The sequence below is a fragment of the Cupressus sempervirens genome, chromosome 3, assembly GCF_028749045.1.
Source record: "Cupressus sempervirens isolate cs-2001-9-10 chromosome 3, ASM2874904v1, whole genome shotgun sequence".
Taxonomy (NCBI): domain Eukaryota; kingdom Viridiplantae; phylum Streptophyta; class Pinopsida; order Cupressales; family Cupressaceae; genus Cupressus; species Cupressus sempervirens.
In genome coordinates, this window is record NC_143120.1 from 1,026,452,453 (window position 1) to 1,026,524,541 (window position 72,089).

Consider the following 72,089-nt stretch of genomic DNA (forward strand, 5'->3'; position numbering starts at 1 on the left):
CACTCCTCTTAGAAAGACTAGTTTTTGGGAATCTTCAGACAATGTGTGCTGAGGATTCTTTTGTAGTGTATATAAAAATTGAGAAACATAGTCTTCTAATGTCTCTTCCTCCTTTTGTGATATCCTAAAGATATCATCTCCTCTTGTGCCAGATGCTTTGCAATATTCTTTATATTTTTCCAAAAACAAGGCTTGCATTTCATCCCAATTCACAGCTGCATTGGCTCCTAAGCCCTTGAACCATCGTAAAGTTGATTCTTTCAATGTGGCTGGAAATGATTTAAGCTTATGGGCATTAGTGTTGTAGTCAAAACTATGAAAAAGGATGTCGAACTCAAAAAAGAAGGTATCAGGGTCTTCAGTTGCAAGGCCATATAATTTTAAAAGAGCAGTGGGAGGTATATTCTTGAGATTGGCATTGGTTATGAGACTTGGAAGTGGAAATGGAAAAGTGGGTTGTTCCATGACTGGTGGGACTAGATTATGAGGTTGCTTCTGAAAAGGAATGTTAGGCACTGGATGATTAACAACTAGTGGATTCGAGGTAGTGTTATCAAGAAGACTGGTCAATATTTTAGTGAAAGGTTGGAGACTAGATATATCTAGGGATTTAGCTCTTGATGATGATACTATGGGGAAAACAAGACTTGTGTCTTCAAAGGGAAACTCAACTTGTTCTTCAACTTCTTCATTCAAATTAATAGATCCTTGTGGAAGAAATCTGCCATATTTATCTCGTCATCTTCCTCTTCGATGCATGCAACTAAAATTTTCACACTGGTAAAAAGAACTTAATGTAAAAACTATGACTCAAAAATGCTCCTAGCTTGACACCATCCTCGGCAATAGTGCCAAAAACGAACCGCCTCATAATAGGTGTTCCATATTCATGCGCTAGGCTTGGCTTAGGAATAATCTATTCAAGCTAAGGACTACTTTTCCCCTACCATGAGGTGCATTTAGATTGTCAACCCAAGGACGTATACTTGAAATGGTCGGCACAGTATGTGCACTAGGTACCTTGATGAGTCATTATGCTTGTGTTGCAGGAAAGTAAAGATGTAAAGGAAGGAAACTACCAAATCTATGAATGTTGAAAACACAATGACAAGATAATAGATATTCCATTTTGACTCATCCACTAGACTATTCTCGCAGATGCTGCAGGAATGTTCATGAAGTGTGATGCTACAGGAAGGAATTAATTAGCTACGTCTTACTTAAAATATTGCTAATGCTAGTAAAATGAATCTATTCTATCCTAATCTAATCCACCTTCCAAGTGGGCCCCCTTGGTTGGCTTCTCTAATATACCAATACAGGATAGAAGCTAAAGAGAACTAATTCATTTTATTAATCAGTCATTACATGATTCAGAATTGTAAAACACAACTACAACAAACTGTGAATCAATGTTCTCTCTTACTCGATAAAACTTATCAAAAACCAAAAACTTAAAACTTAAAACATAGGAGTCAATCCCAACATATATAGGGAATCTACTCTTTATTACATAACAAAAAAGTAACTATCCTAAGTTAAGTCTGCAGGAGAGAATATAGGAGAACAACTGAAAGTGGAAAGGAAGGATAACAGAATTGAGGAGGGAGCAATGAAGTCTCAGCATCCACTTGTTACAACGTAAATGCAAAGAAGGTAATGGCTTGTAAAAGCTCCTCCTTATTCGCTGCCATGTTTCCTGGAGTGGTTATAACTTTCTTTTCGTGGTTGTTCCTTGATGCTCGTTTCTCCTTGAATGCTATCGGCAACCAACTTCTGGATTCTTTCACTCATCCCTTAATCCTTATCATCAGGTTAGTTATGATATAAGACATATTTGCAAATAAACATCCATCAAACTAAATTCAAGCATAAGAACACACATTTGGATATTTATATGAAATACTGCATATTAGATATAATTTAGGCAAAAGATGAAAAAGTTTTTCTACCCCATAAATCATCAAAAGTTTATCAAACATAGGCTTATAAGTGTTAAAACAAGGATAAATGGAGTATCACAAAGTATCATAAACATAACAAAATAAAAGCATTTTTTTAGACTCATCACTTGATTTTCATCCACTTTCCCCACCCACATAAAATCAAATCAAATTCAAATCATCTTTATATTTTATGTTTGAAGAGCTAAAACATAATGCCCTCACTTAGCTTATGGATTCATAGGTTATGATTTGTAGCTATCTCATTCCTACGATATTGCATTAGTATCAGAAGATAAAAGGGTTTCATCTGTTGTTGATAGGTTCAGATTATATGTTTAAGTGCATTGGAACCATATATTAGAACCTTAAGGTTAACCTGCCTAGGTTTCGCAGAGCATGAAGTGAAGAAGGAGTTATTCCTTATAGTTGGCCCAATATTGTAGTCAAGTGCATCCATCATAGAAATTTGCTAGCCTTAGATGTATTGGTTTGGTTTCTTGGTTAATTTTAAAACTATCAAATTAGGAACCAACAAGAGCTACATCATATGGAGAAGAAAGTAGGACATGAGAGATACAACTAAAAGAGGGAGATTTACTTTGTGTTGCTTTCTTTGTTTTAGTTGGATTTCATGGTAGAGTAGAGGGTATCATCCTATTCTTATTGAGTTTTTTGATTTGCTCATATTATGTTAGATATTAACTCATTTTCCTGTCTTATAGGTACATCTAAACTTAAGGATAACTTTTTCAACTCACCCCACCATCCTTCCCCTCTTAGTTGTTCTAAATTATAATAACAAATATATCTCTAAATACTAGTGATTAAATACCATAGGAAATAATATATCTACTTTTACAAAAATGAACTCAAAACTTATGAATAACTATAGGAATCAAATATACAGATATAATACATCATGAGAATATATAATTAGACATATTTTTAATATATTAATAATGCATTCAATGAGTTCAATCCATACCTCAAGTCCTACGAAGATTCAATTGAAGTAGTAGAAAGGAGGTTATGTGCAAGATCATGGTCAACAAAACTATTCTCTTAAGTGGCAATAAAATTTAGCAAATTAGGGCTATATCAACTTGACATGCAATTTTATACTTCTTATAAACTTTATATAAAAATTTTGGAGAAAAATAATCTCTAGGAAATTGAATTGAATTTTTAAACTACACGGCCTTATTTGAAAAAAAATAAAAATTGAGTAGTCAAAAATTTGAATTTTAATACAAAAGTACAAAATTTTTAGGACAAAAATAATAAGTAGACATATGTCTGACCACCTTAATCAAAATCAAATGATAATATTTTTAAATAATATTATAAATATAATAAGTAGACTCATGCCTAGATGTGACACATAGGTTTGTGTATTTTTATTCTAAACAAATAATTAATTATAAATTTTATACTATAGTATTTTTGAAATAAAAAATCTCTCATGTTTGATCACCTTAATTAATTCAAAAATATGCAAAATTTCTTTTTTTCCCTTATATTAGAAGAAGCATAGAATGTGATGCATGTTTTGTATTTTAAAAATGTTGTACCTTTTCAAAGTTATAGTTATTTTTCAAGAAGTGTGTCAATCAACACTTTATACATAACTACATTAGAAAATAAACTTAATAATTAGTTATTGAACTTGTAACTTCACAAACCTTACATTTATGGAAAGGTAAGAACATTCTTAAGGAAATCATTTAATTTAATCAAATTTTGGTGAAAAAAAGTCATCAGCTACATGTTTGAAGTGAAAAACATAGAAGAACAAGCCAAGAATACATTTTGAGGACATTTTTAAAGTTTCCCATATAGGGTTGGTATCGAAAGATATAGTAGGCCTTATAAAATTTTTTTTTTCATCTAGTATCAGGATGGGTGGGAAAAAAGTTAGAATATATTTTGAAATGCTTTGAGGTATTTCAGAGCTATGTATTTTTTCAGATTGCCACTTTTTGGCACACCATGATCTTGCACATACCCAGGATATAAATAAAGTAAAATAAATCCATTTGAGATGCATCATTCAAACTCACTCCAGTTTCACAAACCTACATGGTTGAAGAAGAATAAATTCCAAAAAATTAACTCTCTCTCTCTCTCTCTCTCTCTCTCTCTCTCTCTCTCTCTCTCTCTCTCTCTCTCTGCTTTAAACTCCCTAACATAACTCTCACAAAAATAAAATAAAGTTATAATTCTTTAAATAATTTTACTCATAAACTCTCCCTTAGATATTATTAACTTTTCTCCATAAAAATATTCATAATATGTAAAACAAACCCCTCTTCAACCTTTCAACCTTCCTCCCTTGACATTTACAATTTATACCACATGTATATTCTCTTAAATAGATTTCATACCCTATTAGGGGAAAGATACCACCCTTTTAAATGAAAATAATTTCAAAATCCAAAAATATTGTAGTTTATGTAATTAACTACCATTTTACAAGTTATTTAGGCATATTAGAGGTAAATTGGACTATTTTAGGGGTATATAATAAATAAATGGTCAAAAGATTATGCAAATACTCTCTTTGGTACTTTATAAACCATTTTTTTTATGCTTATCATTGTATTTATATTTTGATCTCCTATTCTTCTACATGGACAACACATATTACATTTTCCCCCTTAGAATACATGTTATAACTTCTCTCCTAAGAACTAATGGTTTTAATTTTATCCCTTTTAATTTCTTAACTTTTTCTTCTATCTAAGTGTATAAATAAATCACTCACAAACAATTCATAACATACACAAATACATAAACACATTAATAATGTAACGATAACTCTCTCTCTCTGTGTGTGTGTGTGTGTGTGTGTGTGTGTGTGTGTGTGTGTGTGTGTGTGTGTGTGTGTATGTGTGTGTGTGTGTGTGTGTGTGTGTGTGTGTGTGTGTGTGTGCATCCATATATGCTTATATAAATACACCAAACAAATATTATAAACAATCTATATAAAATATAAATATCCATATCAAGAACAAATAATTCTAAACAATAGAATCCACCAATCAAAGCATTAAACAAAATGATAAAAAAATATAATCCTTAGACTAGGTTACTAACTTCTTATTAGATTTATAAGGATACAAGGATGCCTATCTAGACCATTGTTCCATGTCCTTTCAACAATAACTAGTTCAAGGATTTTAAGGCACACTCAAACTTCTGTAGCAAGGTGGAATTCATGGTTGGTACCTGCACACACATCCATCTCTAACCACACACACACACACACACACACACACACACACAATGATAGGCAAGGAAGGAGGAGTGTAAAATTTTGTAATCTCCGAAAGAAGTGACTATGACTACCTCCCTTCATCCTAAAGACATGCCAGGAAGAGTAAAAAAATACATATAGAAGGTATCATGGGTTAGATGGGTTAGCTTAACAACATATAATACTTGAAATATTATAAATAAGTTATTGAAAATATAATTATAGATTCAGAATAGTGTATTAAGTGTTATAATAATCAACCATATACCTAATCTCCTAAAGACTTTATATCTAGAACATGATCACGTGTCTAATACAAAGCAATACCTAACATAATAAGCAAGAAGGATGTGTATGATAAGTAGAGAAATATGTCTACATGTATTATACCATAAGTACCTAGTTTATTATTGGTTGCTTAGTAGATAGGTACCATTGTTATGGTTTTACCTATGCGTGGATTTATCAAGCTATGAAATCAAGGAGCTCCAAAAGTAACCTTAGCCACCAACATAGTCCAAGTGCACTTATACTATCATCAAAGTCTACTTATAACTTTTAGGGTTAGACGAGTATATCTTGATGGCTAGGAAGATCGAGAGTTGTAGATGGGCATATGTATGAGGCAAAATTGTTTAAACTCTTCATGTGATGTAATTTATGAAATTGTCTTATGTATGTTGTAATTGATGTAATAATGCACATGGAATTAATGTATCCAATTATATATTGTACAATCAAATGTATAGATTATATTATTATGTGATGGATGTATGACATGTAGGTCAACATGATTGAATTGACAATGTTTTTCTTAATTAATAATAATAAAAAAATCACCTTTGACTTGGTTAATGACATGGATAGGTATTTGTTAATATGTGATTATGGTTATATGAAATGGATGATTGAATAGTGAACTAGGCTTCCATGAGTGTATTTACATATTTTTCATGGTTTTGATGATGTGGCATTACTTAGTAGGACACAAATATTACACAAACCTATCAGAACAATGAACACAACAAAGAAAGCTAAAGTTAACATATCAACAACTAGTGTAGAACTTGTGGCAATGTCATCAAAAGATGACGGAGGCTCTTTCAAATAATCAACTAGGGGATGTGAAAGAGATAAAAGAAGTGGTGGTGAAGGAGATAAAACCGATGAAGTGGGTAAAGCACATGGAGGAGGTGTCATTATGTGCAATAAATATATATGAGAGACAAAGTTGAGTGAACCAAACATATGGAGTTTATTTGCATTTATTCATTGTCTTCTTCTCTTTAGCGACATTGTTTGACTAAAATAGTGGTTTTCATACAACTCTCATAATTTCTTAAAGATTTCATAAGCATTTTAGAAAAATGAAGTCTATTGTGAGGCCTTGATCTTTAATTTTGTTGTCAAATCTTTAAAATGTAGGTTTGGTTGTAAACTTTCTTCATTGTCACTTTCTCTTTCGCATCAAGAATCAAACAAAAATTTAAAAAATAAATCAAAATTTTCAAATATAGATTAAGAATGTAAAGTATTGTGAAGTATTTAATTCATATAATTGCATTTGATATTACTTGAGATAATTTAAGTAATACAAAGGTGTAGCTTCAAAAACTTGTAATTTAACATTAAAAAAAATTAGTTGAATTTTTTGAATAATATTTTATTGTATTTTTTAATTTAAATTTTTTTATTAATTATTTCATTTGTAAATTACAATTTATAAGATTAGTCTTGAACAATAGATACATTTACTTTTTAAAAATATTTTATATACTATAATTAATTATTTTCTTTTCAAATAATTTTACAAAGCTATTTTAAAAATTTATCTAGACACTTTTGTTAAAAATAACAATTTTTAAAAGCTAATCAATATTTAATACATACTTTTAAATACGAAGTGATATTAAATTTATTAAAACTTATTTTATTTTATAAATAGAACTTTTATTAATTACAAAATTATATTATTGATATAAGTGAGCATAAAATTTACTTCATTGTATACTTCATATTAGATACATGAATCAAAAGAATCATCATCATCATCATGATGTATAATAGACAATTGATTGAAATGAATGATGACCATTTGGAAAGTGTGTAGTGCAGATGTAGCAGAGAGTGTTGAGTGCGTTGTGAACAACAACACTTTGACAAGAAAATTGCAGAAAGATGGTTGGTCGATGGGCAAGAATTTCACTTCATCTTCTCCTTTCCATCGACTACGGGACTCTAATGTTGTAAAAAGAGCAGCACGGAGAATCTTATAATTTTCATGCCTCTTTCTCCCATCTTAATAATTGTGCGGTGCAACGAATATTAGAGTTTTCCCAGCTTTGCCAGAAGAAGATTCATCCACTATCACTGTCATGAAACCCTTGAAACCTATTTATATGAACGTCTAAGATTTTAATATCTAAAATGCCTATAAACTATCTCAAGTTTTGATTGGTAATAAAGTTCAAAAAAGACACACGAAGAATTGGACACGTGTGACAAGTGATAAATGTATTGGGAGGCGTTGGCTGTCATTCACCCGTTATTCAAACATCACGTAGTGAATATCTACTGTCGTCATCCTATTCAAAGCTTTGTGTAAAGGGATTGCAATCCATGTTTTACTTGGGAAAATCTATTATAAAACTTATTTAACATCATTATAATATAAATTATTTAAAATCACTATATAAGTTATGATGGTTTATTATAGAGTGAATATAATTCTTTATTATATAAGATTTTTTTTCAAATTTTTATTATTCCTTTCAATTAGTTGTTTATCTTATAAATCTTTCAAGTATGATATAGTAACTATTTGAAATATTTTTTTACTTTCATTGAATATTAGAATTTTCTATAGAATTTTCAATTCTCTGTCTCCCACTACAGAATTTATTTATGTTTTAGCAGTTTCTACTTTTGTGCAGTTTCACATTAGATTTTAAACCTCTTCTAGTCAACTTTTTAAACTAAACTTCCTAGTAACATTTATAATAAAGATCTTTTCTAATATTTGAAGGGTCAAACATATTTTGAGATAATATGACAAAACTAAGTAAAATTATCTCAAATAGTAGCTCAAAATGTATACACATAGATAGAATAATCTACCATCTTAAAAAAATTGAGATTGAAATGTATAATTTCTATACAATTCGTTTTCAAAATGAAAAAGTGATGCTTCTTTCCTTTTTCTTAAGAAAACAAAATATAATTTCTTATATTTCTAAAAAACAATTGCAACTTTCTCATGCACACTTCTAAATTCAATGTATTTCTAATTATCTAACTCAATAATATATCTATTATGTAGTTAGAACTCAATGAGCATATATTTGATTAATCATTTTCCTTCAACAAAAATAAAGGCTTAACTCAACAAACGGTTTAATTAGATTACTAATATTATTATTATTTTTTAACTAAAAGAGGGGTAAAAATTTTATTGAATACCAAAGAAAACATAACAACAGAAGAAACAAAGAGCACTAAAGAGTTTCATCATGGTCCACAAGTTGAGCCAGCTTCTGAGATAAATCAGGGGGAAGCATCCTATGATCAATAATGTTCCAATCTAGCACATGTTTGGAGGCCTATTTAGCCAAGCAATCAACCACACCATTCCACTCACAAGGGATATGCATAAAAGACACAAAATCAAGAGAATTGCATAACTAAGTGATCTATTGAATAACCAAGGCCAAATGCCAATCCACATCCACAAAGTTTCGTCTATTCAATATATTCACAACCACCTGTGAGTCGGTCTCACAAGCAATTCTTCTCCAACCATTTTAACAACACTTTTCCACTACAACCAAGATAGCAAGTACTTCCATGAGGTTATTTGTACATGGTAACCCTTGTAGATATGAACAAGAAACTAAACATCACCAGAACTATCACACCCAACTCCCCCAATACAAGCCAGTCTAGGATTTCCCTAAGAAGAGCCATCAGTGTTGATTTTAAGAACTCCAACCAAGGAAGGAGTCCAATGCTCCTCACGATTTACATGCTGAGAGCATTGCCTAGCTCTATTCCCAAAGTGTCTATGGGGGAGAGAGGGAGTGCCACCCTAAAGAGGAAAGGAAAGGCATGAGTAAACACCATCATCTCTAGGGTCCAAACCTTCACCAAAGTCACATTTAGCTAGGAGTGTTTTGTGAAGAGAATTAGCAATTTTTTCCAGTAGGTGCATGATCCCCAACTGCACATCATGAAAGACAGTCCTATTTCTCTTAAGCCAAACATGCCATAAAATAAGGAAAGGGCCTATAGTCCAAGCAACATGAAGAAAAGAAGTCTTGGAAGGGGGATGGCCCAAATGGTCCCAAAAATTATACGAGGAGGAAACATGCCAGTACGTGCATCCCCACACACTCCACCAGAAGTGTCAAATCTGTTTGACAAAGGGGCACTTGAAAAAAAGAGAGGTGAGAAATAATTTTTAAAGTATTGTGGCATAAGATATAGATGGAAGGCCCCTAGAAGCCTCTCTTGTAGAGATTCTCCCAAGTAAGACAATGATTAAAAACCAAAATCTAGAGGAAAAAGTTACACTTAGGCCAAGAAAATCTATTTTAAGCTTTCTTCCACCAAGAGAACTCCACCTCACCATACAGTTGCTTAGTCATCGCAAGGTGCCCTGAAGAAACAAAGTGTTTGCTAGAAGAAGCACCACCCCAAGCCAAAACATCAGGCTCCTACAAAGAGCTACACTCCATAGAAACCAAGATCTGAGAAAGCTCTAGTTGATCCCCCAGAGAGCTACGCAACAACCAATCAGAAGAATTCTTCCATTTGTAACCAATAGTAAGGCCCAAGTTATGAGCCACCTTATTCCAGCCAGTAGAAAGGAAAAAATCATAAAAAGGCTGTAATTGTGGATGAGAGGACAAGAGTGGAGGATGCCCATTCTAGGAATCACTCCAAAATAAAGCCTTAGTGCCTTTGTTACAGATCCAAAATATACTTCTCTTCACTAGGTGAGAACTAATATTGAGGGTATTCTACACCATAAAACATCTTGCCTCAAGAGGAAACCTTGAAACATCTAGAGGTTCAACATGAGGTAAATACTTGTGTGATAGGATATGGGCCCAAAGCTAAGACTGACTAGAACACCAATGCCAATAGAGCTTGGTAGCAAGAGCTTGACTACACAAGATAGTAGAACAAAGGTTCACGACTCCTTTTTTTGGCCTACAAACAATATCTAAATTTATGAGGCTCCATTTAGTATTTTTCAAATTGCCACTCCAAAGAAATTGGTGAGAAAGAGCATCAAATTCCTTCAAAAAATACATCAGGGCAGCCTGAACCATGCTTCTATATATGGGAAGGGTTTGTATCATAGATTGCAAGAGAGCCACCCTACCCATAGTAGAGAGCCACCTATGAGTCCAATGATTTACTTTTTATCAGAGCTTTTTGAGAAAGCTCTACTAGAAAAGCTTGGGCTATCTTCCCACCACAATAAGAATGCTCAAGTAAGTCAGGGGGAGAGAGTCAATCTAAAATCTCATGATATTGGCAATCCTCAACTTGATATGCTCAGGAGTGTTGAAGAGAAAAATAGAGGACTTGTGGTAATTTATTTTTTGACCACCCAATAAGTATCCAAGGTGAGCCAAAAGGCTTTATCTTCTTGAATCTGAGATCTCCTAGCAAGGGTCGTATCATCAACAAACTAGAGGTGGGAAAGAGTGGGCAGACCATTTCCCCATTGCCAGTGGTGAATTAGATTTTGGGAAACATGAGACTTGATAAGTCTACCAAATCCATCAGCCATAATGATAAACAAAGAAGGAGAAAGGGGATCTCCTTGGTGAAGACCCCTAGAAGCCCCAAAAAGCTCTGATGGTTCACCATTAAGAAGGACTAAGAAGGAAGGACTAGTAACACAACTTAAAACTCATCTAACCCATTCCTAACGAAAGCCAAAAGCTAGAGGAAATTTTTGCAGGAAACCCCAATTGACTTTATCATAAGCCTTAGCCATATTAAGCTTGATGAACATGGCACATTCTCTAGAAGTACACGTAGAGTGAATGGCTTCAAAAAGAAATAACCACCCCATCCAAAAAAAAATTTCTAGCCACAAAAACCCCTTATTCCTCAGAGATAACCATGGGAAGCCAAATTTTAAGCCTCTCTACTAGGAGCTTAGTAATGATTTTATAGACCACATTATAAAGGGTAATGGGCCTAAAGAAGTCTAGCTAATTAGCCTCTTCCTTCTTTAGAATAAGGATTAGGAAAGCAACATTTAAGGTGTGAGGCATATCTTTGTTGGAATAAGACTCCTAAACTAGATCCAAAAGGTCATGATTGTAAATATCCCAAAATTCTTAGAAGAATTCAACAAGGAAGCCATCAGGCATCAAAGCTTTTTCCTTACAGAATCTGAAGACCACCTCTCCAACTTAGACATACAAATAGGCTGCATAAGAGAGTCATTCATCTCCTTGGTCACAACAAAGGGAATACATGAAAAATTCATATTCTCCTCAATCTCCACTAAAGGTAAGTCATTTGAAAAAAAGAGCAGAGTAAAACTGACTAGCTTCCTTGGACACTTCTTGAGAGGAGGTTAGATGTGTCTCATCAGAAGTAACAAGAGAAGAAATGCAACTCTTGTTATGTCAAGCCTACACATATTTGTGGAAAAATGTAGTGTTCTTATCCCCTTCCTAAAGGCAGTTAACTCAAGCCTTCTGTTTCTAATAAATTTCTTCTCTAAGATCTCACTCTACTAAATCACTAGAAGCTTGGTATTCCACTTTGCCAAGGGCTTCAGAAAAACAAAAATCCTAAATTTTCCTAATAATAACATCAAGATGATTGTGAGCCCTCTTCTTCATAATGTGGAGATTACCAAAACAATTCTTGTTCCAATTCTTCAACTTCCTTTTGACATATTGTAAGTTTTTAGAGAAGGAGAACATAACAGTGCCATAGGCAAGGCCTCCCCATCTTCACTAGTGAGCCATTAAATCATGGAGAGAAGATTCTCAAAGCCACATTAGCTGGAACTTAAAGGGAGGATTCTTGGGGATAGCAACATAATTAGCTATGAGCTTGGTAGGCTAATGTTCAAAGCCTCTCCAATCAATAATTTAGAAGAGAGAGAAAGAGAGCCACAATTTCAAAAGCAAGAAACAAGGAATCTGTCCAAGCATTCTGAGATGGCATCACCTCCAACCCTTCTATTGTTCCAAGTAAAGAGCCCATTAAGAGGTTTGACATTAGAGAGATGTAAAAGATCTATATTTTCCTAGAGAAGGTCAAAAGAAGGACCCAAGTGAGCCAAACCACCCCACTTCTCCTCTAGAATAATGATAGAGTTGAAATCCCCAGCCACAATCCAAGGCAATAATGGCTAATAACTTCTAACATGCCTAATATGTGCCCAGAGCTTAATCTTTCTAGGGAGATCAATAGGGGCATACACATTAGTAACAAGAATCATCTCTCCACTTTCTAGAGAAGAGGCCACCATTGAGAGAGTCAAGTGGCAAAAGATCCAGTAGAGAGGTGTAAATTTCCTAAGATTCCAACAAATGGTAAGACCACTAGAGATCCCCAAAGAAGAAATGCACTAACATTACCCCAAAAACCAAATTTTAGGAGCACATCTACACTTGTAATCCACTAAAAGCTTGGTCTCTTGGATATAAAGGATATCTAGAGAATGATCAACCACCAGCTCTTGAAAATCTTTTTGTTTGGGGATTCTATTCCACCCCCTCACATTCCATGAGAGAATAACTGTTAAGTATAGTAGGGAAAATAGTCATCCAAGCTCTTTACAACCCTAGACTCTACCAGTAAATCTCCTATAAGTTTATTTTTTCTTGATCATACTTTTGCCCAACTCTTGAGGGAGTAGCAAAAGAGACTTTCTCAAAAGGTCTTTGCATCATGACCAAAGAAAGAGAAGATCCCTTTCCTCTACCAGAGGCAAACACATCTCTAACCAAATCTACCATAAGAATATCCTTTTCCTGTGGAGCAGGAGAAACCACAAGGGCACCAGACTTAGGGCCAATAAAGGTATCCAGCTTCTACCAAACTACAACATCCTAGTTTTCACTAAGAATAGAACTCCTCCACTCTAAGCTAGTAACCCTACACTGAGCCTTAATAGGAATGCCTTCATCTATGACCATGTTGTCAAGCACCTCAGATCAGTTGAATCTTGAGTCCACTTGCTGATCTAGATGAGATCAGTTCTAACCCCTCCCCTTAGCATAATTTCGAGTAGGGATAAAACCATCCTTATCAGGACTGATAGTATTGGATGGCCCTTTCCCTTGACTTGAAGTGTTCATTTGAGCTTTCCTTTTCCTAGTATTATTAGTTTGAATATTTCATTTTCTACTACTAATAGTTTGACCATTCCCCTTACCATTATTAGCCATCCTTGGGCCTAAGAACTTGCCAAGAGTACCATTGCCTTTAGAGGCTTGAGAGAATTAGCATTGTAAATGACCATATACATGACAAATGTGACATCAGAAGGGAAGGGATTCATAGCCTAGCTATTGAATCCAAGAAGAACAGCCTAGAAATTTTTTCAAAGATCTACCAAAGGATCATTTATATCAATTTCAACACAAATATGAGCATAAGAAATAACCATTTTATCCAATGATTGATGTGCTATAGCAGTCAACTTCCCAAGAACAATGGAAATCTGTCAAAGGATATCCTCTCGCTAGAACTCCAAAGGAAGCCACAATAGGTAGACCCAAAAGGGAACCCTCGAATGGAGATCCTCAGTAGAATTGAACCCCATATGCCAGAGTTTCACAAAAAGGGCCACATGGACATAAAAATATGGGCCTCCCTCAAAGACCTAGTTCCAATTTGACATGCAAGAGAAAGCCACCAAAAGTTAGCTATTACTAGCTAGCATAATATCCATATCACATTCCGCCTACCACAAACAACAAATCAAGGCTTCTAGAGCCAATAGGGAAAATTGGATACCAATAAACTTGCATATCAATGTATGTGTGTCCAAATAGTCCACATCTTCCATTATTGTCTTCAGAGGGATAACCAACATAGAATGATCTTGGCTATGCAGAAGGTAGCCATTAACTTTATTTAATTTGAAGCACTCACTAACATAAAATGTCTCCTTCTCCTGTGAACTCACCTTGGGAGAAGATCCACCACAAGTTGAGGTGCCAGTGAGAATGAGACTCTTATCAACCTTGCTCATGGCCATAAGAGCTTAGCAAATGAACTCCCTCATAGTAGGAATTTCAGCAAAAATGTATCATAAACTATTGCTTCCATGCCTTATTTTCTCTATCATCGTTAACCTCAAAAACCCTCGCTAAAGTTGGTGAAGAGTTTCATTTTGACAAGAAATTTCTCAAATATGCATCAATGCTAATGATCAAACATCAAGGAAATAACAATGATCTTTGATCTAAATATTCCTCAATCAAATATCAAATTGTCAAAGTTATATGCATCCATCTCCACTCCTCTAAATTGAAGGATTTTGGAATGCACATGGCTGATTATTATTATTTTATTATCTACAAAAGAAGCTATGAGGAAAAATCCTAGAGTGAGGTTTTCTTTATTTTCAAATCATAAAATCATAAAGAAAATGTTAGTAAAGCTAGCAGATAGTAAAGCCCAACTTTCAAAATACATTAGCTGATATTATAATGGAGGGAAGTGATAAAACATCACTTTTATGAAATCAATGAATGAAGTTTAAATATGGATTGGTAGGGTAAGATTGTTAATGATCAACCCACTAACATTAAATTCTTCCAAATGCCAAAGTGAAAAAATATTTCAGTGTACAAGTGAATAGCTGGCACTCATAGGGTTGGCTGATTGATGTTGATGATTGGGAAAATATTGGAATGTTTATTATAATATAAGATGGACTATGAATAATCAAATGCTCATAATCAAACTTGAGAATTTTCAAAATGGATTGTTTATAATATAAACATGAAAGGCCCAAAAGAACATAGACCACTTTATTGTAAAGAGAAAGCACATGGCTCTTATCATCTGCTTTTAAGTGCAAAGTTGTGAAGAGTCACAGCTGCCCAATTATTTGTGTGTCTTTATTCAACTTTATAATCAATCAAATAATTTTTTATAGGAATTTTAGATACTGACACTTGCACCTACAAGGTGCAATGTTTGCGCTGATATGAACATTTATAGAAGTGGCTTGCAAAACATAATCTAAAATAATATACATTATTGATAAAAAAATAAATAACAGATCTATATGGTTGTATTATATTGAATACTTTTTTGATCACATTTGTAGTATGCAATTCCTAAAATAGAATTTGCTAGCACTATCCTTGACTTAGACCATCAATGTTCAAAAATATGAACACTACGAATATATGCTTCCTTAGCAAGGTATTTTAAAGTGGCTAATATTCGCAAATTGGCTAATTTTATAATTGTTTATCTAGTAATTTGACTGATAATTTAAGATTTGATACAACCTAAATTGCCATAGTTTATAAAATTTAGTTCTAGAATATTTTAAATTGCTCAATAATTTATTTTATTAAAAAATTTAAACTCAAATATTTGCCAAAATATTCATTACATGTAGATTTGAATCACCTAAATATAATATATTATTGGAGAAATTAAATTGATCTAGCCAATAATTATCATAATTATTAGTTACTTTATGGATATAGCACCAATATTTAGTCTTTAGTATTGATTTAAAGTATATGTAATGATCCTCATAAAATTCCACGAAGTAAAAAAATGTTCAGTTTTGATTTGTAATATTCCATGGTGATTAATGAGCTTCCTATTATTATTGAGATTTGTCAATATTTTATACAAAAAATGCTATGATTCAAAAATAATTGCCAATATTAACCATATTTAGAATAAAAAATTGAGTGATTTGCCAATAGAAATAATTTTGTTTCTTCAAAATAATTAAAGATTTGCCAATATTTTATATCTCTTTTTGGAGGTGGACTTCTTAAAGTTTACCCTATTCCTTAGATGTGGCATTAGGTATAAAACACAATAAATATGAAGTGATTAGTTGGCCTTACCAAATATCTATGAGACGCCCACAAGTATAGCATCTAGTCGTTGAAATAATGAAATTAGGATCCTACGGATAAGAAATTAAATTTCATTGGATAATTAATTGAACATAATTGTACACATATTTTATAATGAAAGCATGATTCTATGAAATCATTGCATACCTTTATTTTTGAAAGGTTGATTTGATGCAATTGAGCTTCTTCTCTTTTCCTTATGATTGTGTATGGTTTGTTTTCCATCTTAGAGTACCTTTCAAGGGAGAAAAGTGGTTAATTGTGAAGGTATTTTAGTGACTTGACTCTAGATATCAATTTGAATGTGAACCATTACCTTTCTATTTTACCAATGGCAATTCTTGCTCTATGTAGTGTAGGCCCTTGGGATTTGTGAATACTCAAAGTCCATGCCATTGTTAGGGGAATTTTCCTTCATGTGCCCAAGGTAAAAGGAATTATTGGTACTACATTAGGATCATTTTTAACCCATGCTGGACCATTTTAAATATCAATTCTTACTTCAATGTACAATGGAAGTTGTGGGGGTTTGCAACCATTAATATAAATGATCTCAATTACGTCACCCAATGCTCCATTTACAAGACTTGCTTGAGTCGATATGTTTGTTGTGAGCATGATATGCTGCCCTTTGCACAATAGGATCTACTTTTCAAGTTGTTCATCAACACTTCCATATTTTTGTGTTGCTTGTAGTGCTTATTGTTGTACTTATTTCAATTGGACAATTCAACAGTTTCAACATTTTTTGGTTGTGTATTTTGACAAGATCATTCATAAAAAATAGGTGTATTAATTTCTCAAATTTATTCATTTTATTTGAGGCAATATTTTTGTCTATACATGTGAGTAGGAGCTCCCAATCTTCTTTTGTTGGTCTTGGATTTCATATTTTTTCTAAGAGTTGATGAAATTATGCTTTCTCTATATCATCACCTTGTTGACAAAAATTATATCTAATGTGCAAACTATCTTGAATTGCTCCCATAATGTTCTTACAATAGAATGTGATGTGTATAGAGTCTTCTCCATCACAGGGTGTAGTTGGGTGAGGTCACCAACTAGGATGATGGAAAGGCCACCAAATCAGAGTTGTTGATTTTGTGGAAATGTTTGTTGTAGACTACTATCTATTTTTAGTAGTAGCTTAGGGCCAATGAAGCTCAATCATCAATACAAATGCATTGTATATCTTTTAAGTCCTCCTAGAATGTAGTTAATGTCTATCCTTGTAGTGGTTGCATTTGTTTAATTGATATCTTGAGCACCATATGTATAGTAACTGCATGTATGTTAAATGTAGCAATGCTTATAGGAGCAAGTGCCAATAGTTATCATCTTTGTCATTGACCATTGTTTTTCAATGCATTTCTTATGCAGTCAATCATGTATGACTTTCTTGTACCAATCATTGCTTGAATGATCATGTAAAGAGGTTTACTAGGTGAAGATTTGTTATGTTCTATAATTATTGCAAGTGTTATTTGTTGAGTTGTTGACAATGGAGACCTCGGTTTATGGTAATCCAATAGGATGTTCTCACCTTGTGCAACATTTTTATTTGTATTTGAGAATTGTGCTACAATGTCATGTAGATGTTTGGGAATGATACTTTGATCCCATTTGTTGTTGTTAAATCCAAGTCATGCCTACCAAGCATCTCAATTTCATCAAGAGTAAGACTATGTGAGGTGCCCAGTTACGACATTAGCCATTCATTCATCTACATCATTTCTTTCTCTTCTTCTTCCTCTAAGTTTGGCTCACATTCTGGCATGTGATTTACATGCCAAACATGATATCCATTTGTATTCATGTTGGTCTGATTTGTAATAATTATTTCTTTTGTCAAACCATTATTATTTTGTATAACACAAAAATTTTTATAGAAGAGAAGCTCACTCCAATAGAATATTTCAAAATGATCTAAGTCAAAATGTAGAATATTGTTGAATCTTGGGTAAACATTGAGAATGGACTTCACCTTTCTTTCTTTCCATTTTTCATTTCTATGATTTATAGAATAGGTTTATGATCATACAAATTGAAAAAGTGTTAGTATCTAAAGCTCCAGAGGTTATTGGTTGTATGCCTACAAGTAGATTGTATTTTGTTTGTGTTTGATGTGTCTATTATCCACTGGAACATTTTCCATCCAACATTTAAGGATGTGAAATTAAAAGATAATTGCATACAAAAAGATGCAATCTTTGAAGCATGCGACATGTTTCTTGTGGCCCTATGTCACACTTAACTATAATTTTTGTCATAAATTTCCTATATGTTGTAAGAGTTGGACTGTCAGGTTGTTGGTATGAAGAAATTATTTTAAATATATTAGTATATGTCTTAGATGCTCTTTCTTCCTTACATGCATATTTAGCAATGTATTTGAGAACAAACTCCTACGAGATAATTGGTTGGCAATCAATATTTTCTCTCTAAATTGTCAACATTTCTTGATTGTGAATGTTAAGCCTATCATCATTTCTTATAGGATCATATTTTTTCTTCCCATCCTCATCACATGATAGAGAAAACATAGTTTTTTCTTTCCATGGAGCTTTGTAGTGATACTCTAGTTTCATACCATTTTTTTCTTAAGCATGTGCCTTGTCTACATTTTGTATGTCTTTGAACCATATTAATTAATTCTTCATAGTCATGAGCATAATCTCCAAGTAATATCTCACGTGTTTTGAGCAAGCATGGATCATCTATAAAACCATGGAAGACTGTCTTGTTGCTTTGTGAAGCCTCATGAGGGTTCCAAGCAGAAACATACTTGTCAAAAAAGAGTCATTCTCTTTCAATCTCTTCTACATTATTCCAATTGATTTTATCCATATTTGGTACAATTTTTATCCAAATAATGCTATGCATAGGTGCACTTCCTCTATTTTTCCATTCAGATCTATACGAATAGTGTTTTGTAATGATTTTTTTCAATAAATTCCTCACAAAAATTGTAAAATGATGATTTATGTATAATGCCACTATATGAGGGTTATTGATTATGTTGTCCATGCATTGTCTCTTTGATTACATTCTTGCGGAAGTGTCCTTCATGAATAATCTCTATAAATCTGGCCATTTTGTGTCTTCTACAATGAGTGTGAAAAAAAGCATAGGTGATCTTAATTGGTTGATCAAGTTTATCAACTCTGTTCGGTGTCTATTCCAATATGGTCTTTCTCCTTGCATGGAAGATCCATAGTGCACCAGTTCTTGTGTTAGCTAGTTGTCTGGTAGATTTGTGAGATGTGTTTGAAGGTTCTTTACTGTAGAAGGCATATTTTCTTCTACATTTCTTTTATAGAATACTATTGTAAGTGCCTAGCTATGATGTCTATCAATTAGATGAAACATGAAATATCGAAAGCAAGGATGCCTTCAAAATCTATTGTCATGGAACCTCATTAAGTGTCATGCAAATTCACAAATTTGAACTTTTCATATATGGGGTTATGTGTAAAGTGATGATCCATTCAAAAAGAGTGTGCGAAATGTCATATCCAAATAAGCCTTCAGTGTTATATTCATTTTCTAGACATGAATCTATTTTTGGCCAATTCACAACATTGCCTTTGTCCTTGAGTCATAATTTTTTCTTAATGATTTGTTGCTCACATGTTGTTTCTAGATGATGAGACATAAATGATGTCATGTGTGATGTGCTATTTCCACTAATATCTTCATCAATATCAATTTCATAATTTGCCACATAAATGTCTTCAACTATTTCAATAGTTATGAGCATACTTGAGACATTTGTTCTTATTTCAGGGATGTTGGCTATATGTTCAACATAAATTGTGACATCCTTATAGTATGTATCATATTTCTCCTTGTATTATAATGCATCTATATTGTGACTTCTCTTTACATAACAATCATATGATAGTCTCATCATATGCAATCTTTGAATAATGAGTATATCTAAGTCTTGTGTTCTATGTGGAAGAATCTTTGCAAGAATTTTTATATCCCACACAAAGCTTATTGTGTGACCACAATATTTATATTGATCCCAAAAAATTTGAATCACTTGTAATACAAGTTTGACTCTAGTAATCAACATCTCTTCAACCTGGTTTAATCTTTTGAGTATAATACACTGTTCTTCTGGATCCATGTTGTTTAAGGATGAGAATAAATGCATTCCTTTCTCATAGAAGAATCGATTGCACATGGGAGTTTTGTTTGACAATTGTAAGTGTATTCTTGGGTAACGTTCTATACATATGGTGCAGATTTGTAAGTTGGACAATGCATCAATTATTTTACCAAATTTTCTAACTGCTATTGTATAAACATTTATTTTCCTAGTCCTTGTTTTTTTCTTCCATTCTTCTCATAGTGGAGCTTGTTTAACTTTGAGTGGCTTCAGTTGTAATGCTGGAGTGATTTGTTCTCTACTTCTCTACTCCACACTCTGTGATTGTATTTATTGAAAGGGACTGAGAGCTTGCTCCAATCTTTTAGCACATCTCTAAGAAGCTATTTGATCTTTATGATGGGAATAGTATTCTCAATTTCTATTTCTACTCTTATCCTATTGGAGTTCATGAAGTACAACTTTCGGGAGGTGGGTACATTGTTCTTATAGTGGAGCTTGTTGACCTTGTAATGGATGGAACTCTAATAGTTGAAGGTCTTGTTGTTAGAATATGTAGTCCACTGATATAAATGAAAGGGGAATGGGGGGTGCATCAGTTATCCAACTCTAATCACAAATATTAACCTTAAACAAACTTAACCATGTGAGTAATATAAACTAAAACCACAACAAGATACTCATACACAATTAACACTAGATATGTTAACTAGAGAAACCCTTGATTAGAGGGAAAACCTTAATGGAGATGGTACCCATAAGATGATGTACTAATATAAATATTTCTTGTTAGAGGATAGACGTTGTTAGGAGTCTGTTACAACATTCAGTACATATGATTCCCTATTAGGAAACTCTGAATCCCTGTTAGGAGATTCCAACACTATTAGAAGTTGTGCCAACCCTTTTAGGAGTTGTGGACTACACCTCGACCCACTCCCCAGATAACTTCAAGGTTAAGATCAAAGTGTTGGAATTATGGTATATTTTTCAATAGTGCAAACACTTATTCAACTCTGAATGCTTATCTAGCTCATCACTTAGTCTACAGTGTCTACCGAGCATTCAGTGGTTACCTTATAAGTTCAGCAGTGTTCACCGAGAAAAGCAAGGTAAATAAAGAACTCAGTGTTCACCAAGCAAAGCAAGATAAATAAAGAACTCAGTGTTCATCGAGCAAAGCAAGGTAAATGATGAACTCAGTGTTCACTGAGCAAAGCAAGGTAAACGAAGAAGTTAGTTTCTATCGAGTGACACTATATCTACCAAGTCACTAATGGTTACCAAGTTCCAAGAAGTGCTGTGTGGCTAGTATGAACTGAGCCTCTACTTCTACTGAGTGCATGATGATGCCAAGTAATGCAGTGGATGCCAAGTATCAGTAGGTCACCAAGTTAGCTTGAGGAACTCGAGTTTTCTACTACCTGGCCAACTTGGTAATTTTTTTTCACTTATGTTTTGGCCAACCTTGTAGTTGTAAATAATGGAATGGTATATATGTAATGTATGATATCATTTTTAGGATGGTATGATGTGTGTGGAAAGGATATAAAGGAAGAGATTGATGGTTACATGCAAAGAAGGTATTGCAAATTAGCAGCAGAATAAAAGGGATTCAGCAAGGTCAACATAGGAGCAGAAGAGCTATATCTATCACATCAAGTGATCAATGCAAAACGAATCTTATCAGCAAAAATTTGTAAGCAGATCCACTGCTTCATTCTAACAAGTGAATCAGTTTATAAATCCTTTAATAGGGTAGACTTAACAGTCTTTTTGTAAATCTCCTAACAGAGTGCATACTTCATTGTATGTTTGGAAATCCTCTAGCAAGGTGGATCTAGCAGTCCTATTTGCTCCTAATAGGGTAGATCACCAGAAGTGATCATTGTAAGCCTTAACATGCCAACTTTATACTGTAGTATTGAAGTTTTGTGTGCATCATCCCCACCCCAGTTTTACTTTCTATTTGGAAGGTTTCTGGGTCACCAAATCTTTGCATACATGTGCAATGAATGTTTGTTCTTTCAGTTATCCAATAGATTAGATGAATGAATGATGAATGGTTAAAATGTTGAATTGTTTAAAAGTTTTATAAGTTACTAATTCACCCCTCCCCTCTCAGTAACCTATCTTATCCTAAATATTTCCAACAATTGGTATCAGAGCTTTGTGGTTCTCAGGATAAAGTTTGACAGCTTGAGCAAAGATCAAGGACAATGGATATATTCAGACTTGACAAATCTATTGAAAATGAAAAGCTAGATCTAGAAATGGCCATGGCTCAATTCAAAGAAGCGAATGAGCATCTTTCTCAATCTCTAAAAAGAAGGAAAGAACTTGGAAGACAAATGAATAATCATCAGTATGTTGAAGAAAATATTGAAGACCTTTTACCATCAAGCAGTTTAAATGAAGATAATGAAGCAATCAAGGAACTCCTAGCAAAGAATGGTTCTCTATAGGAAGAAGTAAGGAAGCTTAAAAGAGAACAAGAAATCCAATCAATCAGGCTATGTGAAGTTTTGGAACAGAGAAACAAGGCAAATGAAGACCTAGAGGTAAGAAATAATCAATTCCTTCAACATGAAAATCTTGTAGGTCAATTATCTAATGCAAATGAAAAAATTATAAATCTAAGATTTGAGAATGAAATTTTAAGAAATGATTTAATCACTGAAAGACAAATCAATGCAAGCTTACAAAGTGATCTTAGATCTGAAAGACAAATCAATGAAAGTTTGGATAATGACTTGATCATTGCAAGGAAAATCAATGAGAGAATGATGAAATCTCAAGCAAACATGACTCAATTAAATCAGCAAAGTGAGCAAAACTTTCATAGACAAAAAGGTAAAACCGGTCTTGGATATAAGGAAGAAGGTGAATCCTCCAAACAAGGTGCCCAAAGGAATCAAAGACCCACTTGCAATCATTGTGGCAAGATAGGTCATACATCAAAAAAATGTTGGGGTAATGGAAAAGGAAAATTCAATGGCAAATGCTTCAACTGCAATTAGCATGGTCACGAAGCTAATGAATGCAAAAAGAAACAAAAATTTGAAGGAAAATGTCACAAATACAAGAAACAAGGTCACAAGGCATCTGAATGTAAATAAAAAACATTCAATCTAGCAGAACAAATAATCAAAGCAATATTTGGTTGGGACTACAATACTTGGTGCAGGTGTCACTATTGTGGAGAATATGGACACATTAGCATAAACTGTGCAAGACATCACCTAAGAAAGAAGGATACAACCATAAGATGTTACACATGTACTGAACTTGGTCATATAGCCAAGAATTGCATGAATACTAGAAGAATTGAAGATGAAAAGAAAGCCAAAGCTAATAACATTTGGAAGTAGATGAGACAACAATGGATTCCTAAATCTACCGAGAAAGACACTTCAAATGATGGTCATGTCAGTCAAGAAATGGATGACTCCACCATTTCCAATTAGATTTAAGAAGAATGAAGAACTGCATCATCAAGCTATATCTCAAGTAGTTCTAGAGTGAAAGAGTGCAAATGATCAAATCAGTATTTTAGATACAAGGATCAAAGAAAAGTTATCATTCACCATGTTGCATCTACTGAGCAAAGTTGGTTGAAGACCTTACCGAGCTAGGTCGGGAGTAACTAAAAGTTTTGTTTGACCATCAAGTTGCAAGGTTTTATCAATTAATTCAATGATAGTCTGGAAAGCACTATGTCATCTCATCTACCTTCATACTAAGCATTAATGATAGTATTTCCATTAAAAGGGCAGAATTCAATTTCATTTTTCACTGCGACTTAAGAACACTCAGAGCTAAAAGATTTCTAGTGAATCCAGAGAAAATACCAAGCAATTTCAAGCAATTTTCAAGCAGAGAATTTGTTCAAGATTTTCTTATATTTACTGAGTAGCTGTGGCATCCGCAAGCACCAGCAACACCAAGGCAAAAAGAGGTTCAAAAATGTTGGTAAAGGGTATAGAATGGAAAGCGCCCAACTTCAAGATTGTTCCACCTATTGCAGAATCACTCAACCCAACTAGAGCACAATCAAAAATACCACCTAAGGTACTTCTTATCAATGATAGTGGTACTCATTTCAAATTTTCTATTCAAGAAATCAAAAACCTAGAGATGGACAATGCCCTAGGTGAAATGAGTGTAGATGGCTCTCTGAAACCTGAGTTCAAGCATCTTGGAACCAAATGCTTGACTCATATCTCGCATATGCCTAGAAACTTCCAAACCAAATGGATTAGGTATATCTTGAGTCGGGTGCATAATGGAAAATTATGGTTAGAATAGCCAGTGCTAATCACAAAGAAGATGATTCACAAAATCATGGGTCTCCCTATGCTTAGTAAAGCAAAAACCACCAAAAATCTAGGTAGGGAGGAGCTACAGAAACAAACCCTAGCCGAGTGAGATGGTAGAGGTTTAAAGGTCAACACTATATCAGATGTCAAACTAAGATTTGGCATTCATATAATTGCATATAAATTATACAGTTCTAGTAGATTGAATAGTGTACCTTGTGAAGCTATAGATTTGGCCCTCAAGATTGTAAAGAAAATCCTTGAACTTGATTTGTCTGAAGTATTGCTGAAACAATTGAATAAAAATATGGATAGTATAAGGACTTCCAAGAATAACCCTTGTAAATTCTGTTCTCTATTGATCTATTTATTTTTCTACATTCAAAAATTCTTTCCATCTAAAGGAATTGTCATATAGAGAAAAGACATTCCAATTTTGTATTAGATAAATGAATTTGTAGTAGAGATGGGTGAAAATTTTGATAGCATCATGGACAATTATTTTGAAGATTTCAAGGAGAGAATGAATAACAGGTCTCGAATTCCACCAAAATTAGTTGAAGATTACAGAGATGGTGTATGCTTCATGGTTGACTGTGATAAGGTATACATCGAGGCAGTTAGACCCCAAGTTGCATGGGTAAAACCTCTTCCCTATGAGGTAAATATTGATGAAGCCAGAGACATCATAGAAGCACTGGTAAATGAGCCAGTAGATCCAAGGCAACCAGTTTTTGGAACCTATGATGAAGCAAAGGCCAGAATTGAGCTTGAAATCAAGCTACCATAGGCCATAAGCAAAGGCAAGAGGAAGATAGAAAAATTGAAAACTACATTTGGCCCTCTTATGCTAATAGAAGGAAAAAGTGAGGATGAAGGAGATGATGAAGAAGAAGGAGGAGAAGAAGAAAAAGAATAACAATAAACTGAAGAAGAACCTCCGAAGAAGAAAGGTAAGGCAGTAATTACCAAACCTAAGAAGAAGCCTACTGCCTATTCATAAGAAGAACTAGAAAAGGTAAGCAGGAACCTATACTAGTTAGACCTAAAACTACATTTGAACAAAGGCTTAAAAAATTAGAAGAAGGAGCTGGCATCACAAATTTCAAGGCATTGAAATTTGAAACTAGAACAGATGCTGAGAAAATGTAGATAGAGGAACTGGTACTTAGCAAGATGGGTAAATGGAAATACTACCCAGACTAGCTTGCCTCCCAAATATCAAAAGAATTGTTGGAGAGATTGCAACTAAGATGGGAGTCAGCAACCCAAATGGTGAAAGATATCTATGAGCAATCCCTGAAGAATCTTCAACCAAGTCTCACTGGAGCAGAAGTAAAAACTGCAATGAAAAACCATGAAGGTAAAATGATGATCAGAATCTACACATGTTTAATTTTGATCAAAGACATTGAGCATGTTGTAAATGATGCTAGAAACATGTGGAAAAAAATCTATCATCTACATAAGCCCAGTGAAGACCCAGTGGAAATCAAGGATGATGACAATAGTGATAGTGATGATATTGATGGCACTCCATCCATCATAGTCTCACTAGGAGAGCTACATGCATTAATGGGAGAAGACAAGGAGGAAGAAGTTGAAGAGGAAGATAAGGAGGAAGATGATCTAGTAAAAATTGCAGCAGCAGTGATTGCATCCCTTCCTCACTCTCCACCAAAAATTGTTTCATCCACTAAGGAGATAGCTTCTACAAGTGAGATTGTGAGCACAATTTCCACATCAATTGCTCAATCTTCACCGGCCTCCTCCCAGCTCCAGGTATCTGAGACAGATGTGCCAAGCACTTCATCTACCGAGCTGACTATTACTTCTTCAGCTACCGAGCCAGCCTCCTTAGCTTCATCATCTTTAGTCAGTATAGTAGTAAGTTCCACAATTTTGTCAGTTCCAATTTGTTCTACAATTTTGTTAGCATTATCTATATCTACTTCAAATCCAGTTAGTCCAGATACTGCATTACCGAGTGTATCATCATTTTTGGGAAGTATTCCAATTTTTGATCTAGTAAATACTTCTATTGGCACTCAATCCTCAAGCCCTATTCTAGTTTTCACTAATAGTCCTTCCATCTCCACTATTGTGTCTATTCCTAAGGTTAAACTAGTCATCACAAATGTTAAACAAAAGCAACCATTAAGACTTCTAATCATTGGATAGGAAATTCCTAAAGATATTGACTTAGACACAGAGATAGTGATTCCAAAGATTGACTATGAAAATGCTACCATTGAAGAAATGAGGTATGCTAGTCAAATAATAGAGATGAAGCATATGTAGAAGCAGTTAAGGTCTAAAAGGGATAATGAGTATAGAATAATTGAGAACGCCAAAAATATAATTACAGAAGCTATAGGTGATGAAGTAGATTCTACTCAACACATTTTGATTTAGTTAAAAGAGGCTGTAAATAAATTCAATAAGGACACCTCTGGTCAAGAAAAATTGATTGAAAATATTGAAAGAAAATTTGATAATAAGGTTCCTGAACACATTTCTCAACGCATTGCAATAAAATGAGTAGAATTTTCCACAATTTTGGTCAATCTTGAATATTCTTTTAATAATGTAACTTCACTTTTTGCCAAACTTTGTGATGTTACTGAGTATACTAAGGAGATCAAAGAAAAATTAAATAAAATTGATCAGGATATGAAGGTTAGTGCCCAAATGCTACAACTTGACCGCAATTCAAGTTCATCCCATCATCTTAGAATCAGATTTTTGTCAGAAAAGTAGGCAGAATTGTTGAGAGAGGAAGCAAGGATCAGATCTACCTTGATTGACATTTAGAATATGATCCTTCCTATCATGGACACAATGTAGAAACACATTGTCTACTCCAAAGAATTGATCCATGACAACAATTTCTCAATCGCAGATCACATGATTGAACTTTCAGTTGAAGTTCAAATAGCACTCTCCACCTGCAAAATTTTGCAAGAAAATTAGGATAAGACTTTGGCTCTTATTCTCAAGGTACATTCTTAGTTTATCTCTCATTTTGGTGTTTCTGTATAAATACATATTTTTTACTTTGGCATTATTGTCAAAAAGGGGGAGATCGAGTACCAAAGAAAAGATAGAGATATATGTAAATATGGAAGCCATGTGTGAAGATAGAGATATTTGTAAATACTCTGTGCATATTGTATGGGGGAGATATATATAAATCAGCATGACAAATTTTGCACATAAGTTTTGGCTCATAAGTATTTTTTTCACTAATGCCAAAGGGGGAGATTGTTGGGATTACGGTATATTTTTCATTAGTGCAAACACTTATTCAACTTTGAATGCTTATCTAGCTCATCACTTAGTCTATAGTGTATATCGAGCATTCAGTGGTTACCTTATAAGTTTAGTAGTATTCACTGAGCAAAGCAAGGTAAATAAAGAACTCAGTGTTCACCGAGCAAAGCAAGGTAAATAAAGAACTCAGTGTTCACTGAGAAAAGAAAGGTAAATGATGAACTCAATGTTCACCAAGCAAAGCAAGGTAAATGAAGAAGTTAGTTTCTACTGAGTGACACTATATCTACCAAGTCACCAATGGTTACCGATTTCCAAGCAGTGTTGTGTGGTTAGTATGAACCGAGCCTCTACTTCTACTGAGTGCATGACGATGCCGAGTAATGCAGTGGATGCCAAGCATCAGAAGGTCATCAAGTCAGCTTGAAGAACCTAAGTTTTCTACTATCTGGCTGACTCAGTAATGTTTTGTTCACTTATGTTTTGGCTGACCTTGTAGTTGTAAATAATGGAATGGTATATATGTAATGTATTATATCATTTATAAGATGGTATGATGTGTGTGGAAAAGATATGAAGGAAGAGATTGATGTTCGCATGCAAAGAATATATTGCAAATCAGCAGCAAAATAAAAGGGATTCAGCAAGGTCAACATAGGAGCAAAAGAGTTATATCTATCACATTAGGTGATCAATGCAAACTGGATCTTATCATAAAATATTTGTAAGAAAATCCACTGCTTCATCCTAACAGGTGAATCCGTTTATAAATCCTTTAACAGGGTAGACTTAACAATCTTTTTGTAAATCTCCTAAAAGAGTGCATACTTCACTGTATGTTTGGAAATCCTCTAACAAGGTGGATCTAGTAGTCTGATGGGGACACAACCCAACAACCAGAATAGACACAATAGAAAGGGGAAATTATATTAACTGAGAAAAATAAGCTGGTACAAACAGTGCAGAGAAAATAAACTCAAAACATGCCCTGCGGGCTTACAATAGCATAAATCTGGAGAGTATTTCTCCTTTTTGCACCTCCTCTCAAGCTCCAATCCGAACTGCCTTTTACAATGCCAGAAATCTCCTTAAATAGACCCCAGAGGGTTAAGGACTAGGAGTACATTCTAGAAAGTGCTAGTAGGCATCCACCGACAAAATAGAAGGTTCCGGAAGCTGCGTTAGAAGTCGGTACAATTCTAGAAGAATCCAGAAACGGTAGTCAAACTTCCGGGAGGCATAACTTTTGAACCGTAACTCCGATTGATGAACCGTTTACATTTTCGGAAAGCTCTCGAAGCGCTCTATAGCCCTATGGACATGCTTTGCTCGTCCCCCATTTTTCGACCCTTTTCGAGGTCATTTAATGCCCCAAACCTGACTTTGAAGCATTCTTAGGGGGTCTCCAAAATCTGAAAAACTGCAATAACTTTCAAACCGTGGGGCCTTTTGACCTGATTCTTTTTCTGGAATGCTCTAAATCTTGATTACATTCATCTGGCCAAGTCACACCTTCTAGGTCACCAAAATGATGGTCAAATTGCATGCTCCTATTTTTTCAGGATTTTTAAATGCACTGATAGTTGAACTATGAGAGTTGGAACCTTTATTTGAGCCAAATGGGTATCCAAAAATGCAAAGACATAAAATAGAAACTAAGTATAAGTACATTTTTTTGGGTGACATAGGATTGCCCTTATACCTCTGGATGCTCCTGCATCAGACACCCAGGGTAGATTGAAAAGTGACCCTGTCACTTTATGGATGGTAGAGGAAATCCCAAATGGGAAACTTCAGCTGCTGAAATCCAAGTCGAGTCCTCAATTGGTTGTCCTTTCCATTTGACCAAATACTCTTCATACTGCCTGTTTCTGGTACTTCTACCCACACGATGATCTAGAATGTCTTCTATCTCCTCCTTCTTAGAAGCAGGAATTGGACATGGCTCTAAAACCAACTCCTCATCAGCACCATCATCATGATACTCTGTCAAATCTGCAATGTTGAAAATGGGAGAAATGTGAATACCATTTGGCAGCTCCACCTCATATGCATTTCTTGAGTTATGTTTCTTCAAAATTTTGCAAGGGCCAAATTTCTTCATTTTCAGCTTGTTGTAAGTACCAACGGGAAATCTTTCTTTTCGTAAGTGCACCATGACAAGATCCCCTACTTGGAATTCCTTATGTCTTCTCCTTGCATCAGCCTTAGCTTTATACTCTTGATTCATCTTGATAATGTGTGCTTGAACCTCCTCATGTAGATGCTTGATGTGTTCAGCAAATTCCTCAGCTTCAGCACTTGTTCTCTCCCCTTGTTCTATCTTCCTCAATTCTGGTGCAGTCCTTGGGCTATTTCCATATACAATTTGAAATGGTGATTTTCCAGTACTCCTATTTACAGAGTTATTATAAGCAAACTCTGCCTGTGGTAGAATCAAATCCCATCCCTTAGGCTTATCTCCAACTAAACATCTCAGCAAATTGCCCAGACTTCTATTTACCACTTCTGTTTTGCCATCAGTCTGTGGGTGATGCGTGGAACTGAATTTCAAGTCTGTTCTCAACTTCTTCCACAATGTCCTCCAGAAATATCCCACAAATTTAGTATCTCGGTCAGAAACTATACTCCTTGGAAGACCATGTAGTCTTACCACCTCTTTGAAAAACAAGTCTGCAATATGGACAGCATCATGAGTTTTGTGGCATGGAATGAAATGTGCCATTTTAGAGAACCTATCAACCACCACGAATACTGAGTCATTACCCCTTTGTGTCCTTGGCAATCCAAGAACAAAATCCATACTTATGTCCTCCCAGGGCCTTGATGGAACAGGCAATGGCTGATATAGGCCAGTATTTTGACTAAAACCCTTGGCAACTTGACAAACCTGGCAACTCTGTACAAACTTCTTCACATCCTGTGTAATTTGAGGCCAAAAATAATGTTCTCTAAGAATGGCAATGGTCTTATCCCAACCAAAATGTCCTGCCATCCCTCCACTGTGTTTCTCCTTAATCAGATTTTCCCTCATGGAACTCCTTGGAATGCACAATTGACTACCTTTGAACAACATGCCATCCTGAATCAAGTAGTCTAACCACTTGGTTCTATCTACAGCAACAGGTTCTTTACAAGCTTTCCATGCTTTAGCAAAATCAGGATCCTCAGGGTACAAATTCTTGAGTTCTTCAAACCCAACTACTTCAACCTGCATTGTTGTAACCAACAACTGTCTCCTACTTAATGCATCTGCAACCCTGTTAGATTTTCCACTTCTATGCTTCAATACAAATGTATAACTCTGCAAGAATTCTACCCACTTCATATGCCTCTGATTCAATTTACCTTGGCTATTTAGGTACTGTAATGCCTGATGATCAGTATACAAAACAAATTCCTTTGGCAATAAATAATGCCTCCATTTCTTTAAGGCCTGAACTATCGCATAGAACTCTTGATCATAAACAGAATACTTCTTCTTTGCATCATTCAATTTTTCACTAAAATATGCAATAGGCTTACCTTCTTGGCTTAATACAGCCCCAATAGCGCTACCACTAGCATCACAGTCCACCTGGAATACTTTTCTAAAATCTGGAAGTGCCAACACAAGCTGTTCAGTCACCTTCTTCTTCAGCAATTCAAAACTTCTCGTAGCTGCTGCAGTCCATTTGAACTCTTTTCTATCCCCTCTTATTGTATCAGTTAGAGGTGCACATATGCCTCTAAAATTCCTAATAAACTTCCTATAAAAACTAACCAGACCATGAAATGATCTTACCTCAGTAGCAGTCCTTGGAGTAGGCCATTCCAAGATGGCTTTTACCTTCTCTGGATCCATTTTGAGACCTTCAGGTGATATAACAAATCCCAAATAGACTAACTCCCTTTTTGCAAAGACACACTTCTTTAGATTAATTAATAGTTTCTCTTCCCTTAGCCTTTCAAGGACACTACGAATATGCAGTAAATGTTCTTCCAAAGTCTTGCTGAAAATTAAAATATCATCCAAATAGACAATAACAAATTTTCCCAAGAACTTCTTAAGTACCTCATTCATGAGCCGCATGAAGGTGCTTGGGGTGTTTGTCAATCCAAAGGGCATGACTAACCACTCATAAAGACCCTCCTTGGTCTTGAAGGCTATTTTCCACTCATCTCCTTCTCGAATCCGTATCTGATGATAGCCACTCTTCAGATCTATCTTTGTGAAGTACTGAGCTCCACTCAAGCAGTCCATAAGATCATCCATCCTTGGTAAAGGAAACCGGTACTTGATGGTTATCCTATTTATAGCTCGAGAATCTGTACACATCCTCCACTCTCCATCCTTCTTTGGTGCAAGTACTGCAGGTACTGCACATGGACTCAGGCTCTCCCGAATCAGGCCCTTCCTCAACAGCTCTTGAACCTATCTATTTAGCTCCTCTATTTCAGTAAGAGTCATCCTGTGAGCAGCCTTGTTAGGCAAACTAGCTCCTGGAATCAGATCTATCTGATGACTGATTTGCCTTACTGGTGGCAATCCATCTGGAACATTATCAGAGATAATATCTCCAAATTCTCCTAGTAAATCTGAAACTTCCAATGGTATTTCACTACTACCTTCTTTATCTTTCCTAGGAATCAAAGCATAGCACATACGCTGATGTTTCATGCCATCTAAAAACTTCCTTCCATCAACAAGAAAAATCCTAGCACTGCTACATACCTTTTCACCTTCCTTTTTCATGGGCTTCAATTTGTGGCGAACTCCATCCTTTGTCAGAGAGTATGTGTTTGCATGTCCATAATGTATTGCGTGTCTATCAAACTGCCATGGTCTACCCAACAATAGATGGCAAACATCCATCGAAATAACATCACAGAGGACTTCATCATGGTAACTACCAATTTTGAATTTTACTAAACATTGTTCACTTACCAGGACCTTATGATCATCTTTTACCCAAGAAATCTGATAGGGCCGGGGATGTTTCTCCCTCTTGAGCTTCAGCTTAGAGACCATCTCTTCGGATACCAAGTTATTAGTGCTACCACCATCAATGATCACATCACAACATTTATCCTCACACTTGCATCTGGTACGGAACAAACTCCTTCGTTGTCCTAGTTCATTTTCACCACTTAGTAAGACTCTTTCATTTACCAAGGTCTCTCCTCTTTCTGCATCCTCTGAATGTGATGATTGTGCATCCTCATCCACATGAGCAACCCTAGCTTGGCCCTCAGCTCTCCTATCTGTCCTTCCTTGTCGTTGAGGGCATTCAAAGGCACGATGACCTTCTTCATTGCAATGGAAACAGGTACCACAGAAGCCTCCTCTTCCTTGTCCATGTCCTCTACCTCTTCCTCTTTGATTTCCAAAGTCTTGATCACGGGAGCAGTTGAAACCCTCATTCCTCTGGTTCCTGCTAGTACCCTCATCTTCATTTTTCTTTTGAGTTTCATTGCGGCCTCCAGTTGATCTACCGCTTCCCCTTCCTCCTTGACCGCGCCCTCTTTGTCTTCCCTCAAACCTTTTACTCAGCTTCTCTTCAACTCGTAGGGCAAACTGGTATGCTTCTTCAACGCTCATCATTCTTACCAAACTTAGTTCCTCCTGGATGCTAGGTCGTAACCCACTGATATAACGAGCAACCTTCTCCTTATTTGCTTCTGCATGCCCTGCTCTAATCAGGAGTCGGTAAAACTCCTCTGTATATTCTTGGACTGATCTTCCTGCTTGCTTTAACCCATGCATCTTCTTAAATAGATCAAGCTCGTAGTCCACAGGAATGAACTGCTTCTTCAATTTGTCCACCATGCGATCCCATCTTGTGATCTTCTCCTTTCCTCTTCTAAGTCTTTCTAGTTGAATCTCTTGCCACCAGATTTTGGCATGGCCTTTTAGTTTGGCCTTTGCAAACTTAACCCTATCTGGGTCCCTTATATCCTCATACTCAAAGTATTCGTCCAGTTCATTGATCCAATCGATCAACTCATCTGGTTTCAAATTTCCCGAAAATATACCCACTTCAATTGTAGGTCTTTTCCAAAACCTAGAAATGGCCCTAAAAAGCCTTTCCTCTACAGGATTCAGAACTTCCCCGTCAACTTCCATTACTTCCTCTTCATTGTCATCCTCACTATTGTCATCTGCAGCAATATTTGCTCCTCTACGAAGCTCCTCTTGCAATGCTTGTACCTATCTCTGGAGGGCTCTAACCTCCTCAGGATCAATAGCTCTGGCCCTTCCACCACGCTCTCTTCGTGGAGGCATCTTCTAACTCGAACCCACAACCACACAGTCCTGGTGCAAACTGCCTCACAGTCGGCGCTCTGTCTACACACTCAGGAAAACCCGCTCTGATACCACTTGATGGGGACACAAGCCAACAACCAGAATAGACACAATAGAAAGGGGAAATTATATTAACTGAGAAAAATAAGCTGGTACAAACAGTGCAGAGAAAATAAACTCAAAACATGCCCTGCGGGCTTACAATAGCATAAATCTGGAGAGTATTTCTCCTTTTTGCACCTCCTCTAAGGCTCCAATCCGAACTGCCTTTTACAATGCCAGAAATCTCCTTAAATAGACCCCGGAGGGTTAAGGACTAGGAGTACATTCTAGAAAGTGCTAGTAGGCATCCACCGACAAAATAGAAGGTTCCGGAAGCTGCGTTAGAAGTCGGTGCAATTCTAGAAGAATCCAGAAACGGTAGTCAAACTTCCGGGAGGCATAACTTTTGAACCGTAACTTCGATTGACGAACCGTTTACATTTTCGGAAAGCTCTCGAAGCGCTCTATAGCCCTATGGACATGCTTTTCTCGTCCCCCATTTTTTGACCCTTTTCAAGGTCATTTAATGCCCCAAACCTGACTTTGAAGCATTCTTAGGGGGTCTCCAAAATCTGAAAAACTGCAATAACTTTCAAACCGTGGGGCCTTTTGACCTGATTCTTTTTCTGGAATGCTCTAAATCTTGATTACATTCATCTGGCCAAGTCACACCTTCTAGGTCACCAAAATGATGGTCAAATTGCATGCTCCTATTTTTTCGGGATTTTTAAATGCACTGATAGTTGAACTATGAGAGTTGGAACCTTTAGTTGAGCCAAATGGGTATCCAAAAATGCAAAGACATAAAATAGAAACTAAGTCTAAGTACATTTTTTTGGGTTACACAGGATTGCCCTTATACCTCTGGATGCTCCTGCATCATAGTCCTATTTGCTCCTAATAGGGCAGATCACCAGAAGTGATCATTGTAAGCCTTAATAGGCCAACTTTATATTGCAATATTGAAGTTTTGTGGGCATCATCCCCACCCTAGTTTTAATTTCTATTTGGAAGGTTTCTGGGTCAGCAAATCTCTGTATACATGTGCAATGAATGTTTGTTCTTTCAGTTATGTAGTAGATTAGATGAATGAATGATGAATGGTTAAAATGTTAAATTGTTTAAAAGTTTTATAAGTTACTGATTCACCCCTCCCCTCTCAGTAACCTATCTTATCTTGAATAGTTCCAACACAAAGAACTCACTATCCAAATGATCTTTGTATTATTCTTTATAGAATAATAGAATTGAAAAGTACTTCTTCCTTTGTCTCTATCTTGATAACCAGACTTCCACTCATTCAGATCTTGTAAACAGATCTCATTCTATGTATTCAAAAAGCATTCTACTCTTTAATCATCTTAATCTAGACTTCTTACAAATAAGGAAAAAAAATTCCTTTATACCATATCTTCATAATATTTCCTTGATTTAACCTTGAGGCTTTACCAATTCATTAAGCTAAGATAATTAATTAATTCACAATTGTAACAACACTATCAGCTCACAGTCTACACAAAACTTCACACATGTGAAACCATGTCTTCTACACATGTTGGCATCATCAGTTGAGACTCCTCTATCATTGTATAACTATGCATCTCTTCATTACATCTTAGATGAAAGATAGTGATAGATCATTAGAAATCTATTTTCCAGTGTTCTATTTCTGCAGTGCTTCTAGTAAGACAAGTGTAACATTATACAACATTGAATAAAACTTAGTCTGTTAAACCAAATCATTGGGACAACCTCAAGAATATGTCCTCTACCATCATCATCTAAAACTTCATCAAATTATGTGCTTCTTAAGATTACCGACTATTATTCCTCTAGTCTTTACAAAATTATTGCTATGTTGACATTAATTACAAATATAGTCATGAATACAATATATCAATTCTCTCCAATGCTTAGTATACTCTCGTAATGTAGTATCATCAACATTCATGCTAAAAATCTCCCCAGTTGGCATTGATGGCAACATAGATGAAAAAAATCTAGGTTTCAAGAATACCAACTTGTACTCTACTACTATCATCTTCTCAAATCTTCTTCATTAATCAAATCTTCTAAAGCATTGTACTATTCTTCTTCTTCTTTTAGGATTGGTAGTAGTTATTCATAGTAAACAACTTCCAAAATTTTCTAGTTTCATCTATGCACTTACACATCCTTCTTTGCACTTACATATTCTTCTAGGCACTTACATGAATCTTTCTAAATCTCCCTAAAGAGATAACTCTCCCCCATTTCCATCTCAATCGATTTTTCTCTTCCCATTGCTTATGTACATTCTCTCACTATGTTTTTCATGTGCATTCTCTCACTCATTGACATCAATGTCAAAGGTGTCAATCATAATACCAATTGTCACATACCAATTGCTAATCAACAACTCAAATCATCATCCAACTTGAGTGTCCAAAGACACTATTCAATACCAAATACCAATTACCAAGAGTCCTTCATGACTTAGTACATATCAGATACTTCCCCCATATAGGAAGCATTAGCATTTAGTCCAATCTAACCATAGTGCTCTATACCACTAGAATGATGCACTCGTTGCATCAACTACTCTGAAGTAGGTTGGGGCATAACCCCTAGCATACCTCTTAGGTACTCAAAAGTATCTTTACACAAAGGCTTCACAAAGATATCTACAATCTTATCTTTAGTGCTTACATACTCCAACCTTATTTCTTTCTTTGCTACCTTCTCTCTCTAAACATGATACATTATGGATATGTTCTTTGACTTAGAATGCAATGTTGGATTGTTAGACATGCATACTATAGTTTGTGTTATTATAGTAAATGATAAGAGGTTTTATAAAATCAATTCTAATATCCTTCAACATTTGTTTCATCCACATAACTTGATTACAGTTATTTGTTGTTACAACATACTCTGCCTCAACTATACTTTGAGATGTATAGTCCTATTTCTTGTTCAACCAAGAAACCAATCTTCCTCCAAGAAAGAATGCACTACTACTAGTGCTCTTTTTGTCATCTATACTACATTCCCAATCTGCATCATTATATGTGCACAAGGTGAAATCAGTTGATCTATCATACAAAATTCCATAATTAGATGTACCCTTCAAATATCTAAATATCCTTTTTACTGTTACATAATGACACTCTTTTGGTTCAACTTGAAATATTTCTACAATCCTAACTACATTTTCTATATCTAGTTTAGTGTGAGTCATATATTGCAACCCTCCAATCATAGATCTATACTTTTTCTACTCAACTATAGGTGTCTGATCTTTACTAGATACCTTGTGACCAGTTATCAAGGGTGTACCAATAGGCTTGCAACTTTCCAAAACAAATCTTTTCAACACATTTTTTGGATACTCAATTTGTGAAATAAATATCCCATCTTTTTTTTGTACAATCTAAAATCCTTGTAAAAACTTCATTTCTCCTAGCATGCTCATTTTTCATCTCATCAGCAAGCTTGTCACTTTCTTCACCATTTCCTCCAAATATTATGTCATCCACAAATACTACAATGATAAATAAACCATCATAAATTTTCTTCAAATACAAATTACCTTATATTGTACCTTTGATAAACCCAAGCTTGGATAAATACTTATCCAACCTTGGATACCTATTTCTAGGTGCTTGCTTCAGACCATATGGTGCTTTATGTAGTCTGCATACAAAATATTTATCTTCTGTAAGAGGGAATCCATCAAGTTGCTAAATTTATACTTCTTCTTCAAATTCTCCATTCAAAAAAGCTGACTTGACATACATATGATAAACCTTTAAATTCTTTCTTGCTGCATAAGACAAGAATATCCTTACTAATGCCATTCTTGACACAAGTGCATAGGTTTCTTCACAATCTATTCCTTCTTGCTCTAAGTAACCTTTGCAAGAAAGTTTGTCATTGTTTCTCACAGCTTCTCTTTTTCATTCATCTTATTTCTGAATACCCATTCAGTTCCTATCATATTCTTGTCTTTAGGTCTAGGAACTAATTTACATGTCTCATTCTTCACAATTTGATCTTGTTCTTCTATCATAACATGCATCTAGTGATCATCCCTACACACCTCATATGTGCTCTTATGTTCCACTTGAGAAATTAGACACGATTCATCATTCACCTTGTTCCTTGTCATCACACCTTTATCATTTCTCCCAATTATCTACTTTGGAGGGTGATTCTTTGTCATGTTACTTGTGGAAGTAGGAATTGACATCTCAACTCTGATCTCTTCTCTAGGTTCAAATCTTTGTTCTTCTCTATGTTGAACATATACTTCTTTCTCAAAGTCATTGTTAGTCACAAAAAGAACTTGAGCATTTTGTCTAATAAATCTAGAATTATCCTCTTCTTCATCAAAACTATAATCTATAATCTTCTCTTTATTACCAAAATTATCATCAATCTTACATTTGCACACTCAACTATTGTTTTAGCTCTGTAGTTGAAACATATATATCCTTTACTTTTAATTGAATAACCAAAAAACATACCTTTATCGCTTCTAGGATAAAACTTACCAATATCATCATCTCTCTTTATGTAACACTTACTTTCAAATAATTTGAAATATTTGACTGATGGTGAATGACCAAACCATAACTCATAGGGTGTCTTGCTCATATCTTTTCTAATCTATACTATGTTGAGATTATATACTATAGTGTTAACTGCTTCTCTCCAAAATATCTTTGAGATATCATTCTCAAATAGCATTGCTCTTATTTCTTTTTCTACTAATTTATTCCTTCTCTTAGTAATCCCATTCATTCCAATTGTTTTCAACCCAACTCTTTCTTCTTCTCTAGGATTAGATCTCAACTCTTCAATTTGTTAGTGTAGTTTTTTATATTTACTATTTTGCTATATTTTTTCTATACTTTTAATAATCTTGCTTAGGTTAATAAAGCATGTCTTATTAGGTGAATGGTTGTGAGGTGTCACCTTCCTACATGTGAGCATCCATTAGCTATTTTGAAAAGATACTTTGCTATCTTTAGTCTGATAGATGGTTTCTCCTCATTGGTTGGTGTTGCCACCTCCTCCCTCTTCCTAGCCTATATAAGCATGCTACCTAGCTTGTATTTGAAGATCTCTTATTTTTGCATCCTCTTAATGCTATTTTGCTTGTAGCATTTGCATTACTCTCTTGGACACTAACTCTATGATGCTATTTTGATTTTGTATCATTTGCATTCATAGTTTAGATATTTATTCTTTGCACTAGTTTTCTGGGTTATTAATCTTATCAGATTCTAACATGGTATCAGAGCTTTTCTATGTGCAAGAGTAGATTTTAGTTTCCTTATTTGAGAGATTTGGGAGGGGCTAATAAACTTTTTTGTAGTTTTTTGAAAAATGAAGTATGCTGTTCTCTTACATTTTTGGATGATCTTGAGAATCAGAAAAGTTTTGACAAAAACGATTTTTCTCTGGGGTTTCAATCTCAAATCTGACAACCAACTTGCATATTTGGAGTTTTCAATTAGTATTGCAAGTTCCAGCATGCCATTAATGGACTTAAGAAGCTGATCTAGCATTTGCATGTCATATTTTGGTTATTGGGGTCATTTCTTGATTTTTGGAGCTATTTTTTACTTTTAAAGGCATCTAATTTACACTACAGCAACATCTTCTGTACATCAGAAAGGAAAACACTTTTTGGATTTTGTTCGCAGCCCCAAAAAACCATCTGGGTATCTTTTAGATTTTGCATGCAAGCTGTATATTTTGCAGAATCGAGCATGAAAGGCTATAGCCATACCCCTCTCCATTGGTAGTCGCAGATTTGAATGCAATTTTCAAATGTCTCGTTCTTGCTCATACAGACTTCGATTTTGATGATTCTTGTTATAAAATTGGCTATTTTTTTGTGCTCTATCCACTAGTGGAGTTAGTTTTTGATTTTCATGCATGAATTCTTTAGAAGTTGCAGATTCTTAGTTGTGACTATGCACAGTTCTCATTTTGGAAACTTCAGAGGATCATAACTTTCTCATACGACCTTGTATCAAGGTGATTCTTTTTTTGAAAGTGCATGATTTTTTGAGTAGATCACAGTGGTGCTATTTGTTTTCTTGATTATTGTGCCCAAGTTTCACTTTTAGCATATACTCTTTATGAGGGTTTGTAATGCATTGAAATCAAGACCACTAAGTATTTCTTTCTAGTGGTAGTTGTAAACACACTAAAATAAAGTACCAAATCATATTTCTTTTGGGGGGTTCTTTGATTGAGTAAAAAGTGGGGGGCATTGTCGTGGCTGGGTTCTCTTCTTTTTAGCATTTCTTCTCTACATTTCTTCATCATGGATCAAACAAATATGCCCATCCTAACTGCATACAATTACTTTGAGTGGAAATCACGCATGACAATTCACTTAAGGAAAGCTGGATTAAATAGGATAACTATGGGACTTGAAACTGAACCTACTAAAGATGAAGATAAGCCTAAGTGGTTTAACAAATGTGATGAGGCATTTGGAACATTGTGTTTGTCTGTTTCTCCTGACTTGCTATTTCACATTGAGTCTTTGGATACACCAAATGAAGTATGGACAAAGCTAGAAACACTATTTCACACACAAGATTCAATGAGGGGTCATATGTTGGAAAATGAATTAATTAGTTTGAGTCTAGGAAATTTCAACACAATCCAAGATTTTTTCACCAAATTAAAATCACTAAGGTTGCAGTTAAAACAATGTGGAATTGAAAAGAAAGATGAACAACTAATTCTTAGTATTCTCTCTAAGCCAAGTTTAGAATATTCTGTGTTTGTCTCTACCTTCTATTCTACTAAGAGTACACTTGGTACTCAATTCACCATGCCATCTTTAGATGATTTTGCTGTCAATCTCACTCGAGAACAGGACAAGCTAATCCAGATGGGAACTCTTAAGTCCTCTAAGTCACATGCCTTGGCTACCAACCAAGGCACAAAAGAACAACAAGGACAAAGTAGTAACAACAATAGTAAGGATAAGAAACAAAAGAATACCGAGGAGAAGAAGGATCAGATATTGATTTTTTCAAAATCAACTATTGATACACCATCTTCCAAGGGCGATAAGCCTAAGAAAAAAAAGGTCAAATGTGCCTATTGTAAAAGTCCTGGTCATGATGAACATAAATGTTTGCAGAAATAACTTGATCACTTGACATACATTCTTGAGAAGAATAATATCAGTGTTCCTGAGTCTATCAAACAAAGTTCTAATGAAGGGTCTAACAAGGAAAAAGAAAACAGCAAGGGGAAAGGAAAGGGCAAGGTCCTTTTTGTAGTTGCTTCCTCACCATCCACTTGGGTTCTTGATTCGGGTGCTTCACACCACATGGCTTCATCTAAGGAAGAACTTGCATCCTCGGAGCCGTGTACTATGCCTTCTATTTTGATGGGTGATAACTCTCTTGTTGAGGTGTGTGGGAGAGGGTCTATTGATGTGGGGGATGGTACACTCCATGATGTTTCTTATGTACCCTCATTGTCAACTAATCTCCAATTGGTACACCAGATCACTCACACAGGTTTAGGCAAGTGGGTTGAGTTCACTTCTAGTTTAGTGGAGATATGTGAGTTGCACAATGATTCTACAGTTGCAGTTGGGAGAGCAGATCATCAGTCACGACTCTATATGTTTTCTCACTTTGTTCCTGATCCTCCTTTGACTATTTCACTCACTCACTCTAATAATGTGAGAAAATTATGGCATGAGTGGTTTGGCCATCTTAACTTCCACTACTTGCATCAGCTTAACCAACAGAGCATGGTCACAAGGTTTCCTTCTACTTTGACATTGGAGTCACTTGGAATACATGATAGATCTTCTAATGGGTCAGATTCACTTGAGCAGTCTTCTACCTCCACTTCTAATGTAGAGAGTGATTCAAAGGACTCACCTCCTTCCTCTCCTAGTAATCATTCATAGGTTGATGATTCTTCTCTAGATTCTCCATATTTTGGTCCACTTTGGGCTAGAGAGACCTTGTAGTTTGCAGGTGATTGGGTTGAGGATCCATCAGACACCAAGCAGATTATCTTCATTGCTACTACCTCAAATCCACAGTCCTTTCATGAGGCTTCTGGTATTTCTGAGTGGGATATAGCTATGCAGGAAGAGTATAGTTCCTTGATGAGGAACCACACTTGGGATCTTGTCCCTTTTTCTAAGGGAAGAAAAATTGTTCGATGTAAGTGGATCTACCGGACAAAATTTGCAAGCTTTGCTGGGGGTATGGGAAGCTTCATCTTTTGGGGAGGGTGCTTCCTCTCACTTGGAGTCCTAATTTTCTTTGGGGAGTCTCTTTTCTCTCTCTTTTGGGGGAATTTTTTGTACATGGGTACCTCATCAGGCTTGACTTGTCGGGACCCATTTCTACATCCACCTAAGCTTCGCTTATGGGGGGGTGTTAGTGCAGTTTTTTATTTTTCCTATTTTGCTATATTTTTCCTACACTTTTAATAATCTTGCTTAGGTTAATAAAGCATGTCTTATTAGGTGAATGGTTGTGAGGTGTCACCTTCCTACATGTGAGCATCCATTAGCTATCTTGGGAAGATACTTTGCTATCTTTAGTCCGATAGATGGTTGCTCCTCATTGGTTGGTATTGCCACCTCCTCCCTCTTCCTAGCCTATATAAGCATGCCACCTGGCATGTATTTGAAGATTTCTTGTTTTTGCATCCTCTTTATGCTATTTTTCTTTCAGCATTTGCATTACTCTCTTGGAGACTAACTCTATGATGCTATTTTGATTTTGTATCATTTGCATTCATAGTTTAGATATTTATTCTTTGCACTAGTTTTCTGGGTTATTAATCTTATCAGATTCTAACACAATTTGACTCCCATTCTGCAAATCATTATTAGTAATAACTTCCACATTTGCATGGTTATCCTTTGGATCAACAATAGTTAACAAAGCTATATCTTCTAGTGCTTCCTCTTTCTTAACTATTTTAGGCTCATTATGAAAATCATTCAAGAATCTTTACATACTTGTTTTAAATTCTTCATCTTCATCAGAAAGTAAATTCTTTCTAGTTTTCCTTACCCTCTTAGGGCATGCAGATGAAAAATGACCAAGATCATTACGTGTCCAACAAGAAAAGATTTCCATACCTTCTTTCTCTCCTTTCATAAGTAGATCAATACCTTCCTTGATCTCCATGTCTTCTTCAGATTTGGATTTGTCTTTTCTATCAAGAAACTCAATGCTCTATTCTATACACAATTTTGATCTCTCACCAAAAAGCTCTATCTTTTGGTTGTGAAAATTTCTTCCAACAAATTTAGGACTATCTTTTATTAAATAACTCACCACTAATCTCCCAAAGCTGTTAAGCTTTCTCTTCAAGGACCTGATGCTTTGATAACAATTGTGAGAATACATAGTCCACTGATATAACTATAGTAGGGGGGGGGGGGGGCGGGGGGGATGGGGAATGAATCAGTTATCCAACTATCATCACAAAAATTAACCTTAAACAAACTTAACCATGTGAATAATCTAAATTGAAACCACAAAAAGATACTCATGTTGAGATAATGTGTGATGCACACATTGCATAATAATGTTATATTATATTATTTTATTTTATTATGTAATGTTGAACCTAGATGGACATGTAACATGTAAATATTCCCATTAGATATACTTGATGAGTTATATTGTAATATTGTGATAAAATTTCATGTAATTATTTAATATTTGGAGAAAAAATTAAATTTCCAATATTAAATGTGGGGTTAATGGGTTAGGTAGTACATTATTTTAGCACATGGTTTATGTAATACCACTTGGTGTTTTTGTGGGACTTGATACTATATAAGCAGCCATAAGGGTAGTTGTTCATGTGAGAAGAAGAAGGCAAAAAGGCAAGAGTCAAGTGAGACAATGCTTGATAGGTTAGGTAAAGGAGCATTTGTGAAGGTTGGAAGCATGTCATGGGATGTGTGGATTTATGCTTTTTTACATGGATTGCTTGGTTATGGCTATGGATTCAAAGGCTTCTATGATTATATTGTAATGTTATTTTTTGCTAAATAATACATGGTGATGGATGCTTTTGGAGGCTAGGTTTTTCACTCAATAGGGGTTTCCCAAAGTATATCTTGCATCACAATTTTTGTGGGTCTTTTGTCTATTGTCTCGCATGTGGATTTTAATTACATATTTATTTCATATCTATTATGGCTTATGTGAAAATGGTTATATTTTTTGTTGGAAGTTTCCTTACAAGTGGTATAAGAGCTATGATTTTATTATTGTAACCCTAGATTGAATCCATGGGAATATATGAGAGGATAAAAGAATGGGCAACTGAGGGTTTTGAATTTGCTGCTATGATGGATTGTTGGAAAATTTTGGGCATGTGATGTTATTGGTCAAATGGATTTTTTGGATGTTTCATTTAAATTAGGATTTTTGGGGGAGCTTGCAAGAATGACCTAATAGGTAATAACAAACCTCACCATTGGATCTGGGTCGATGTTTCCATATATTTTGATTTGTAATATGCCCTAGTTTAGCCATGTTTAGAGGAAATGAAAGAGCTCTTTAGTTTTAGTCCATGATGTGCATCAAATTTAATTGGTTTAGAATTTTTGTTTAAAAAAATTGCAATGAAACTGGTAAAAAGATTGTCTTAGTAAAGTGGCCATAATTTTCTCTCAAGATATCGGATTTCAGATTTCTTATAGGCTTTGGAAAGCTACTTCAGAGCACTACAACTATGTGTAGATTTGGTTACATGATTTTGATATTTTTTTATATTTTAAGAGCATGAAAGTTAGAAATTATTTATTTTGATCACAAGTTATGGCATAACTTAGGCATATAGAGTTGGATTTTGGACTTTGAGTAATCAATGGAAAGATCTTGGAGAGGTATACACATTGGTTTAGATTTGGTGTAGATTTAGCATAATTTATTTGTTGATATATTAATCTAAATAATTTATGATATGTATTGACTATGGTAACATTGTGAGTTTATGGCATTATATATTTTAGAGATTTAGATTTGATTTCATTGTATATTGAGTTCATATTTTAGATTTGTCTCATGATAATATGGTTATCAATATTTTATTTGGATATATATGATGAGTGTTGGGTATAAAAGTTGTGTAGTTTTGTAAGCAGTCTATACTTACAATTTGCATTTATGGCTTGGTTATGGATTATTTTTGCCCATTGATCTTTCATTATTGATGCATACTTAGATTGGTGGCTTGGATTTGGATTGTCTATGACCTAAGTCACATGATTTACTAATTTTTCTTCATGTAGAATGGATGAGATGTTGCTAATAGGTATAGTCATGGTGGAGGATTGTGGTTGACTATTTTATGTTGATAGGTTGGACACATTGAGAGTTAGATGCTCAATTCATGGATGGGATCATGGTGCCATGGATTTTTGCATGACATGATTGGATATATAGGTACATCCTTAATGTTCATTAGTTTGGATTCTTAATTTGGTTATGGTGGTATATTTTCTTCTTTGAGGATCATGGTTATTTGGTTTCTTTTGAGAAGCTCATGATGTGCATTTTGAGTTCTTTGATGATTTGATACCTTGGTTGATTCTCATGGTTAGAGGATGGTTTTTCATCATGATGTTATGGATAGGTTGGATACATGGTTTACTAGGAGCTTGTGACAATGATGAGGTGATAGTGCAGGATTAGTTCCACTTTTGGTTTGTATCATCTTGGTTTCACTTGGTACTGGAACTTTGGTTGTTTGACTGTAGACCTGGAAGATCTTCATGTAGGAGATGGATTTCATGATGCCATAGGTGACTTGGTACCACGGTTGAGTGAGATTTTTTATTGGCATTTATATATTTATTGATTGTTTATAGATGTTGGATATTTCTCTTAGATCCTATTGCTATAGAAGTATTTTTAACATTTTCATGGTGCACTTGATTATCTTCATGGTGTGTGAAGATGGTTACATCTTGGAAATTCATGGGGTTCTTGGTTATCTTAATGGTGTATACAGATGGTTCTTCATGGTATGTGCATATGGTTTTCTTCATGGTGTATGGAGATACTAACATCTTGATAACTTGTGGAGTTCTTGGTAAAGATGTGGTTTATGCTTTCATTTGGTATGATATCCTTGATGTGAGGATGGTTTTATTATTATGTCATGGTATACTCTTGATATGTGTTTAGATTTTTGACATATTATGGTGTGTTCATATAGAGCATGTTGTCTCTTTGGTTGAGATGATTTAGATCATGTTGTCATGTTTATGGTCCTAAGGCCATGATTAGAATTTTGACAATGATCTTGGTTTACTTTCTTGGTATTGAGTATATTGATCATAAGCTATAGATTTCATGATATATTTTTATGTTTCATTTGGAATTGGCATGGATTGATTGGTTATAAGTGCTCATGGATACTTAGAGATGCTGGTGATGTTGATTTTTGTTGGTTTATATAAGTATTTTTTGGGACAGTTGATGGTTTTAGTAGGAGATTCTAAGGGGCATTCACTTGATATGGACTTGAGAGGAGACTGTTCTTAGATGAGGCTTGGTTGGAGACTTTGATATCTTGATAAAAATTCTCATTCTCCACTCTTTGTCTACTTTGTGGTTTTCTACTTGAGAGTTATAGCCCATTGTTTCTCTCAAGTGCATTATGTTTTATGCTTGTTTTTAATGGATATGGATCTTGAGCTATGGTGCATGAGTTAGTTCTAGAGGGTTCATTTAAGAGATGGTTTATAATTTTTTATATCCTTTTGCATATGTTGTTGTTATGCAAGTTAAGTTTGGGACATGGTTTTATATTGGGCATATTCTTTGGATTAGGAATGGTTTATGGGTTTGATCTTCTTGTGAGAGGCTTACATCCATTACTAGTTATATAGTTTGGTTTGGGTGTTGTTGTGGCTTCTTGGTTGGGGTTTTATGGAGGAGATCATATGTGCATAGTTTACATCTAGAGGTATGTGTAGAAGGACATGATACAGGTTATGATTTTTTTGGTTTCTCTTTGGTCTTGGTTGTCTAGTTTTTCTTATATTGGATTTGAGATTGGTTAGAGATTATGACAACTAGTTTGTGCTCATGTATGTCATGTGAGGGATGACATGGTTATTCTTTTACCTCTTTCCTCTATTTGTTGTGGAGATCTTGGGAGACTATTGGAGATTTTTTATGAGAGTTGTTCTTATAGGTTATTGGTTTATGTGTTGTGGATGTCCTTGAGACTACATGGATTCACTTCTTTGAGATGTTTGGAGTGGATTGGTTATAGAATTTACATCATCTTTTTTAGTTGGAGCTTCTTGGTATATATGTGCCAGGTATTGCTTTTGAGGTTTGTGATTTTAGTTTATGGATTAGATATGTTGATGGTGTGAAACTCACTTGGTACACCTTTGGAGTTATGGATAGTTGGATGTGTTTGGCACTTGCTATGGGTGCTATTTCAGCTATGGATATTTTGACAACTATGGATACATGTGATTACCTTTGGATTAGGTTTTTGTGCTTGGAATTTCAGTTGGTACATGATTTTATGATTTTCTAATGTGACAAGTTGGGTGGCTTTCTCTTTGGATGGCTTCTATGTATGTTGTGTGGTAGTGGCATAATAGGAGGTGAGATCATTCATGTTTGAGATGTTGGATACTTTGATTTCACTATGGAAACTAGGATGAAACACTTTGTGTAGTTTGATCCATGATGGTGGAGATGTTAGGAGGGATTGTTCTCTTGTTCATTTATGTGGCTACAGATTGACCCTATGTAATGTATACAACAAGTGTGAGGTTTTTGAGATAATGGTTGTTGCACACATTGCATAATATTGTTATATTATATTATTTCATTTTATTATGTAATGCTTCACCTAGATGGATGTGTAACACATGTAAAGATTCCCATTGGATATACTAATAAGTTGTATTATAAAATTGTAATTTAATATTTCATGTAATTATTTAATAATGGGGAAAATAATTAAATTTATAATATTAAATGTGGGCTCAATGTGTTAGGCAGCACATTATTTTAGTAGATGGTTTATGTAATACCACTTGGTGGTTTTGTGGGACTTGCTACTATATAAGCAACCACAAGGGTAGTTGTTGGTGTGACAAGAAGAAGGAAAAGGAAAGAGTTGAGCAAGACAATGCTTGATAGGTTAGCCAAGGGAGAATTTGTGAAGGTTGGAAGCATGGCATGGGATGTGTAGATTAATGATTGTTCACATGGATTACTTGATTGTGGCTATGGATTTGAAGGCTTCCATGATTGTATTGCTATGGTAAATTTTGCTAAATAATACATGGTGATGGATGCTTTTGGAATCTATTTTTTTTCTCTCAATGAGCATTTTCTAGGGTATATCTTGTGTCATAATTTCTGTGGGTATGTTGTGTATTCTCTCACATGTGGATTTTAGTTACATATTTATATAAGATCTATTATAGGTTATGTTGAAACAATTATATTTTTTGTTGCAAGTTTCCTTACATCTCATACATAATTAACACTAGATATGTTAACTAGGGAAACCATTGATTAGAGGGAAAACTCTAGTGGGGATGGTACCCACAATATGATGTACTAATTGTATATGTGTAAATGTGGCCTTTGTTTAGCACACACACTTCAACATGGTCTTTGTATGCAAGTTTATCCTAGAATAAACATGAGATTGTTCACCCAAGAGGAGTCGTGCAAGATGACCTATTGCCTTCTATCTAGGTAGATTTTGCCTACTTATGCTCTCAGATTTGAGGTATGGGAAATCAGATCATTCTAGAACAAAGGGTTTTAGAGTGTAATGAAATCTAAATGATATGCAATTAGTCTATATGAAAGATGCAAGTAACCTAATAATGCATAAAATAAATTAAACTATATGTATGCGTATTAAATCTATATGATATTAAATCTAAGAAATGAAAGCTTATGCTAATAATGAGTAAATGTGTGCATAGTTCAATAGAGTTTTGATAGAAATTCAATTCAACCTCTATAATGATGAATTATGAGGCTCTTAAATAGAATCCATGAAATCCATCAACAGTCAAGATCAAGCTTGATTAATGGTTAGGATTGGATAGAAGATTAAGTTAAGATGGAAACTTCCTGATGCAAATGGAGTTAACTTATTCAGATCTAAGTGTAATGAATAGTTAACTGAACTTGTCATAACTATGAGAGCAAGTTAACTAGATTGATTTGAATTTTGAGAAGTAGTTCACTCAGAGTTTCCATTTAGAACTGAAGAGAGGATTTTGAAGATATTATTTAATTTAATAGGTGAGATATGATCTCACAAATACCTTTTTCATTTAATTAAATAATTACATTCAATTAATTAAAGTAGGCATAGCTATTAAATTAAATAAATTCAATTCCTTAGTACATTAGCCTTAGGAAATAATTTGATTTAATTAAAGTATAAATACTTAATAATTAAATTAAATCTTAATCGATAGGTTTAATGTGACTAATATGAGTCAATACTTTAGGAATTAAATGAATAGTCTAATTAATGAAAATTGAGGTTTTTTGCATTTGAAAATTAAGTCAATTAGTGACAATCAGAATGAGAATTGCCTAATGAGGTAGGACTTTAGGGTTAATCAAAATAGACTAGAATTGGTGATTATGGAAATGGGCCAATTTTGGGGTATTACACTAATATAAATATTCTTTATTAGAGGATAGACCCTGTTAGGAGTCTATTACAACATTTAGTACATATGAGTCCCTATTAGGAGACTTTGATCCTTGTTAGGAGATTCCAACCCTATTAGGAGTTGTGGAAGAAAACTCTAGACCCACTACCCAAATAGCTTCAAGGTTAAGATCAAAGAACCCACTATTCAAATGATCTTTGTATTATTCCTTGTAGAATAATAGAACTCAAATGTACTTCTTTCTCTATCTCTATCCTATTAACCAGAATTCCACTCCTTCAGATCTTGTAACCAGATGTCATACTACACATTCAATAATCCCTTGGATCACTTACACACATTCAACAATCATTCTCCTCCTTCTTGCACTGCACACTAATACTTCACATTCCACTTGATCCTCTTAATCAAGAATTCTTACAAATAAGGAAAACAAATTTTCTTTATACTATACAATCTTTATAATAATTCCTTGAGTTGGCCTTGAGGCTTTCCCAGTTAATTAAAATAAGATAATTAATTAATTCACAATTGTAACAACACTGTAGGCTCACAATCTATGCAAACTCCACATGTGTGAAACCATGTATTGTGCACACATTGGAATCATCTCCTTGTTGTCCTCTATTACTATGTAATTGTGTATCTCCTCATTACATCTCAAATGAAAGATATTGACAGATCATTAGAATTCTATTTTCTAATGCTCTATTTCTGCACTACTTCTAGTAAAACAAGTGTAACTTCTATACAACATTGAATTAGACTTAATCCCTTAAACCACATCATCAAGACAACCCTAGGAACTTGTCCTCTACTGAAAATCATCTATCTTCTCGAGCTTCTATGCATCTTAAGATTACTAATTGTTATTCTTGTAGTCTTAACAAAATTACTATTATGTTGAAATCAATGACAAATACAGTCATGAATGCAATATATCAATACGCTCCAATGCTTAGGATACTCCCCCAATGTATTACTGTCATCATTCATGCTAACACTTTTTCTATGGATGTTTTAGTAGTAGTCTTCACATATATCTATTCAGAGGTAGTTGAATCTCTCTGTAATCTACTAGCATTTCAATGGACAATTATCACATTTTTGTTATGTGAATAATATTCCCTATTTATTTTTCTATTTTCCTATATTTGTAGTTTAGAAGGTAGAATTTTTGGGAGATGTTTTCTTCTTGAAGATTCTATTTCTTAAAATCTATAAGCAAAAGATATTTTTTAGTTAGATAATTCACAAGAAGAAGGTAGGCATGCATTAAATGAAGAATGTAGGTAATGATGAGGAAAAATAAATATTTGTGATGGATGAAATATAAAACAATCTAAAGTATAAAAATTCCCATTTTATAAAAAAAATTCAAACTCAAACATTAAAATAATTTATGACGAAACTTATAAGTATTTCATGTTGAAATTGCAATAGAAAAGTTAAACTTCTGGGGGGAGGGGGGGTGTGAATAAGTAGTTTAAACATGGAGCCATAAAATTGTCAACATACATCTATTTCATGCATTCAATAAATAAACTAAAATAACATTTAAACGTATAAGTAATCGCACATATATGACATAGATATGATTCCCCAGAAACCCTCCAAGTGAGAAGTTAAAAGTAGGGTGGGGATGACACCCATATATCTTCACTACTGTAGTAATAAAGTGTATCTAATGAAGGTTACATTGTTTTGACCGTGAAACATGATCTACCGTATGAAATTTTTGCCTTGTTAAAAGCCTTCAAAGATAGTTAGGTCTCACCTTGTTAAAGGATTTCAACACCATGTTAGAAGTGTGCCTAGTTAAAGGACTTTAACTTAAAACTAAGTAAGCACCCTGTTAAAGGATTTCATATAGCCTATTAGGACTACTCTGTTAAGAGATTTTTACTGAAATCACTTGTTAGAATGTCTTGATAGATCCTATGGTTAGAACTTGATTTCATGATAATAGATCACCTTTAAAAAATGTCTTCTCGATCATTTTTGATCAAATGTCTCTTTGTTGTATCCTTTTCTCTATCATCTATTCTACTCTAACTGATTCTATAATGTAGTTTCACTTGATAGATTATAAGCCATTATGAGTGCTCTATTTGTGCATGCAAACTATCCTTTTCACTCCTTCAACACTCATATAAAGTTTAGGGTTTCTCCTCCTTAAGAAGACTATGGTGACTTAGGGTTCGGTATGAATCTATGAATGAGATTCATCTATTTTGCTACTTAATCCTTCTTATTTTATGATTGTCTACATTTAATTGCATAGGGAATCTAATTTGAGATTCATCCTTATCTCCAAAATATCATAATTCATCCTTAAGTTGGCTCAAAAATGGTTTTCATAGTTTTTTGTGCCTTGAAAAACAAATATTTCAAAACTATCTTACTTAGAATCTGAAGTCTCTAATGCCCAACATACACTAATCTAGCTTCTACTACTTGACACCTATATTAGTCAACATCCACTATTTACTTGACTTCTGTTCCACTTAGCATATACTATCTATTGGGCACTTGAGTGACTCAACACTCACTATGACTCAACATAGTCTATTATTTATATGTTGTGCCAGGCATGCATTACAAGTTCGGCATGAATTAAGAAAATAAATTAAGGGTGTTGACACTCACTTGTCAAAATCAATATGAGATCAACAATCTCTCCCTTTGAAATGAGTGTCAAATGCACTTGAGTATTCATTATCATCCTTAATCTTACAAGCATAACATATCTCAACTTGGCTTATATACAAAAGTTCAAAATGTCAACATTTTGAAATAACTTGTATACCTCAAAATTTAATAACTCCCCCTGAGTTGATAGGTCTATTCTATAACCAAAATTCTATTCTCCTTATAAGTAAATGTGTCTTTGCTGGTACACTTTGACTTCATGCTCTATTTTGTTGATATTCTTTCATTTGATACTTCTTGTATTTTGATGTTCTCTTTTTTCTTGTTCTTCCTTATGTCTCTTATTTCATTCTCCCCCTTTTCTCTATTACTCCCCCAAAAATATGTCTCCACCTTTTTGAAACTTATGTCAAAGGGTTATACACTTATTGTGTATTTTTCCAAAAAATATTTATGGACATCCAATATCATCTTAAGGGTTACATCCTAGTTATCACATGCTACATCCAATGACTTGATTTGGATTGCAAGCCTGGCAACAAGGTGAACTAGACCATCTAAGGTTGAAGGATTAGGGTCATTCTTCATTATGGTTATAGAATAGTCTAGTTCCTTGTGCAAAATTTCCATATGAGGGGTGAGTGTTGCTTGGATGCTAGTTAGTTTGGCCCTAATGTTGGCCTCATCTACTATCAATACAGCTAACTAACTCTGGGTTTGAAGCAATGTCTTGGAATGCTTCTCACTTTGAGCTGGATTCATTGGTAGTTTTGCACTTGATGTAGTAATTTGGCTCTCAAGACTCAGAATATAAGTTTTGGTCTCTTGGTGAAGAGTGAGGGATTACATTATTTAGTGTACAATGAGAATATTTTCTCAAGTACTTTCTTCACATCATTAACCTTATTTTCCAATGCAACTTGTGTTAGTGCTATATCGCTAGATATTATATCATTCACTTTGTTTTGGAACTTCTTTTTTGACCATTTGATGGGAGACCCCTCGAACATGGCAAATCATGGCAAGAGTTTGTAATAATGGAGAAATTTTGAATCTCTGGGAACCACGGGTTAGACATGGTCTGGAAAATTGAAGTTATATGTTTTAATGGTTATGTATAGCATTAAGATGTATTTTAAAAGAATTTCCATTAGAATAGGAAAGCGATCTCCATGAGGAGACAATAATGCATTAAAATAGGAGATATGGTTTTAATAACCAACTTTGTATAACCACCGGCAACTCTTTAAATAAGAAAGAGTGGGAACGGAATGGGGGTGGAAGTTAAGAGGAAAATAGCTACGAGGAAGTAGCAAGAAAGAAGGGAAAAGAATCGGCTCTCTGGCCTTCAGCCAGAGAGCTACCAGTGCTTGTTATTGTAACAATCGAGATTTTAATGTATTGATTTTGTTTGTTACAGTATTTTTCAGTTTCGTAGTGTTTCCATTCTGTCCTTTGTGAATCGGCTAAATGATTTCTAACAGTTTAGATTTAATAGTTTTGTAATTTTGGTTATGTAACGGTTTCTTGAAAGGACCCGTGTGCATGCTTTGGTTGTGTGGAGGAAGTCGGCTGACAGCAAAGTCGGGTGTAGTTGTGTGGAAGAATGTCATGGCAATTGGCAAAGGTGGCGGTGTCCATATCGTGGCTCATAAACAAAAGAACCTCATAATGATGAGGCCCGAGTTTAGTAGAGGAACCCAATAAAGAGGTGAGAACAATAAATATAGTAGAGCTTGGCCATGGTATTATAATGGAACCTGATAACAAACAAGGGAGCCAATTTGAAGTGGTTACCGTGGGTGCTAGATTGTCCATGTGGATTCGATGATGGGAAAGGAAATCGAGAGGGTGTGCTCTCTTTGAGATATGCATGAATAGCATTTAGTTAGTATGTCATTTGCGATTTTTTTTTTTAGAACACTAGCCCATAGGAGAGTCTGACAGCTATCGGTCTTGGATAGCGAAAAGCGTGGTGAAATGTTATAGTGTGGGAGCATGATAATGAACACAGAGGTTGTGTTTGACACTGAGTTGGAGGATTGGAACTGAGGTGTAATAGCAATGAGTGTGTGTATTATCTTCATGTTACATCACCATTCTAGTAATCTCTACTATGTCTATCAGTTGTTCCATTAGTGGCTTGGTCTCAGAAGGAGTTAGTAGACTAAATGCATCTAAAAAGATGTCTTTAATATCTTCTAGTGTTTGCTTCTGCCTATGTTCTCTTGTATGCATTTCTTGATGCTTTGTCCTTTCTAGGGCTTGCTAAAGTATGCCCATTTATTATATGTTATGGTGTCATAATCATACTTGGGTAGAACAGTTTCTTCATCAAGGCTCACATCTCCATATTGAATTAGTTTTTGAGCCTTTGATGAACTTGGGCTTGACACTAAGATCTACAATGTGGTAGTATCTATTCTTGGCTTTTGAAGAGTGTGACTTGATGGATTGCTAGCTACTAGTAAGGTTACCAGGGCTTGGATGGTAGTTTTCTCATTTAGTTCTTGTGTCATCTCACTCTCTTCAGGCTTTCCCTGTTCTAGCATAATGACTTGACTTGCACCTTGTCCTTATGCTGTAGGTGCAAATAGGTCTATCTAACCTACTTCTTGTTGTTCTATAGTAGTAACATGTGTTTCCATTGTGCTCTTTTGTATAGTATTAATCTTGGCAATTGTATAAACCTTTTTAGATGTACCTTTTGACATTTGGACCAAAGGTGGTCCTTGTGGATTCACCTTTTTCCTTGTAACATTAGTCACTGACTTTTTTAGCTCATTCATATTGACCAAAATAGGATTATCACAAAGTTTGGCCTACAATGTAGACTGATCTAATATCATCTTCAAACCATCTTTAGTAAGGGGATTGATGTTCTGAGCTGATAGATTAGAAAAATCTGTGATAGTTACTATTTTAGTAGTCTCAGTTGTGACATATGGAGGATTGACACTTAACAATTGTGCATCTTTCACACTTTGTTCTTCTAGTTGCTTTAGCTTAGATGTTACCTTATTATCTACTTGCATTTTTGTTCCTCCCTCAACAATGTTATCTTTGTCATCATCTTCTTCATCATCTTTCACTTTAACGTGTTTAGGTTCTCCTTCCTTTACTATAGTAACCCATAAGTGAGTTTCCATATCTATGTGGTCTTTTTTACTACATCTTCAATATTATTTTGCAAAATGCTAAAGTCTCTATATTTAGGTGTAAACCTGACTGGATATTTCTTTACAACCTTAGCAATTTGTGCCTTAGTTAATTTAGGCATCACTTGGGCTAGTGTGGTCTCCCTAATTTCTCTTTCTAGGTTTAGACAATAGTTCCATTTTTGCTCAATTATGTCATATAGACTCTCTGACATTGAGTTGGCAATTTCTATTAGGGTTGCCTTGAATTTTTGCATCATGGCATATATGGCCTCCTCCACTTTACCCAATTTATCAAAATCAACATGACTAAATAGGTCTGCATTATTCTTAACATTTTCACATAAATTTTCAAGATCTAAAAGAGGATTATGACTCATCAACTTAAATTGATCATTGTCATCTAACTCTATTTTCTCTTTATCAGAATCTACTTGTGTAACATACTTTCTTCTTGGTCTCTTCTACTCTTGACCTCCTTGCTTAGCTTGTTTAGTCTTTTCCTTGGCCTTTTGTGTAGTTGCACATGTACTGGCTCTTGTAGTAGGTGCAATGGGCTTAGGCTAACTTGGTTTGACAATTTTCTTAGTCCTTGCCATAGGTTGTGCCTTGTCATTTCTCTTCTTTTTCTCGGTAGGAGTAGGTGCTTCCTCGACTTCTTCTCCCTCAACATCTTCAATATCCTTTCTTCTTGGTTTTTTCCCATACCTTGTGTCAAAGCTAGAGGTGCTTTTTCTTGGGTTTATTCTTTCTCTTCATCCTCTTCCTCTTCTTCTTCTTCTTCTTCTTCCTTGATATCCTCTCTAAACTTAGCTTTCAACTTCTTCACTATCTTTTCCCTTTTCCTCAAAGCTGAACTAGTCTTCAATTACATGGTAATCTTGAACTTTACCATCTCATAATTTCAAAATACTTTTGTAGTTTTTTCTATTACTCTTTTACCAATAAATTTTTTATAGCTACAGAGACTTCATCCACATTTATTTCATAACCCAAGGGACCCTTGATGTAGCCGCTTGTAAAAATGTATAATCAACATCAACAAGAAAACATACATCATTATAGTGTTTCTCAACTAAAGATACTAGTATTCTCAATCTTTCCTTCAATGACTTCTTGAAGTCTTCAAAATAACTTGTCATCAAATATTTAAAATTCTCTCCTAACTGCTCAATATACTCACCAATTTGTATAGCTACTAATCTATTTATTTTCCATCCCATAGTGTCAAATGAGGGGAATGTGTTTTGCACATAAAAGAATGTACAAATCAATATAGGTCAAAATTTGCATTGTGCACTCTTAGTTTTCTTGATTGCTTCAAGATTCTTGATCAATTGTAGCTCTACTAGATCATATGTATAATCTTTCTTGACAATCTTGTATCCAACATCCATAGCTATACAGGGCACACTATTTAATCTACTAGATTAATAGAACTTATGTGATATAAGTCTTACAAAAAATTTTATCAGAGGATTAGTAATTGTGTCTATTGTCATGCCTCACTTGTTCCAAATAGCTCCAATATTCTTTACAATCACTTCCTTCGAATCACTTCTCAGTGTCTGAGGCCAATCTGGAGTTGGGTAGCCAGAAACCCTACGGATTATTCTCTTAGTACTTTTGATAGGTCCACTGTCTAGCTATAATGAACCATCATGAATTCAGATAATCACTATCTTGATCCACTATGTCTTGAATACATTTGGAAAATGTAGGGCTCATGTTAATCTCTTTCTCCCAATGATTTTGAACTCTTCTTTCAATATACCATTATCATAGAGTTTGTTTTATGCCTCCCTAATTTCCATATCACCAATGCTTCCTATGTTGTAGTTGTAGTATTTTCTCACATCTTGTACCATTATCACATTTGGTGGAATCATCGACAATGCACTAGAAGGGTCTTGCTTATAAGAAATGTCAGGAATAGCTTTGAAAATGGGTTGTTTGACTTCATTACTTACTAACTAAACATTCAAAACTTACTTTTCATCTACATTCTTCAAACTTGATGCCATAATGTGAAACTAGGGTTTACAAAATTTAAACTAGATAGCTCAGCTCTTGATAAATACCTTATGAAATCTAAAGAATTGGTATGAGATCACTGATAGAATCTTCTACAACTACTTGGAATGGTTTTTCAGATTGCCTTCTACTCTGCTCGCTCTTTCTTGAATTTGAAATGATGAAAAATGAGCTAAAATTTGATGAAATACCCTTTGAAAAACTCTACAATTAATGTTGAGTGCTTACACAACTATAAGCTCAGCATCAACCAATTTTAGGCTTACTCGACATCTATTACCATTTCCATTACTTGAAAACCAATATGAGTTCAACATCAACTAGCCATTCTAATAGCTTGACATCTTATAATATTTTACTTAGCACACATAGGAAATTTTTCATGCTCAACAACAACATGAAAAACTAAAAAAATTATCTTGAATTCCTAACAACATCTTTCATATTTATTCATGCTAATGTAGTTTTTTTACTACTAGAACCTTTTGGAATTGATGTATGATATAACTTTTAGATATCAATCCCACATACCTTTTGATTGCCTAGTTTGATGAGGTGCCATCACCTAACCCATTGGGTGATGTGATCCCTTCATTTGATGTACTGCAATCATCTTTCTTTTTCCATGTATTATTCATCTCATCTTTGATATGTTCAACATTTTCCTTGCCTTTGCCTTTATCAAATTCACAACTTGGTGCTTTTGAATTTGTTGGACAATACCTACTAATGTGACTAGTCTTCAAATAGCTAAAACATGTGGTTTGACTCAAACACCTTTGGTACTTACCACTAAAGTGTGTCCTAATAAAGTTTTTAGGAACATGTCCATATTCTTGACAATAATGATAGCTATATCTTGTATTATAATCCTAGTTATAAGAGTTACCATTGTTTCTTACCTTTTCTTTCCTATTTCATGACCACATGGGTTTGGATCTGCATTCCAAAGCTCTATGTCCATACTCCTAAGAGTTGTAACAATATCCTTCAAATATTTATGTATGCATGGTCTTGATTCTGCATTCATGTGCCTGATCACCTTGCTTTCTATACTTATGATAGTGAATCATGCTCTTAGGCTTAATATTTTGATTTGTAGTCTCTCTCCTACACATATTAGTAGTATGTCCTTTCTTACCATAGTTATGACAAGTAGGTTTGGAGTTCTTACCTTTGTTGTTCCTCTCTTCAACACTTTTGGATGACTCTCCCTCTTTAGTGCTTGTTTATCGCAGTCTAAATGTATCATTGTTAGATCTAGGAGATCTTTTTAATTCTTCAAAGTATTTGATGGATTTATTGAGCCTGTTGAAACTTTCAAAAAATTCCTTTTCTCTCTTTAGATTACTCTGCAATTGCTCATTCTACAATTTCAATGTAGTTATCTCAATATCCTTGACATTTAGTTCATAGTTGGCATTCATCATTTGACTTAGAGTATCCAATTACATGTTGGAAATATTGGTCAACTCTATTGACTTCTCTTCTAGCCTTCTACAACTTTCTTCTTTTGTTTAGTTACCTCACATAGCAGCATGACTTGTGATTCTTGCTCTAACTTGAGATTTTTGATTTCTTTAGCTTGGGCTCTATTCTTTTCCATCATATCTACAATTGAAGCATCAAATTCATTAGAGTCACAATTGAAAAATAGCCTGGTAGTATCAATCTCTTTGTATTGTGTGTTATTTTCTACAATTACGATTTCTTTCCTTCTCTTTAAGGACTTCTTTAGTTCTTCTCTTGCTTCATCCAATTGATGTAAAATGAATTGTATCTCAATTCCTTGATCCTCTATATTATTTCCCAATTTGTAGACTTCCATTTCAAGATCTTTCCTCAAAGCTACAAAGCTTCTCTTTCAGAGAACAAGGCTTTGATACCAATCATTGAAATTACAATAGGAATGGTAAACTTTTTAAGGAGGGTGGGGTGGCGAGGTGGGGGTGAATCATTAGTTTAAACTTGGACTATGTTATATATAACACATATAGCTAGAACAATCAAATTAAAAAATTTACTTTAGACCTATATTTTCTCTTTTGAAATGATTCAAATTTGAACTCATCTGAAATCAATAGTTTTCATCTCCCACCACATTTTTGAAAGCAAATCTATTCTAACCAAAAGATAAATTATACATTCTTCAACAGGACTCTCTCCTCTAGAATATCATATAATTTTTAATTTTTTTAAATATGATTTATTATAATTTTCTTTCTCAAAATTGAGATCTTTTTGAGTGTTAAAATATTTTCTTGTAGAACTTTTTAATTACAATATACTATATCTAATTCAAACACTATAAACTCTATATGAGAATATTCTTGACTTTGAACTCTATAAAATGGTGTTTATATGTTACTTAAAACTATCATAAAAAATAGTAAGAGTTACTGAAATGTTAGTTTTTACAAAAAAAATTATTTCTTTAGTAATTGGATACAAAATAGTATAAAACATGCGTTTAAATGACATTTCTAATTGGGAAAGTGTAAGACCATATATAACTTAGCTAAAATAAATTTATCTAGACTGAATGGTTGAAAGAAATTGATTTTTGGATAGAAATACTGAAATTTAGTCATTATGATAAGTTAGCCTAAAAGGTGATACAACTTTATACTTTTACCCTTTCAACATACATCTATTTCATGCATTCAATGAATAAACTAGGATGACATGTAAACATATAACAAATCACACATATATGACACCAAATATGATGACCTCGAAACCCTTCAAATGAGAAGGTAAAACTAGGGTGGGGATGGCACTGCAAATCTTCACTACTATAGTAATAAAACATATCCAATGAAGGTTACAATGTTTTGACCATGAAACATGATCTACCCTATGAAAGGTCTACCCTATTAAGGCTTACAAATACTATTAGGTCTCACCTTGTTAGAGGATTTCAACACCCTATTAGAAGTGTGCATGGTTAAAGGACTTTAACTTACAACTAAGTAAGCACCCAATTAAAGGATTTTGTACAGCCTGTTAGGATTACTTTGCTAAGAGATTTTGATTGAAATCACTTGTTAGAATGTCTCAGCATAGATCCTATGTTTAGCACTTGATTGCTTGATAACATATCACCTCTAAACAATGTCTTCTTGATCCTTCTTGATCAGATGTCTATTTGTCATATCTTATTCTCTATCATCTATTTTTCTCTGACTAATTCTACAATGTGGTTTCACTTCATTAATTATAAGCCACAATGAGTGCTCTATTTGTGCATGCAAACTGTCATTTTCACTCCTTCAACACTCATACAAAGTTTAGGGTTTTTCCTCCTTAAGAAGACTATGAGGACTTAAGGTTAGGTATGAATTTACAACTAAGATTCATAAATTTTTCCGCTTAATCCTTCCTATTTTCTAATTGGATGCATGTAATTTCATAGGGAATCCAATGTGAAGTTTTTCCTTATCTCCAAAATATCATAATTGCAAAATTTACAACAATATTGTCTTCTCCCATAGCTATATCTACCCATAGAATTTTAAGGCATGTAGGGCAATATCTCTAGAAGGGCTGCAATTTATTCAGCTCAAAATGGTCTACATAGTTGTTTGTGCCTTTACAAACAAATATGTCAAAACTATCTTACATGGCATCTGAAGTCTTTAATGCTCAACATACACTAATCTAGCTTCTGTGACTCAGTACCTGTATCGCTCAACATCCATAGTTTACTCGACTCTTGTGTCACTCAACATATACTATCTGCTAGGCACTTGAGTGACTTGGCACATGAGTGACTCAACACTCACTATGAATCAGCATGGTCTATTATTTATATGTTGTGCTCAGCATGAACTCAGTAAATAACTTAAGTGTGTTGACACTCACTTGTCAAAACCAATTTGAGATCAACATTTCATTGTTAGATTTTTTTTTGATCAAGTCTACTAGTTATTGTTCTTTGTCCTAGCTCAATTAAATTAAGTTCATAATCATTAATTATGCTATTTTATTTATTATCAATCTAATATCATTGTTTTCATATGCTACTATGGGCTTCAACATTGTACCTATAGTGTATGTGCTAGTAATTAGCTATTGCACAATCACTTTTCCAATATTTTAGATTTTTTTGTCATAAAATCCACTTGCATGTTTCAAATATGTGTTTTTCTCTAGTGAAGGTGAGTTGTTTTATTATTAAATCAATGAATTGAGATGAGTAATTTTGTATTCCTTTTGAAAAGATGTAACATTTTAAATTTAATTTTGTTAATTATTACATGTTTACATTTAAGATGATTTGTTTATTATTTGAGTCACTAATTTAAAATAATTTTGTTATTAATTTTATTAATAAAAAATTAAATTTAGAAGGTTCAATTTCAACTATCTTTTTAAAAAAAAATTCAATTAAGTGTCATTTTAATTTTATCAAAATTTGAAATAATGTGATATGCTTGTTCTGTTTTTATTAAAAGATAATTGTATAAATAATTCATTTTAAAAAAAATATTTTTTTAACAATATCTTAAAAATATTTAATTAATTATATTTTTTAATATGAATGCAATAAAATAATAACAAAACAAAATGACATAACAAAATATTATACAATATTACCATAAAAATTAAAGATTTGATAACAAATATAACATATAAATTAAATTTAAACTTAAAACATAGTGTGTACAAGAATTTAATTATTTACAAAAAGGATATTGTTGATTGGGAAAGAAAATTGATTGCTTTGAAACAAAGATTAAAATTTGAAATCCAACCTTTCAACAGAAATTTATAACATCAAAACATCTTAGAAAATTTGTAAAATATAAAATAAAATGAAATGGTGTGTCAGTTATAAAAATAAAGAAATATTAAGAAACGTGCACCTAGCTCGTACTAGTTTTATATAGCTGCACTCAAACAATATTCTTGATTTTGCAAATTATTCTGACTCCCTTCACCAACACTACCCAAAGGTTTGAAAGCTTTTTAGAAAGTAGGGATCTATTACAAGTTTTCTAAAATAAAAATGAGATATTAGTGATGTTGGGTGCATATAGAGGCGGTCTGGTTGATGTTTTTAAGAGATGATTCAAATTAATGTATCAAAAGAATTTGGTGCAGTCTTCTACCTTGAATGTCCAAATTTGCAAAGAATCCTTTCTATCATCAAAAAAACACTCCAAACTTTATGTAAAAGATAATTTAAATACATTCAATCTTTAAATGAAATGCCATGAAGTACATAGCTATCTAAAACTTGGCATTTAGTTATGTTTGTTTGCAAATATTTTGGAAAGCTAAAAAGTCCCGTAGTTAAAAGTAAGTTGAAATTTGAACATAATTTCACTTAGCTTTCCTTTTTGCATTAGGAATCAAATGCCTTCATGAATCTAATGCTAGTAAATATCTAATTTTTTGGGCTACAATTTTACAAAACCATAACCTTACTATTTAGATTATAAAAAGAAAGCCTCAAGCATGTAGTTCTTGAAATAAAATAAAACAAGACATGATTTCTAAAATGGGCATCAGAAACAAGATGAAGAAGTTGGAGTTGATAGGTTAGGTGAAGATGAAAAGGTCATGTATTCCAAAGATGTGGAGCTTAGCTCGGACCACATCCTACCACTATTACAAGCCGCAATGTATTGTCATTATAATTTAATTGATAAAACACACACTAGATCTCAAACCTATGAATATTGCTTTACGTTTAAATAAGGAAAAGAACAAGGAATACAAACACAGTTCCCAACAATTAATAAATGAAGAGAAGATTTGAAACCATAACTCAAACATATTTTATTATATTCAACAATTTCCACCACTCAGAAAAGAAACTAAGACAATTTTATTCAGCCAAAATATGGAGTTTAATGGAAGGAAAAGATCACATGAGATGCTATAAAGATGATTTTAACACAAAAAAAAGTATGTTATGAATCTTGTGTCTAAATCAAACTATAAGAAAATCAATGAAACCCACAAGAAGAGTGCTATTAATGTTGCTAGAAGCCTTAGTATGCATAGATACAGCCACATAAGGTAAAGAATACAGACAAAGTCACCAAATTCCTTCTTTCAACAAATATTAAGGAATGAACATCCATTGGCATGGTACATGGGAAAGGAAAGAAGTAAGAAAGATTTTGGTTTTTATTAATAGTATGCTCCACTATGCCAAGTTCATGATTCTCCAGATTAATAAAATCTCACTTCTCACATATCATCATAAATTTAAGGAAGTTAAGAAGTCACCTACAAATACGTAAGATTATTTCATAGTGGTTTTATCTTTCACCTATCACTTATCAATTTAACTGATTACTTGGGGAAAGCAACAAGGTGGCATTGCCTTTGTGAAAGTGTCAAAAGATAATATATGATGATGAGAAAATAGCACAATTTCACTCCTTTCAAAAGATTGTTTATGAACATCACACAATCTCCCATCAAATTTTTTTTATTTTCATAAGGAAATTTATGACCATTGGAAAAAATTTCATACTGGGCTACACCCATAATGAAAAAGCCTATTGGTTTAATTAAAAATCTTTTTTTATGTCAAAGTGTCATGTTTTAGCGAGCAAGGATCATTGGTTTTTTGATATTTTCAAATGATTTTTTTGATGTTTACGTCATGTGTTAAATATTGGGTTTCTATTTTTAGAGGTGTTGGCTATCTAGACAAAATGCACTAAAGAAAAAACAAAATCAACATTTTTTTTCCAGATTCAGGTAATGTTTTTTTTTCTGAATTTTTTGTTGTTTTTTAGTACTTTTTTTTTTGAAATATAAGGTAGGAAATCTTACTAAGAGGGGAGGGGTGAGTCAAGAACCAATAAGACTTTATCTTACTTCATCAATTAATCCTTCATATAATATTCTAATCTAATTACATGCATGAAAGAATGAAAGCAAATAAACATTCATAACAATTTGACACAAGATATGGTGACCTAGAAACCTTCCAAATAGAAAGTAAAACTAGGGTGGGGATGATAACCATAATGTTTAGTACTACAATATAAAGTTAACTTGTTAAGGCTTATAATTGACCACTTCTTGTGATCTACCTTATTAGGAGCAATAAGGACTGTGAGGTCCACCTTGTTAAAGGATTTACAAACATACAATAAAGTATGCACTTAGTTATGAGATTTCTAAAAAATAGTATTAAGTCTACCCTATTAAAGGATTTGATTGATGCAACTCTTAGGATGAAATAGTGGCTGATCTTTGATCTACAACTTTGATTTACTAGTTGAGATTCTTTGTATTGTAATGATCACCTAACTATGATAGATAAATCTTTGTTGTCCCTTATATAGCTTGTAACTTTCTCTAATTCACACTCCTTCTTATCATATATCTTCACATCTATATTTAGATATGATATAATGCATTACATATATACTAATTAAAATTAAAACTTACCAAAGTTAGCTACAATACCAATTTCATCATGATTCACAAAGTTATCCCAACTATTGTACCTCAAGTTTTGAAGACAAATTTGGTGATGTTCTGATACAAAGAAAATACTATCAACACTTGAAAAACTCTAGCACTCAATTGAACAAGAAGCTTAGTCCATACCAATCACTTCCAAGTAGCTCAAACTCTGTCAACATTGTGTGACTCGATGAATACTAAGAAAACTTGGTAGCTACCAAATTAATTAGCTAACACTATATTACTCGGTCAACACTAGATTCACATTGTTAACACTAGAAGCTCATTAGATATAATGTAAGTTGATTAATATATCATAGGTCAAATAATACTACATTCTTCTTCACTTCCACTTAATAGCTCAGTGGCCTCTACTACCCCTGGTTTGTACTTTACATTATTTATGAAGCTTTGTAAACACTGTGTAGCTTGACAAACACTAAAAATTGACTCAAGTGCTTGGTAGACACTTTATTCTAACTACCTCACTCAAGAATAAATGAATCACTTGGTTAGCACCACAAAATGACTAATAGGCTCAGTAATAATTATAGAGTTCGATAGCAATGCAACCATTTGAGTAAGCGTTGAGTCATTGATAGAAAAATTGAGCTTAATGTCAACAATCTCCCCCTTTGGCATTACTGACAAAAAAACTTATCAAACCAAAAATTTGAACTTCAAAACTATAAGTCAAAACTTTGTTTGCCATCATTCTATGTTTTTAACTCAATTTGAGTTTCTTAAGATATAGCTCGGTGACATACTCTATTATTTTTAAGTGCTTTTATAAATATATTTTTCTCTTATTAGTACAAGTATCTTCATGATACTATCCTACTACCCCATACATATGTCTCTCCTATATACATACAACTGGAGTATAGTATTACTACACCCTCTTTACATATTACTACTCCCCCATTTTGACATAAATGCCAAAGGTGTATAATATCTATATGGTAATAGGAAAATATGACAAGAAATTAGAATGTACCTTTAGAATAAGTACCATTATCTTGTACCAATTCTCCTGTAGTACCTTACTTCCATGCAATGTAATCTAAACGTCTACTGATAATTCCATCATGTGATTAGCTATGGAGAAGTTGTTAGCATAGATGAGTTTCTTTGCATGTGTAATGTGTTTCTACAATGCATCCTTTCTTGGAAGAATCATGCTCTCAATTTTTGCAAGTGTGGCCCTAACCCTCACTTCTTCCTTCAATAATTTTGCTTGCAGATTTGTCAGATATCTGATCTTTGTGTAATGTGATGAGCTATGGCTTGGGTCAAGTGACAATTAGTGTGCACTTGCCTTCATGTATTCATCTATCTTGGATAGTTTCTCCTTGATATCCTTTGTAAAGATAGATGCGTCACTTCACTTGACAAATAATAAAACAACATTATTTAACAAATGTTTTTAGTGAACCAAGAATAGTTGCTAACTGTACTTGATCTATTTCAATTCTGTGTGCAACTTGTTCCAAAATATTGCTCTCAAATTTTATTTTAGCTCTTTGTAGTAGTTTATTTTTTCTATTCAAGTCATCATTGTATTTGTGAACAATTTCTGCTAACTGATTGAGAATGGGTTGTTTTTCATCAACCTTAATACTTAGAGCATCAATAAATATGCTCTTTATGTCTTCAAGAACTTGATTTTCTTTCTTCTTTTCGTCTATAGGATTCTACTTCTTAGCTTTGTTCTTCAGTAGTTCACCCATGATATACATTTGATCAAGGGTAAGGGTAGAGATATCCTAATCTAGAATAACTATATCCTCATCTAGATCAATAGCTTCTGCTTCTTTTCACTTTTCCATTAGAATGGTAGAAACAATTTGCTTTCCCTTGTCTGAGACTTTAGCATGCAGTTGATACTAGTTCTCAATTATCATTGTACTAGCTATGTATATAATTAGAATAAAAAAAAATTGTTAAAAATGATGGACTAGCAAGAAATGTTGAAATGACACTAACAAAAAACCTTGTTGCTTCTCAATTAAGCTTGATGATGGAGGACCTTGCTTCTCAATAGGTGAAGTGCTAGATACTTTAGTCACTATAAAATTTAGATGAATAGATTTAGAGCTTGGTTGGGTGCTTGGTATAATAGTGGTATCCATAACCTACTTGGTAAAATCTATCTTTAAGCCAAATTGCACTAAGGTTGTGCTTGAAGAGTGAGGAAATGAGGCCATGACTATTGCTGCAATTTTCTCTACATCAGTTTCCTTAATGCTTTAAACCTCTAGAAATGTTCCTCTAGTAGCTTCATGTTCTTCCTCCTCACCATCCAAATTGACATCATAACTCATCATATTTTATTTTTACATCTTCTTCCTCATAATCATCATCCTTGTCATCAAAATGTAAAATAAATTCACTAAGTTGGTGCATCTTATATATGTTTTTCAACTTAGTAGTAGCTCTCTTCACCACATACTCAATGTCCTTAAGTAGCATCATACATGTGTTGAATTTAAGAGTGAACTTCTCTTCATTTTTCTTCAAGCTTTCCTTCACTTCCTTCTCACTAAGATTTAGCATGAGTTGCCATAAGGTTTGTTCCAAAATATCCATGATAGTCTTTGTTGCACTTTCCCATCTTGGTTTGATTACATATAGAAGGTCATCAGGAATTTATTGTGCAAGCTCATCTAGTGAGTACTTCCATTTTCCCAATATTTTCATAAGCATATCCTCAATCTACGTTTTATCTTCTACATTCTTGGTTTCATACTTAAAAGATTTGAAATTTTCCATGCTAGATCCTTCTGCCATTCTTTTCATCTTTTCTTGAAGTGTAGGTGTATCTCCTTTGAAGATAATTTTCTTAGCTTCATCGTCACCTAACTTCAACTTCTTCCTAGAGTTAGCCCTCCTTCTTGTGAATACAATAGGAGATTGGTAGGTCTAGTTATGATAACCTTACCTTTCTTTCTGAGAGGATTTTCTTCCTCAAATTTGGCTTCTTCTTCTTCACTCTCATCATCATTATCTTCTACATCATCACCTTTTCCCATAGTAAGCATTAAAGTAGAAATTTCTTTCTTTGTGCTTTTTAGTATCCTCTTTATTCTTTTCCTTCCTTTATTTACTACTTGAGGTAGCTTGATTTTAGGCTCAATTCTTGCCTTTGCCTCATCATATGTTCTTAAATATGTGGCTTTGGGATCCATAGGATCATTCGATAGAGCCTCTATGATATCCTTAGTATCATCAATGTTAACCTCATCCCCTAAAGTGTTAACTCATGCTACTCTAGGTCTGACTATCAGAATGTATACTTTGACACACTCCACCATAAAACATATATCATCCTAGTAATCTTATACAAGTTTCTTAAGGATCCTAAATATATTCTACATCTTGTCTTTGAATGATTCAAAAAATTTATCCATGATGTTATCAAAATTTTCACCCATTTTTCTATATACTCATTGATTTGATAAGAAATAGGAACATCTTTCCATCATACTACTGTACCTTTGGAAGGGAAAAACTTTTGAACAAAGAAGAATAAACATGTCAAAAGAGATCCAAACTTGCATGGATTATTCTTTGATCTTCTAATGCTCTCCATGTTCTTGTTGAACTGATTCAAGAATAACTTAGTAAGGTTGAAGGATATGTTATTCTTCACAACCTTGAATGCAAGATCGATATCTTCACATGAAATGTTGTTTAATCAATTAGAACTATAAATTTTGTGTGCAATTATATGTATTCCAAACCTCAACTCCATGTTTGTTACTCTGTTAAGCTTCATTCATCTTTTATCCCACTTAGTAAGAGTACACTTAGCCAATTCGACCTAACCTAGGGTTTTTGTTGTCCAAGATTTGTTTAGCATTGGAAGTCTAGTGATTTTGTGAATCATTTTCTTTGTGATATGAATGGGTTGGTCAAGCTTGTTGTTATGGTTGGTCCAACCATACCTAAAGGTCATGAATGAAATTATCTTAGTATTTGTGAAATGTTGGTCAAACCTGTGGTTTCCAAATGTTGGTTCTCATGTTTCAATGCTCCATCCACACATAATTTATTGTATTCACCATTCATATATAGGGTTCCAAGCTCCTAAATATAATAGTGATGAAATGAATTGATGTCATGCACATGTAATTGGGTGAGATTTGAGATTGTGCACTAGCTAGGTTGAGTGCCTCTACAATCATTAGACTTAACTTGAAATTAGGTACCTTGCAATCAACTCCATGAATCAACATTTTAGACCCTTTCTTCAATTTTTGGTTTGAAGATGCCATGCTTGGTATGGTTTCTAAAAACCTTGAGAATTATTAAATAATAAATACTCAACTTGCTTGCAGGTTTTGAAATCACTCTGCACAAATAAATCTAGAAATTCAATGTGAAACTGGCATAGGCAAGGGAAGAATAACTAGGGCCAAGGGCTCACCCAACTATCCAGACTACCCTGTAAGAGTTAACACAATGAAAATGGACACAAAGAAAAATAAACAAAGGAGAAAGAAGAGTGAATTACTTTTATTGATTCAACAAAATATCTTCATACATGCCTAGCTGTAAGGCCTTCTGGGTTACGTCCAATTACAAATAGCTTACAGAACATTCTAGAACATTAGATAAGAGGAAGGCTAACACAAGATCCTATCATTAAATTCATGATCAAAATTAAATACACAGGTCAACTCTTAGACAACTCGGCACACACTAGATAACTCGGGACCCACCAAGAAATTGGCACTCGGCATCAACTAGAAACTAGCAACTCGGCATCACTTAGCATCAACTAGAAATTGGCAACTCGACATCAACTAGAAACTAGCAAATCGGCATCAATTGGGTAACTCAGCACATGAAGAAACACTCAGCATACACTAAGTCACTCAGTACATGAAGGAACACTTGGCACACACTGGCTAACTCAGCACATGAAGGAATGCTACAATAACTTGGCACATGAAGAGTGCTATAGAACTTGACACCAACTATAGAATGAAAAAAAATGGGTAGGATAAAAAGGAAACCTAGGATTATCCTACATCAAAATCAATTCTTTCAATTTCTTCCTTTTAATGAATTTCCTTTGTTTGATCACCATCAGTGCTTCATACTTCACACTTGCTTAGTGATAGGTTGTCCTCCACTTTGCTTATTCTTTAATTCTTAGGAGACATCTACAAATTGATAGAGTCACCATCACTCAATAGGAACTACCAATCCTATGTCTACAAGAATATGCAACCTAAACTTCCTTGGTTAGGTCTTGCAACCTGATCTTGCTCGGTAAGGTATTTTTCTTTCATCATGCTCAGTGATTCTTTTGTATCTTGAATGCTGGTTTGGCTCTTTCTACTTACTAGCTAGAACTAATATTAGACGACTTCTTCTAAATTATCGTTCTAGTGATCTCCATAAGGAGCTAAGTTGAAATCATTGAACCAACCAACTCATTGACTTGGGTGTTATTCACTTCATGATCTTGGTTTGCATTCTCTAGAGATTTTGGTACCCATTACTGCCTCATTTGTTTTCTAATATTGTTAGTTGTGGCTTTCTTTTCATCTTCAATCTACCTATGTTCATATAGTTCTTGGTAAAATGTCCAAGTTCTTTATAAATAAAACATCTTTTTTTAGTATCTATTTTCCTCATATGATGTTTCAGACAATTGTCACCAATGTGCCTAAATTCACTACAGTAGTGACATCTACACAATGTGTTGTAATCCCATCCAAATATTTCTCTTACAATTTATTCTATTGGGTTCCATTTCTTGGTTTTGCACTCTAAAGATTTGTGCCCTTGTTTCTTGCAATTGTGACATTTACCTTCAAACTTAGGTATCTCTTTGAGTTCACTTGCTCTATGACCATTCTTATTGCAACTATAACACTTTCCATTGATTTTTTCTTTACAATTACTCCATAATTTGTTTGATATATGACCTATCTTACCAAAATGATTGTAAGTAACCCTTTTATTCTTTTGAGCTCCTTGATGAGATGATTCACTAACTTCTTTGTATGTTATTCAAGTTTTACCTTTTAGTTTGTACTGACTTTGTTCATTCAATTAATTCATGCTTTTCTAAGATTTCATCATTCTTTCATAGGTTTTCTTTTCAATGTTGAGATCATTCTACAGTCTTTCATTTTCTTATCTTAGATTCATAAGCTCTTCATTTACATTTGTGAATTGATCGATGAAGTTTGCATGTTGAAGTGATAGTTGTTGAATTTCATTGTTATTTTCTTCTTTCTCTTCTTTGGATTTGATTTTTCTTCTATGACTTCACATAATCTCACTGAATGTATTTCTTGTTCTCTTTTTAGCTTTTTGACTTCTTCATGAATATTGGAATTCTCTTTTAATAGGCCTTTGATTGCTTCATCATCTTCATCTAAATTTCTTTTTGGATATATGTCTTCAGTTCTTTCTTTAGTGTAGAGATTTTAATTCATTTGTACTGCAAGATCATTCCTTCTTTTCAATGATTGAGAGTGTTTCTCCTTTCCTTTCTTCAGTTGTCCAATGGCCAATTCAAGATCCAAATTTTTATTTTCAATAGCCTTATCTATCATGTATACCTTCATTGCCTCTAATATTTTATCAAGCTATTAAACTTCTGATGTGAGAACCAACTAGCTCTGATACTAATTTTTGGAAATATATGATAGACAAGGTTACTAAGAGGGGAGGGGTGAATTAGGAACAAAGAAGACTTTATGTTACTTCACCGATTAATCCTTAATCTAATATTC